Source organism: Sceloporus undulatus, chromosome 6, assembly GCF_019175285.1.
Source record: "Sceloporus undulatus isolate JIND9_A2432 ecotype Alabama chromosome 6, SceUnd_v1.1, whole genome shotgun sequence".
NCBI classification, from domain to species: Eukaryota; Metazoa; Chordata; class Lepidosauria; order Squamata; family Phrynosomatidae; genus Sceloporus; species Sceloporus undulatus.
The window spans coordinates 103306334-103376635 of NC_056527.1; the positions used below are offsets into that span (position 1 = coordinate 103306334).

Below are 70302 nucleotides of genomic sequence, written 5' to 3' on the forward strand. Positions count from 1 at the left end.
ATCACTTTAACTGCCATGGCTGAATGCTATGGAATCCTGGATTTGTAGTTTGTTGTGGCATCAGAGCAATCTGACAGAGAAGGCTATGTGTCTCACAAAACTATACATCCCAGTCTTCCATTGCAGTCTTCCATAAAGAACCTTCCTTTCCCACTGTCAAACTGCTGTTCAGAATTGTCAGGCTGCTCTTAAGAATGCTCTAATGCTCTGATTAAATATATTCTCTCTTTACACTATAAGCTCCATAGCCATGGCAGTTAAAGCGGTGTCTAAAGTGCATTAATTCTGCAGTGCAGATGCAGCCTCAGGATCTGTCAATCTGTCTCCCAGGGGATCAAATTGTCAGTGTAAAGGAGCCCTGTGAACTGAGGACCAACCTGGAGGCTGTAGCAACCTATGAGCAAGTGGGTGCCTGTGCCAATGCAGCATAGCACATCTGCCTCCCTTCCTTCCCTGCCATTTCTGTGGCCATGTGGGAGGGTGCATGGGAGTGTCACATCAGGGAGGGCACTGTTTCAGCAGGAAGCAGCGTCAAATCCGGAAGCAAAGATAGAGAAGGCTCTCAGTGTTCAATTTCAGGAGGAAGTGGTTTGCATTTGTTGCTCCTTGGTGTGCTGCAGGGAGGTGGGGATGTGCTCAGCTGTTTCTTGCAGGTAAAGACCAGACCTTTGGGAAGAGGGAGCAAGGTTTCTTCTATATTTTTGCATCCCTTGGCAAGAGAGAATGCTGTGGCTGGAAAGATAACAATGGAATGTGCTCACGAAACCTCTGAGATTTCTTTTCCTTTCAACCTCAGTCCCATTTATTTTTTAAAAAAATAACAATATAGGCACATAAAGAGATCTTGTAGCACCTTTGAGACTAACTGAAAGGAAGAAGTTTGGAGCACAAGCTTTCGTAGACTTGAGCCCACTTCCTAGTCAAAGCCATAGGCTTAAGTCTACAAAAGGCCATGCTCCCAATTTGTTTCTTTCAGTTTAGTCTCAAAGGCAGTGTTGCCAACAAGCCTTGAAGATGTATCCCCAGAATGTTTTACCAAACTCCAGAATCCCTGGAATTCCCCAATATTTACCGGAATAGTCAGTCAAAATCCCCGGAAATTGGCAGCGCTGCTCAAAGGTGCTACAAGATTCCTTTGCAGAGTGATTTTCCGGACTAATATGGCTATACCTTTGAACAATCTAGGTAGTCACCCTGGCACCCCATCGGCAGGTCCTGTCTGCGATGGGGCCTCCTGGGAGAGGATGGCAAAGCATCTCGGCTGATTCTGATGGTGAGCCTTCCCCCCCCCCCCATTTCCATGTCCTTCCCCCACCCCACACATACACCTTTGTCTCTTTTCTAATTTGACCTCTCCCTGCTCTTCCAAAAAACTATCAGAGGAAAATGAGGATGTGCCCCCCGCAGTGGAGCCTGAAGCCCCCCAAGATGCCTGTAGCAAGAGGAGGAATAACGTGGGCTTCTGGTGAGATCCTTTTCATTTGATTCTACATCTGTTCAAAGCTTCTTCTTTTTTTTTTTCTTTCACTACACATAATTGGATCCTCTGATATGTGTCTGGGATTGGATTCATCCTGCTAGAGTTATAACTTGATCTTCTCTCATTTCCCTTTTTGTGCTCTGGGGCATCATCTTTCACGCATGTTGCTTTATATTTGGTGGTGGTTGTGTTTCTCCAAGTCATTTTTGACTTAAGGTGACCCTATCCTAGGTTTTCTTGGCAAATTTCTTCAGAAGAGGTTTGCCATTGCCATCCCCTGAGGCAGAGAGAGTGTGACTTACTTGGTGGTTTGTTTTTTGCTCGAGCAGAAATTAAACCCTGATCTCCATAGTCAGTCCAGTGCCGAAATCACTACACCACACTGGCTGTCATGCAACCTATTGAGACCACCTCCTCTGGACATTTTGCCTATTGCTGTTAACACCTTGTACACTTTGCCTAACTGTGGTACATTTTGGTGGGGGAACAATATTCTTGGCTTTTGATGGCGGTCTAAAGCAGAAAGGTGGAGGAAGCTCTAGATGTTGTTAGACTCTAGCTCCCACCATCTCTTACTATTAGTCATGTCAGATAAGGCTGATAAGAATTGGAGTTTAATAACCTCTGGAGGGCTACAGATTCTCCATAAATGTCTAAAGAAGAAGTGCAGATCCTTCAGTTCTCCAGATATTGATGAGCTGCTATTCCCATGACATCTCATGTTAGTCAGATTGTCTGGGGTTGATGGAAATAGAAGTTCAACAATGTCTGGAAGGACAGATGCTTCCAAGCCTAGTCTAAAGATGCTTGATCAGGCGGTGGGATATGTGCTGTTGGACTGCAACTCCCAGCATTCCTCTTTGTTGGCAAGGCTGATGGGAATTGGTAGAGGCTGATGGGATTTGAAGTATTACAATATCTGGAGTGGTTTATGATTCCCACCCCTGTTCTTGATTAACTGAATTCTAACACATATGGATAGAAGACTTTCTACAACTGATACTAAGTTCAGGTGTAGTTAGTGCTTAGGTGGGAGACTCCATAGGAGCTGGAGAAACCAGATGAATTCATTTGGGCTCTGGTGCAGAAAAAAAGGGATGTGAATTCAAAAAAATGATGCAGTGATGCTGCTGATCACATCGACTTTTGTACTTGAGTAACACTACAGTAACTAGCCTGTATCCATCTCACAGGTTGCTGGGACTCTGCAACAACTTTGCTTATGTGGTCATGTTGAGTGCTGCCCATGATATTCTCAGCCATCAGAAGGTGCCAGCAGGCAATGGGACTGGGCCGGTGAGTGTGTAGAACAGAAGAACACATGTATGTACATTTGTGTCTGTGGGTAAGAAATAGGGCAAGAAACAAGCAAAGGAAAAGATAAAGTGCTTGCTCTAGAGTTTGGAAAAGTTGCCTTTTTGGGCTACCGTACTATTTGCATATCCCTCAACTGTCCTGATTTCACAGGGGCAGTCCTAATTAATCCTTTGCCATCCCCCTTTTTCAATATCCCAGTTTCTCTCAACTCCTGCCACTTTCCCCCTTTGTCCTCAGCTTACTTCAGCTGCTGCAAACTGAATTCAAAGCAACTTATTTAACTCAGTAGAGGAGAACGGAGAGGAACAGGTGGCATGTTGCCTCTTCCAGTAGGGTCAGGCAAAAGCAAACTGTTGCATTCTTTTCCCACCTGTGTATTCCTCATTAATACCTTTTGCCAACTTGACCACACTGATGTTGCTTGGCCATCGGTGCTCCAGTTTTCATCTGTGAAATGTTGAAGGGTATATCCTGAGTGAAGGAAATCAAGAGAAAAGAAGCAGGTGGTAAAAGAGTGGGTGGCATTTTCATTTTCTTTGGTTTCTTGTGTCTAAGTAACCTTTGGTATCTTGTGTCCAATTTCTCCCACAGATTCCCCCCAAGGCTAATTCTTCTCGGTATGACTGCAATCCCGTCTCAACAGGGGTACGTGTATGGGAGAGAAGGTGCCTGGGAGGTGGGGTTGAGAGCTTGGCATCAACTACAGTTCCCTCCCATCTCTTTGGTACCCTCTACAGGCTGTGCTGTTAGCTGACATTCTGCCCACTCTTCTCATCAAATTCAGCGCCCCTTTTTGTATCCACTTGTTCCCATATGGGTGAGTTGGCAAAGTTTACAGGAAGTAATGTTGGTAAAGGCTAAACTCAAAAGGAAAAAGGACTGGTAGTGGGTGGGGAAATTAACCCACATTGTGTATGTTAATAGCAATACACTGTTCCTTTGCTTAGGATTTTCGGTACTATCAGGCTATAGTAGAAACTAGCTTGTGTTCCATTATTATTATTATTTTGAAAGATAGGCTGTATTCATTTAAGAATGTTCCAATTTTTTCTGCTGATTTGCTTTTAGAGAACAAGTTGTGTATCTAGAACCACTGCTTTCTCAAATAGAGATTGAAATTATTTAAACATTGTTGTTTTCTTTGAAATGTATTTATAGCATGATGCATCAGTATAAAAATGGCATTTAATGTGTTTGAAGCGTATTGAATTTGTATTTGAATAAAATGGCAAACTGCAAAGCTATAGCACTACAAAGGTATAATGCTAATTTTGAAAGAGGAAGGGAACAAAAATATGTCACTACTAATATTGCAGTGTGATCTTTTCATTGTTAAATGTTTCCGGCTTACAGTTCCAAGCCTGAGCAATATTAATCACTGTGTTGTTTTAAACATCCCATGTGTAGTAATAGGCAATCATGCTCCATTAGGCAGAGTGAGGCAACCACCTTAGGCTAGAATTCTGTTGGTTCAAATCACACATATAATGGTGCATTATACAATTGGTTCCACTTTCTCCAGTTTAATGCAGAGTGGAGGAAGTTGCAGTAACTGATGAAACTTATCTCCAAGCCACCTTTCCCTCTGATCCATGGCTTGTGGAGGAAGAGAATGTCTTTGGAGTCATGTGGCTGTGGGAGAGGTGGCAGGTCCAGCTGCCTGTGTCATGGGATAGGCAATTGTCCAAACCACTTCTGGACCAAATTTGCTCCAAATACTTCCCTGCCTTCAGAAGCCATGCACTAGATAAAAGGAAGCTTGGAATTAAGATGTTTCTCCTCCTGTTGCCACTGCCACCACCACCTCTTCACACCTTGCTTCCCTTCTCCAACAACCAGTCTTTTTCATTTCCTCACCACTGTTGGAGACAGCAGGATTCTAGCAGATGATTTTGGGTGTCACAACAAGACAAGAATTGCATATTATTTAATTTGTTGTAATTTTTAAACTACCAAGTTGGGAGAGTTTTGCCTCATATAACTGAGGCACAGTACAGAGTGCCAAAAAGAGGCATCTCCCCAGTGCCTCTCCTTGCTCCACAGGAGCGCCGCAGCAACCAACAACAAAATGCCTGGATAGAGTCTAGATTGTGCTGGAGCTCACAGAGCATTCTTTTAAAAAATTAAATTAAATTTTTGCAAAGAAAGAAGACTGTGAGGAAGAGAAAAAATTGTCACCTTTTCCCCCCACTGGGGTGTTGCCACCCCACTGCAGCTGACAAGTCTAGATTTCTTCCTTACTTAATATTGGCAGTTGTTGCTATCTGCTGCTCATGTGTAACGGAATGAGGAAGGTTTGATTCTCTGTAATGGAGTTCCTCAAGTTTTTTTTCCTTATCTCTGTGACTGGAGGGCTAGTTATAAAGAGGCAAGTAGTTGCTGTGAAGGAGGTGGAAGAGAACTAACTGTCCTGAAAGAGTTATCTTTTGTATAATAGGCAAGAACACTTATGGTTTGTTCTGAACCTGTCCAGTTTCTCATTTCCTTTTCCCCTTCAATTTACAGATTGCGTGTTGCAATTTGTGTTGTCACAGCCTGGAGCAGTTTCCTACTGGTGGCCTTCTCAACAACCACAGTGCAAAGCATGGCAGGTAAAATCCACCTTCATGGGGACTGAGGGGAACAGATAGTCTTCCAGTCACAGCAAGGTTCAATCTCTTATCTTTTAATGGTCCCCTTAATTCATAGGAAGCTAAGGGGCCTGCCATGATTTAGTAGAATGGAAGCAGATGAGTCAAAGACTGGGATGTCTGGATTTCATAAAAACCCCACACATACCCTCACATAATGCAAACACATCTGGGGTTGGATCCATACTAAGTTGATTGAACTTGGTCTCAGTGAAATCAGTTGGGCAAGAAGGCCACCAGTGATCCAAGTTAGGAGTTTATTGCATGACTTAAAAACCTGACTTACCCCTGCCACATTGAAGTCTCTTTCGGGATAAAGTCGCTTATCATCAGACACAAAATGTCACCGATACTGCCGCCCAGTTGAATCCTGGGTAACTTCCAGCTAGAAGCAGCGCTCAGCCAGCCAATTTGCAAAGCCGGTTTTGAAAAGAGGCTGGCTGAGTGCAGCTTTTAGCTGGAAGCTAGTCAGGATTTAGCTGGGTGGCGGCATCGACAACTTTTTGCGTATGATAATACCCGACTTTATCCTGAAAGAGACTTCAGTATGGCAGGGGTAAGTCGGGGGTTTTAAGCCATGCGATAAACTCCTTAGTCATGATTTGACTTACATCCCATTGATTTAGGCAGGAATAAAGTGCAAGTTAAAGTAGTCTGCATCCAACAAAGTCTCTTGCCTTAGAACCACCTCCTCTAATAACAGCCTTAGATAATAATGATGATGATGATGATGATGATTTATTTATAGCCTGCCCAATCACAAGGAATCTGGGCGGGTTACAGCAATAAAAATACAGAGAATAAAATAAAATAAAATAAGATAGATGGTGAGTGTGGACCCAAGTGATGGCAAAATAAGGCACTGAGAAACAAGAGCAAGGTATATCATGCTTGTGGAAATCTTGAGGTTTACACGAGTACATTTTTTTAAAAAAAATTGCATAAGCAAAACCAGCAAACCTGAACAGGATCAACAACTTCAAATGTTGAGTTTAAGTTTGGAAAAAAAAAGAGCTAGGCAGCAATGGTATGAAGTATTTGAGAGGAGGACATAGTTGGATTGTCTTATAAGGTAAGGATACACTCTGGAACATTTTGATGAAGATGCTTCGAGTAGGTTTGGGTAGCTTTTGGCCCTCAAGATGTTGCTGGACAGCAGCTCCTATCAGCATTGTGCAGCATGGCTAGAGGTGATAGAAGATGGTAGTTACAGTTCACCAACATCTGAAGAGTCATAAGCTGCCCACCCCTATTCTTAGACCAGCAGTGGAAATCTGTTTCGAATTGTAGCTCCCAACTTTTCTGACTCTTGGATATGATGTCTTGGGCTGCTGGATTCTGCAGTCAGTCCAGCAACATCTACCTTAAAGGATACCTGTACAGGATTCCTGTTGCACTATGGCGAGTAGTTTCTCTCATCCTTGACACACTTGAGAAGAAGGAAGCTGTACTGACTAAAATTCTTTCTTTGGAACAATTCATAAAGCATGACATTCCTGGTTTAGGTAAAATTCAGTAAACTCTACAGATTGCACTGAAATAATGGTTGGTTTTTCTTTCTCTTTATAGGTGTTGTGCTGGCCAGTATTTCATCTGGTCTGGGTGAAATAACATTCCTGGCACTCACGTCTTTTTTTGACAGGTAACAAAAGGGTGAAGTGGTTCCAGGGATTGGTATCTAGGATGAGACTTTGTGATGGGGCTGGACTGGAATGACTATTTCCTTAAGTGGTCAGATTGTTCACATAGACTAATAATTGCATTCCCTCATGCTTAATGGCAAACAAAGATATCTCCTTTTTTGGTATTAATTGTCATAGTTTGGGTGTCTAATTTTAAGGAGGAAGGCAGACATAATATTGGTACAGAACCCTGGGTTTACTTCATTGCAGTCTCACTGTACATTTTTCTCTGAAAAATAATTTCTGCATCAGGTTTCCAGCTTTATTCAGTTTGACTCTGGAATAAGGTAGTTGCAGACACTTCCTATTGGCATGTACCTGCCTTGTCACCAACAGAACACCCCCAATTCAGTTGCCCAAGTTTTTTTAAATGTTTTTTTCAAAAAGTTGTTGGGTTGGATCTAATCATACTTTCACTAGACCATTGAAATTAATGAGACTTAAATTAGCCCCATTAATTTCAGTGGATCTACTCTAAATTAGACAAAATATGAACCCAACTCATTTTCTCTGTTCTTTTTGCATAGTGAAGGATGGTGATATAAACATGTACCATTTTGAATAATAGTTAGAAGGGGCTAGCTAGCCTAAGCACCAAGGAGAGGGACAAGAAAAAGAGCTGATGCATCATTTGACTTGCTTATAAGATGCCTCAATACTGCAAAATTTGAAGTATTGTAAGTTTGTGTACATAGTTATGGCGAGATTAGGGATGCTCACAATGAATTTTCTGTTGAGTAGAACAAAGGTACCATAATTCACGTTCCTTTTCTTTCTTCACAACCATAGTGCCGTGGTGTCTGCTTGGTCCTCTGGAACTGGCGGGGCTGGCTTGATAGGTGCCCTTTCCTATCTTGGACTGACAGAGGCAGGTCTGAGCCCTCAACACACCCTTCTCATCATGACAATTGTTCCAGTCATCATGCAAGCCAGGTGAGGTTTAGAAGCAGAAGATGTGGAAAGGGCCCAGTATGAATAGTGAATGGTGCAGTGTGATGACAGCAAGAGTTCATCAATATCTGACAGGCCAAATGTTTCCCACTGCTGCTTTACAAGTAAAGAATTTTTACTTTTGAGTAATATTCTATCCTCCATTCTCTTAGCCCCTTCTTTCATACATCTCAGTCCTCTCTTTCTTTTATCTCCTTTACAATTGTGGACATTCAAGCAGGAAATTGCTTCTTTTTCTGCATTCTCTGAATTTGCTTAATTTATAGTGAGCACTGCCAAGGAGGAGGATGACACGATAGTGGATTCATCTTTATGGGAACAGTGTACCCACTCTTGATGTTACTGCCTCTTCTTCCATAGTTGTATGGGAGCTCTGCTGGTGCCAATCCTTTGAAGGAATAAAGCCCACCACTGGCAGAGCTCTCATTCAACTCAAAGTAGCTGCAGGAGGAGTAGTTATAAATCCCAGAATGGATTCACCACTCCATAACAGCGGATGCAACAGAAATAACCCTGAGTGCCCTGACCTTAGAGAGCAAATGTGATGTAGTGGTTTAAGTGTTGAACTATGATTCTGGAGACCAGAGTTCAAACTGTGGAAACCCACTGAGTGGCCTTGGGCATGTCACACTGTCTCAGCTTCAGAGAAAGGCAAAGGCACTTCCCCTCCATCCAAACAGATATTGCCAAGAATACCCTGTGAAAACCACCTTAGTGTCACCATAAATCAAAAATCACACAACAACAACAAATCTGTCCTTGATAAGGAGAAGCCATCTCCCAATTGGGAGATATTATCAAATTTTACATTATCCCACAGTGTATCTGGGTTCCTTGACCATCTCCCTTATTTTTTCTTTCTCCACAGCTATTGTTTCCTGTTGTCTCCACCTGCTCAGGCTCCCCGCTGTGGCTGGGGTGCAAAGAAATCCCTGCGGGCCGCTTCTGTGACCCACCAACCACTTCTGGGGGGTAGCGTTACACTCCAAAATAGTAAGTGATCCTTAGGTAAATGGGGCAACCTTGCCACAGCAACCCAGTTGCTCAAAGGAACCAAAATAATCATTACACCTCTTCTACCATAAGACTTGTATCTCTGAGAAGAAAGTATGATCCGTGCATTGTTATTCATAATGCATTCTGCTCATACCAAGGGCAGGAGACAGTTACCCCCAAATATTAGCATTTATTGTATACATTTGTAGAGCACTTTTCAGTGTGCAAAATGATCCATAGCTCTTACTGATTTTTTTGTTAAGTCATGTCTCATTCCAATTGTTTTCTTCCAGCTCCAGAGACACAAAGTCCTCAGCTCAGCTTGCAAGAAAAGGGGCAGGTGGTCAAGGTAAGACTCATGCTTATAAGTGATATGTATATATTTTCATGGGGAAAGCACACAGATTCTTTTGGAATATGTGAATTGTTCAAATGTGTCAGGATGTGCATAAGGGCGAATTGGATGGGGCACAGGAATCAGAAACGTTTTTTAAAAAACAGTGTTGTGGCCAGAACTTGAAAGAGTTACTTTTTTGGACTACACTCCCAGAATCTCCAGCTAACACTGCCACTGATCATATTTGCAAGGGGAGTCTGGAAGTTGTCATCCAATTACCGTAACTTTCCACGCTTTCACTGGATAGTTCTAACTAGAGAAAAATGCAAAGACATAAGCTTGTTTGCAGAAATGCTAACTTTATAGATGTTCTTTCACTTCTCTGTGTTGTGCAATATAAGAATCCTTCTTAAAAACAAATAACTAAAAAATAATGAATATCAGAATGTATGCCCTTTGGCAAGAAAGGGTTTTCCATTCATCACAAAAGGATTGCAATTGATCAGTAATGAAGATACTCTGCATATGCTGTGAAATAAGGTCTTGATAAACAATGCTCTTGTTTTCATGTGTTCCAGAGCTGTGTGCTCACACAGAGAAAAAAGGGGTTAGGAATAAGTACTTGTTAATTTTGCATGAAAAAATTATTCCTTTCTTTCTCTGTAGTATTTCTCTGTAGTAACAGGAAGAGAGCATAAATCATCTCCTCTTTATTAAAAAAAAAGGCTTCTCCTGGGCCTAAACTGGCACAGGGGCTCCCCCAAAACATGGCAAGAATGCCCCCATCCCACTTAGAGGACATTGGTGATATTTGGGAGTAAAAACAAGTCAGCATCTGGTCCAAAACACAGTGCAGAAATAATCCAGTTTGAGATTGCTTTAACTTCCCTGGCTCAATCCTAGGGAATCCTGGGAACTGTAGTTTTGTGAGACATTTAGCTTTCTCTGTTGGAGAGCTCTCTGGTGCAACAATAAACTACCATTCCCAGGATTCCCTAGCACTGAGCCGGGGCAGTTAAAGCGGTCTCAAACTGGATTATTTCTGCACTGTGTTTTGGACCATCTGATTGTTATCCCAAAGGCCACAAAATTATGGTTCCCAAACTTTAGATGTTTTAGACTTCAGCTCCCAGAATTCCTGACTACTGGCCAACCTGGCTGGAGCTTCTGGGAGTAGAAGTCCAAAACACCTGGAAGACCAAAGTTTGGGAATCACTCCCCTTTTTTTAAATCATTGGGAAGACAGCACGGTGGATGAAAGAGCACAGTCCTTCTTGTCAGTGATGTAAACAGTCCAAACCAGTGTCTCTTATACAAACCATTTGTTAAGCAGTCACAACCTGTGTAGTTTGCAAAAACTGTATTGCATTAGGTGGGTGCTTATTACGTTCCTTCTATTGTTTTGTGTTTGATGTACAAGCATGTAGCATTTACAGGATGCACTGACAAGTATTTGCTCTCCTCCAGGGTCTCTTGAAATACCTCATTCCTTTGGCTGTTGTGTATTTTGCAGAATACTTCATCAACCAGGGGCTGGTGAGTGTGAGCAGTCTGGGGCTGGAGACTCTTTATGACAGGGTAGAGCCCATTCATCGAACCCTTCTCTTCTTAAAACTTTCTTTCACCTTCTCCTTCCATAGTTTGAGCTGCTGTATTTCCAAGAAGCACCTTTTAGTCACCCCCAACAATATCGTTGGTGAGTATGAGGCATGGGGGAATCATATAAAGTAAGATTTTTCAGAGTCAACCTAAGTTAGCAGACTAGAACTGAAGTTAACTGTCAACCAAAAGACTCCTGAGTTTCTTGAACCCTTTCAGGTACCAGATGCTTTACCAGGGTGGGGTGTTTGTCTCACGTTCCTCGGCCACCTGTATACGAATTCGACAGATTTGGCTCCTTGCAGTATTGCAGGTAAAACATTCCTCTCACCAGCACATACTCAATTAATGGTTCCTGCTTTTCTGCTTGAGATACATTTCCCAGTCTATTCCCATTATGAGGCAGAGTTTAAAAATATTACTTTTTTGGATTACAGCATCCAAAATCCCCCAGTCAGCTTTTCATTTTTACAACTTATGTTTGCATCTGGATTCAGCATCTATAACTGAATTATGCTCCCACTTCAAAGTATGCCTCTTCCTCTGGATGTGATGCTTTAGCCTTTGAACAAAAATTCAGGGGTGAAGGGGAACATGTGTCCTTCCAGGTGTTTTTGGATTGCAGCTCCCATCAGCTTTAGATAACATAGGCAATAGCAAAGAATGATGCAAGCTACAATCTACAGTTGGTCTTCTGTATCCAGAGATTCTTTATCTATGGATTTAAGGAACCACAGCCTGATTTTTAAAAAAATATAAATTCTAAATAACAAACCTTGATTTTGCCATTTTATGTAAGGGATACCATTTTACTATGCCATTGTATTTAATGGGACTTGAGCATCTACAGATTTTGGCATTCAGACACAAGTTATTTTTCTGGGTAGACCTAGCATGCTCCTGTGCCATTAAAAGCAGTTTGAAAAGCAAATAAGCATAGATCACAGAGCTAAGCAATATCAGTTGTTAATGTCTGCAGACTGTGTATAAAGCATAAAAGCTGGGAAAATGCTGATGATCCTGGGTTTTATATATACCTATGTGGCTTGGTTCCAGACCGTATCTCCCTATTTGTGCCCAGGTTTTGAGAGAGGAGGACTTTCTCTCAGTCTCACCATTGTCAAAAGCAAGTTTGATGAGGACTTGTGGAAAGGCTGGCCCTTTCTCAAATGTTCTTATGCAAAGACCTTTTTATTTAGACAGGCTTTTGACTATATGAAGAAAGGACTTTTAATGAGGCGTGCTCTAGTTTTATTTTCATTGTTATGTTTTAAATGCTTTTAAACTGTTTTAAATTAAGGGTATTTTAAAATAGAATAGCTATTTGTTTTTGTTTTTAGTATGATTTCTTTTTCAGACATATTTTGCTGTAATCAGTGTTGTAAGCTACCTTTGGCTCCATATTGGGAGAAAGGCTAAATAAAATACTCACATTGACATCTTGATGCTTCCAACCTCATGTGTACCTTCCCCCAAATCCCTGCATACAGACTTTTAATGGTTTTCCAGCACTACCATGTAACTGCTACTGTTTTGTCACCCTAACTCTCTTTCATTTTCATAACAGTTCCTGAACATGGTGTTCCTCTTGGTTGCTGTAAGCTACATGTTTATACCTAGCATCTATGTGGTTTTCGTTCTGATACTCTACGAGGGATTGTTGGGAGGAGCAGGTTACGTGAACACTTTCCATTGTGTCAGTGAAGAGGTGAGCCCATGGGGGAGAAACTAGAGGAGTAACTGAGTGAACCTAATATCTAGGAAGGCCATACTTCAAATATTTGAGTGGGTAGAGAAGAGCATTTTGATGCTTGAAAGAGAATAATAATAATAATAATAATAATAATAATAATTAGTCGTTTTTACCATTGAGGAGTACGGGAATAATCCAAAATAGAGTGGCCAAATGCAATAGGAGCAAGGCTCCTACACCTTTAATAGTTTGATAGAAGAGAAATGTTTGCATGTGTCACTTACTTTGCAAGCTACAGGTTGAAATTCCTTCTTCTACCCAACTATTAACAGATGAGGAATTCTGTCCTGTCACTATCCCTCACCCTGCCTTTCTGCATAACAGAAGGGTAGGGTACAAAACTGAGTCTCTCACTCTCCAGGAAAATCAAAAGAGAAGAAAAATAGGAATAGATCTTCCATATTCAGAAGTGGTGTGAACCAGATGTGAGGGCCATATAAAAGAGTTGGTTGTTGCTGGGGAAGCCCAAGACATTGATCTCCTGAGGAAGAGAAACAAATGGCACTCCCTGTTCTCAAGATGCACGGTACCAAAAGCCAGGCAGGCTATTTTACCCCAGACACCAGATGATACCACAGACATCTCCACCTGTCCATGGTAGTAAAAATACTTTAACAAATAACCTAACTCTTCACTCATCTTTGATGGCCAAAATCTGCTGCCTAATGTGCATTACAGCTACATCATGAGGAAAAATGAATAATTAGAAAAGACAATCATGCTAGGAAAGGTGGAAGGCAGTAGAAAGAGAGATTCGATCAGGGAGGACCTGGGCCTGGACCTGCAGGGCCTGAGCAAGGAGGTGGAGAACAGGGGGTCTTGGAGATGTCTTATTGACAGGATTGCCATGAGTTGGAGTTGACTCGAGGGCAGTTAACAACAACAAAATTTGGGTATCTCACTCTGTTAGTAGGGCTTTCCCTATCTGATGCTGTTGCATTTTGCTTGTGCAGCTCCTGTGTTATGTTGACAATGGTCCAAAACACACTGCAGAATTAATCCAGTTTATGACCGTTTTAACTGCCCTGGCTCAGTGCTAGGCAATTATGGGAACTGTAGTTTTGTGAGACATTTAGCCTTCTTTGTCAGAGAGCTCTGGTGCCACAATAAACTACAGTTCCCAGGATTCCCTAGCACTGAGCCAGGGCACTTAAAGCAATCTCTGACTGGATTATTTCTGCAGTGTGTTTTGGACCAATGTGAAGGTTGTGGCTAAAATCACTTAAATACAACACCATTATTTGGGTGTCTGTGTATTTGTCTCAAGATATTAATAGGGGGTTATGAAGTGAGTTTTGAGCTGCTTTGAGATGTCAGGAACCACCATTGTTACAGCATCTGTTCTTTCTTCTTTCCCTAAATGCAGAGCAAGCCGGAGCATCGAGAATTTGCCATGGGAGTGTCTTGTGTAGCTGACACACTGGGCATCTCACTTTCTGGTGTCATTGCCATCCCTGTCCATGACTACTTCTGCCGTCTCCCCTGAGGCTTGCTTTCTCGAGGGACCAATAGATGCCTCAATGTACAGGAGCTTCATTCCTGAGTCTTACAGCAATTCAGTACTAAAGAGGACAGGGAAAATTAGACTTTTTGCATATGCCCTCCTCTGGCTGTGCAGGGGGAAATGAAGCTGTTTGGGGCTCAGACTTTAGTGTTAATACTGTTGGACATGTTGATTTTGAAGTGTCATTTTATTTTAACCTATGGCTCCTCCAGACTGTCCAACAGTTCTGGTAAATGTCAGGGCTTTCTGTTTCAGAATTTAGCACTACCCCCCAATCTGGCCACTTCATTTCAACTACTCTTTTCTCCAACTTGAGGTGTGGTCAGGCTGTGATATGAGTATGGCTTCTTTCATCACACCTACATCCATTCATGGACTCAATATCTCCTGCTCACACTCATTCGTCAGGAGCCATGCACCTTTTCTCGCACAATTGTTTTTAAAATTGTTATAGTGCTAAAATACTATATCACTTTAACACCACAAGTGAGAAAAAAGGAAGGAAAAAAGAAAAATGTTCAGTCTGGTAACCAGAAATATAACGATGGAACAAAGAATAGTGGAAAACCTCCATAGTAAAGATCATGTTCCCATTCCAGACATCATCAGTGAAACCATCCAAAAGTATCAAAGAACTGAGACAATGGATATAGATTCTTGGGACAGAAAAAAACCCACATCCTGCAATGGGTCTACAAAGTTGTGGCTAATACTGAAAATTCACAAGAAAATTACTGGGACAGAAAGAATATTTTCTAGGGGAGGAGGCCCCAGTGATTAGAGCTATAACTCCAACCAATTCCTGTGGCTGTAGGCAAGTCTGAAGAAGACTTTATCCTGGGCAGGAATACTCTTTTCATGTTGCACAGCAAAGTTGGGGGTGTGCGGAACTTGACTACAATTTCAAGAGCAAGGGGATTCTGGGACTTACTGTCCAAAAAGATTTTTCTTCTGAGCTTTTCTGACAGGTCAGGTGGATTAATCACAGCATGCAGAATCCTACCTGAATGGATGTTCATGTTACATAATTTTCAAGGGAGAAATGTTTTAATGTTGCACATACAAACTACAGAGCACTTCCTCAACATTGGGAAAGTGGTGCAAAGAAATGATGTTTACTGTTTCTTCACATAACTGAAAGTCACAGAAGAGGAAGTGAGTACAGATAATATTCATAGATGATATTAACAGGAATCATGGAAGGTAGCTTGAATCAGACATGCATCCATCACTGGAAGGAGGAATGATGATAGTTTTACACTGTGATCAATTTCTGTCTCAATCAATAAACCAGCCTTTGGAAAAATGGTTGTCTCTCCTCAAATTAGTGCCCTGTATCAAAGAAGCCAAGTATTTTATAAACTGGTAAGATTGCATTTAGGGCTTGTTTGCTGTTCGAAGTCACTGAGTCAAGAACTCAGGTCTCTGACAAGAGAGAATGAGTGGGAATTGCAAGGAAACAATTTTCAGCTTTAATATTAAAAGCATTTTAGGAGTAAGAGCTTTTCATTAGTGGAACACAGTATAGCAAGTGATAGTCACTCTTGTTTGCTAGAGGTATGTACACCAAGATTGGATGGCAATCTGTCAGGAAATGCAGTTGCCAATTCTTGCATCGAGCAGAAGGTTAGAACAGATGATCTCTGAGGTTGTTTTCAAGTCTACAGTTCTGTGCCTTGGAGAGTATGGTAAGAGGAGAGATCTCACAACTTAATATGAAACAGCACTGTTACTGGCATGTGGTGGGCTACAGTCTACAATTGTTGAGGCCCATCACAGGCATGATACGGTAATTAGGTACAATAAATATTTTTTAAGGAAATGTCTCTTTAATCTGTGCTACCTCTATATTGCTGGATAGTAAAGCCACCATGGTGCAGTGCAGCAGTGGGCAGACCTCAGGTTTATAGGATTTACGCTGTTTGTTTTTATTTTAGCTAGGATACTAAGATCCTGGTGTAAAAGATGTAAATTTGGAAATGAAGAGTTCAGGATACATACATTTGTTTTGATTACCAGAACTAAATTTACATCCCAGTTCTTTCACAGACAAGTCTATGGCGGGTTATGTCAGGCTTGAAACTTATAATATAATGGGAAGGTAATTAATGTTATAGTAATGTTATAGATATTATTAAATTATCAGGGGTTACAAATCCTTGCTGAGATACTGAAAATTACCCAGAGAGTTCAATCTGCCTTTTTCCAAGCCCCGACATACTGAGTAGAGAAGTAGACAGAGTGGAGTACTCTGGGTTCAAGTTCCTCTTCATCTACTTCAGAGTGTATCTGGATGAGCTGGGGCTGGTTCCTCAATCTCAGACCTCAGAGGCAATTGTGAGTATAAATCCTAAACCTTTTAGTTAAAAAACCAAAGTGAATAAAAAGATGAAATTGAGGAGAAAACTGCTTTAAATGGGTTCCAGCAAAGTAGCTGCTATAATAAATAATAATAAATATATTTATTTATATCCCGCTTGTTAAAAACAATCAAAGCAGCTTACAAGACTTAAAATACAACCATATATACAAATATCCCCCTTAAAAGACAATTAATATAGAATTTAAAATTACATAACAATTGAAACCAATAAAAGTGGCAAAGTCATAATATATGTGGGTGTATATGGCTATTCTGTTGCCTTATACTATAGAAAAATGACACTTTTGTGAACTTATACTATAGAAAAGTGATGCCACTTGTTGTGTGAACAGATTGTAGAGCAACACATTAAGAGAAACTAATGGAGGACATTTTAACATTCCTCTGGACTGAAGGCTGAAATGTAGGAGGACATGTCCAGGAAAAGGAGGACGTTTGGTTAAGGCACTATATTCTTTGGCATACAACTCCCATCATGCTTTTCGTTAGGATTTTCTTTTTTTAAAAAAAGCCATGAAGCAGTCATTCCCAAATTTTGCTTCTCCTTGTTTTGGACTACAAATCCCAGAAGCCCCCGCCAAGCTTGGTCAACAACAGCCAAGAATTCTGGGCGTTGAAGTCCAAAAAAAAATCTGGAGGACCAAAGCTTGGAAACCGAGGCATATGAATTTATACACACACTGGAGAAATAACCCGGTTTGGCACCGCTTTAACTCTTTCTGGCTCATGGCTATGGAATTCTGGGAGTTGGAGTTTGTTGTGTGTGAATGCAGCCATAGACAAACTGAATTTCTGGTTTTATTTGTTATTTATTTATTTATTTATTTAAACCCGTCGCTCTAGCGGGTGCAACTCTATGGCGGAAGCGAAAAGACCGGAAGTGGTCGTGAGGCGTGCGCTCTCTTTCGCGTCCGCATTGGCGTCACTTTCGCTTCGCGCGTGCGCAGTAGCTCTACGGCGAGGCAGGCTTCTTTCCTTTCCTTAGGCCTCGGCTGAGTTGAGCGCGTGGAAAAAGGTGAGATGATGGTTGTCTGAGTTGATTTAGGGAAGAAGGAGGGAAAGGATGGCGGTGCCAGAAGGAGGAGAGGCTGCTGGGCTTTTGACTATAGAGTCTTCCAGTTGAAGAATAGTTGTCCCTTTTCCCTCTGGGTGGGGATGATGGGGGTTGTAGTCAGCACATCTGAAGGGGGAAAGAGGGGAATTGTTTCATTTTATATTCCTTTAGACTATTTATACCCTGCTTTTGAGCCATTGTGGTTGTTGCTCTATGCCTGTAAGTTAGTTTCTGACTAATTGTTATTGTTATTGTTATTGTTGCATGTTATTGTTATTAAGTGTGTTTTAATTGGCGTTATGCATTGTTTATTTGTTGTTTATCCCTGCTTGATGCGTGGGGAGAGGCGGGTAAATAATAATAATAATAGCAATAATAATAATAATATTTAAGAAATAAATAACAAGTAGTAATAATAATAATAGTAAGAATAATACAGTGTATTTAGAAATTAATAATATAATAATAAAAATAAGAATATAATAATAATAATAATAAGAAATAATAATAAATGTATTAAAGAAGTTAATAATAAGATGATAATAATAATTAATATAATAATATTTATAATAATTAGGAAAAATAATAATATATTTATTAAAGATAATAATAATAATAAGATGATTATGATGATAAATAATAATAATTTTTTATTTATATCCCGCCTCTTCCCGTAGGATCGAGGCAACTTACAAACACAATACAATACAGTAATACAATAATAAAAACCGATGCACACATGAAATACAATACAACTCTAATACAATACAATATAAATAATTCCCCTTCCCCATTCCTTACATATGTAACAAAATATATAAATATAACAATGATAAAATATAAAATAAATCATTAAAACCATTAGTGAAAGCAATTGAGAGAGGAAGAAACGAAGTTGTTGGATAACCAGTAGGGAGTGATGATAATTTATTGTGAAGTCAAAGGCTGAGGCTTCTGGGAGCTGAAGTTCAAAATCTCTTAAAGGGCACAGTTTGGGGACCATTGTTCTAAAACGATCCAGATTTAAAATTCATCACTTAATTATGGCGATCTTAAGGCAACCCTATCATGGGGTTTTCCTGGCAAGATTTGTTCAGTGGAGGTTTGCCTATATATATATATAAATAAATAATTGTATTCCTTTACTGTCAATATGTGCTTTCTGGTTATTTGTTCTGTCTCTATTTGAAACAGTCATTAAGCTTACTGAAGAACTGTTTTTTTTTTAATCCTTGCCATCCAGAATCAGGAGTGGCGGGTAACCAGTCGCAGCCACTGCTACTATGTCGCGTTTCTTTACCACTGGCTCAGACAGTGAGTCAGAATCATCGCTCTCGGGAGATGAGCTAGTAGCCAAGCCTGTTGGAGGCAATTATGGGAAACAGTAAGTATGGTTGGGGACAGGGAGGATTTCGAGAGAAAAGAGAGATCAGAAATTCCTAGGAATTGACTTGAGCCAAACAGTAAGAGGGAGTGGTATTGGTGGAGGGAAGGGAAGAGAAGTGTTCTTCAGATTTAAAAGTCAGAAAAGGGAATTAAGGACCACAGCCTATCATTTTTGTTCCTTAGTTTTGTCCAGAGTCCCTACACCATGCCAATCTCAGATCCCTAGGCATTGCTGTGCTCAATGCTCCCAATGGTTTTTGCCTCAATTTGTCAAGTACCTTTTTCCTCTTCCTTGTTATGTTACACTTCCCCTTTCCCTCTATCATTCCCTTCTCCTTTTGTTTCATGTCTTTTAGATTGTAAGCCTGAGGGCAGGGAACTGTCTGATTAAAAATAATATTGTAAGCTGCCCTGAGAGCCATTAGGGCTGAAGGGCAGGATATAAATACCTAAATAAATAAAAAATAAAATAGTCATATGGAATAACATTCACTGTGCCATGTTTGTTCTTTTCCCTCTGCTATTAGCCTGCAAAAGTAGGCAAAGGTGGGAATGAACAAAATAATTTTTCACTTCTTTTATTGACCTCCATTCTCATCCACAATTTCTCTAGGAAAAAGAATATGCTCTATTTGAATGCCATAGACCAAAGCAGGAAAACCTATGATCTTCCAGATTTTAATGAAATACTGTTCCCATAATCCCTTACCACTAGGTACAAAATTAAAGTCCAATAACATTAGTAGGTTGTGGATTTCCTAACCCTGTCTTAGACTTGGCCTAGTACATTAAGCAGCAGTAGGAATAAGAACTGAACACCCCTGTAGACCCTCTTCTCATCTTGTTTTCCCTCCTCTAAACATTTTTTCTTCCTCTACAAGTATTCCTTCCTAATGCATATATTTGTCTTGGACATGTTTTGGCAAGTATGACAGGAATGAACACTTAAAGCCCTACAGATGTTTTGGATAACAGTTTCTATCAGTGCCAAACTGCACAGTTAGTGGTTGGGGATAATGGCAGCTTAGACAAAAATATCTGGAAAACAGTCACCGTGTTTCCCACTGCTACCCTAATCATTGATTATAAGGATTGCAAAATTCTACATTTCTTTTGCTTTCTTGCAGGCCTCTGCTGTTGAGTGAAGATGAGGAAGATACAAAGAGAGTTGTGCGCAGTGCAAAGGATAAAAGGTTGGTAACTTTGATAGGGGATGAGGGCATCTCTGGCTACCAGAGGACTGGGGCAAATGGTTGGGATATTTGGAAAATATTTGGAACAGCATTTTGGTGGCTGCTTTCCTTTGGCTTGTTTGCAAAAAGGCATTGCTGCTGCATTTGCCTTGGACTGTCCTAAATGTACCTCTTTTCCCACACTGAGGTTTAACCTTCCTTCCTTTTCCTTTTTCCCTTGTGCTAGATTTGAGGAGCTTACCAACTTGATCAAAACAATTCGGAATGCCATGAAGATTCGGGATGTTACCAAATGCCTGGAGGAATTTGAATTGCTGGGCAAGGCTTATGGAAAAGCCAAGAGCATTGTTGACAAGGAGGGGGTACCTCGGTTCTACATTCGCATCCTGGCAGACCTGGAGGATTACCTTAATGAGGTATTTGATGGTGGAACTGGCAGCTACAGAGTTTTAGCTTCTGATGTATGCAAAATGTACTGAACCAAAACCAAAGTTCATAATTTGGATAATTTAATATGCTTTATGCATTTCAATTTAATGTGTTAAAATAGTTTTGTGTGTTTTAATCAATGTTGTTACCCAATTTGAGCCCTGGGGAAAGATGGATAAGAAATAAAATTATTATTATTAGTAGTAGTAGTATTACTACTATCATCATTATTATAATTTGTAGCCTGATGGACACATAAAATTGTCCAGTTGGTATATTTGTGGAACTTTATATCACAATCTTGTGCAAATTGACTCAAAATATATTTATTAAGACTTTTTTAAAAATTTAAATCTTCCCTTTCTCCCAACATGGGACCCAAGGTGGCTCACAGCCTTCATTAAAACAATGAATAATGCATACGTTAAAAAACAGTAATTGAACAAACAGTGTTAAAATAGTTTAAAATATAATCCACTCTCTGTCAGAGTTTGGAATCATTATATGTTTGCACTACAACACCCAGGATCCCCATGTTGATTAAGAATAATGCTTACCTGATACAGTGTACACGAGAATTGTAATTTTCTGATGATCTGAATCAATGCTACGCAAAATGGTGGTCCTTGGACAGTGCCAGTTCATGACCCTTTGGCTACCAGTGCCAGGTGAGTTTCCAGGAAGGAATCAATGGTAGCCAATGGCCACATATATGATACCTATCACAGTATGTTGGGAAAAATAATTGCCACTCTCCCCTTCAGACGAAGGAAGGAACTGGCAAAACCACCTCTTGAGTATTCCTTGCCTAAGAAAACCCTATGAAATTAGTGGAGATGCTATAAGCCAACAAGCCACTTGAAGGCACACAGACATCATATTGTCCATTCCCATTTTATTTTCACAACAACACTGTGAGGTAGGTTAGGCTGAGAATGTAACAAGCTCCAATCATTTCATAGAAACTTGAACAGAGATCACTGTCATGATATTCTCACTGCTGCAGTATTCTGTTACCTCGTGCAGCACCTCAGTGGTGAGAAGGAGGCAAGCAGATCCCACAGGAATTTATTGGATCTCAAGGGATAAGCCAGCGAACAAAATGGCCATTTTATGTTACATGGCTGACTAAGAGGAGGTGAGAGACATTTTTGAGCCCAGAAGTGGCAGCAAGTCACTTCAGTTCCAAGGTTCGTTTTTGTTTTGTAAGATTCTGGTATTTAAGGCATAACACTACTCCTACCAATTTTGGATGGAAATTTTCATCTCAGAAAACTAATCTGGGTAGGTCTAGGAGTTCTTGAGGTATTGGAAGAAGTGGGGAATAAAATAGGCTTGGAGGTTCACACGCCACACTTTTCTCACCTCACCCCACAGGAGTACAGAGGCACTTTCAGTGTGTGGAAGAGGTGGTCATGCACTGTCTGTAATCCTGTTTCCTTTCACTTCTCCCTTTTCATAGTTATGGGAGGACAAAGAAGGCAAGAAGAAAATGAACAAAAACAACGCCAAAGCACTGAGCACCCTCCGCCAGAAGATCCGGAAGTACAACCGGGATTATGAGACCCAAATCACAGCTTACCGCCAGGTATTGACCTTTTGTGGTGTAGAAGGCATTCAAGGGAAGCACCTGAGCGTTATCTTCCATATGGAAAGGGGACTGAATCCTTAGAAAATGGGGATAGTTCATTGACTTTACCCACTGTGCTAATGCTGAGAATTAGAACCAGAGGGAGGGTTAGAAAAAGCGAGCTTGTGAAAAATTTGAAAAGTCTCCCCTTGTGTTACTTATGTTTATGAAACTATTTCTCAGTTCCATTTTAGCTCCAAGAATTCTTAGGCAGGCAGTTCAAAACTTTAAAACCATCTTAAAAATGAAAACATCCCATGTCAAGAAAAGACACACTAGAATGCAATTCAGCCATCATATTTTGCACTAGCTGCAGTTTTTTAAAACTGTCTTCCTGACTGATCCCATTAATAAGCTGTAACATTTGGTGTGCATCACATCCATAGTTTCTCTCCTTCCTTCCCAGAACCCTGAGCAGTCAGCTGATGAAGATGAGGACAAGAAAAGTGATGATTCAGAGGGTGAGTGATGATGCAAGAGCAGCTAGTAATGATGGAAGTCTTTCCCTTCTAGACAAACCTTTTCATTTTGGTGTGTAAAATCTGCACTCTCAATTATTTTTTTCTTCGCCCTGGCTTTCTGGGTACAGGATCTTCCTCTTCAGGTGAAGATGATGATGAGGGAATGAGTGCAGCAGCTTTCCTGAAGAAAAAGGAGGGAGTAGGTGAGGGGCGTGCCAAATTCCTCAAAAAGATGGAGGTGAGAATTCTGGGAAGTGGAATGTCTCCTTTTTTTAGTGTTGGCTTTCCTTTAAGTATCTTCTATGGATCTGAGTATCAGACAGTTCAAGGGGTCAATTGAGTTGAGTTGAGAAAACTATTACAACTAAATGACTTTGTTTTAAGAATTGAGAATTTGGAAAACCTTTCACAGAATCATTGTCTATAAGGACAGATTTCCCATGAAACACAGGTCAGCAAAGGTGGATTGTGACTGGTCTGTGGACTTTACTGCCTTAAGACCTTCCTAAACTGAATTTGGGTATGAAACATCTTGTCATGTAGCTTGCTGTTGTATAATTTTATCTTTGCCCTGCTAGGATGAAGATGAGGATGAGGAAGATTCTGATGATGATGAAGACTGGGGCTCATCAGATTCAGAATCAGATTCTGAATCAGATGAAGATGAGGGCAAATATACTTCTCTGGCTTCTAAGTTCCTTAAAAAGTAAGCTGGAGGGGAGGGAACAGTCTCTATTAAACAGGGTGAGAAATACCCATGTTGGTGCAGTGATTATCTATAATTCTATATTATATAGCTATCTATAATAGATACAATCTTCAACGTTATACAAAAAAAATTAAGAAGCAATAACTTATTATATGCTTAAAACATTTGACTTCCTACATCTCCTCAGAGTTGATTTTAGTACAGTATTTACATTTTACTTCCTTTCCATAATTACAATCTTTGGGGCAAAACAGACAGGCAGGAAAAAGTTGCCTTTTCTGAAGCCAGTTGAAACTCCACCAACTGCATCACCTGCTCCCAAGGCAGCTGGAGTGCACATTTCTTGACAACATGGCAAGGCTTCAAGCAGTGCTGCTGGCTATTTTTATTTTTATTTTTTTATTTTATTTTATTTTATTTTATTTTATTTTTTACTGTTTCCCCCACCATCTTTTCACACCTTCACAGGAGTGAACTGTCAAGGACGGCCATCCCATTGGATGGCTGTCCCTCTGAACCTGCACACATTTGCATGTGCAGCGCTTCACCAGGATATGGTATCAGAGCAGAGGTGTGTCCATGCAGATGCCAGCAAGGTACAGTCATGCCCCCCTTAACTCCCCCTTCACTCCATGTCCCCTCTTTGACTGTTTTGTGTATATTGTACTCATTTCTGTGAGAGGTGTCACTATTTCTCTTTTGGGCATTGCAACCCTAACCACATGGGTACGACAGCTCCATCCCTTTTAAATGCACTCCTGCAATGGGCTGTTTACATGCACAATTAGGGTTAGGGTTTAGAAAGAGAACCCCTTTAGAGCCACCCTGGTGTCAGCGCATTTATACGTACATGTAAAGGTGCACACTTTCCAGGGGAAAGTGGAAAAATCCAGATCCTTTATAGTCTGGCTCTTCTCCCCATAGCGTGGCTCGGGCACGCTTTCCAGCCAGTTTCAAACCATGCGTTGTCTAAATGCTCTGTCTCAAAGCCGGCCGGAAACCTGATTATTTTGACCGTCTGTTTTGCCCCTTTGTCTATGATCTCTACTTCACTGATTTTATGTTTTTCAGCTTATTTAACTGTGTTTAAATGAGCAAATAAAATAGAACATTATTCTTCACAATTAAATCAATATACTAATATTTTAACCTATTGTTAATTTATTCTCTACAGCCATTAAATTATCTGGGTAGTTTTGGACTATAACTCCTAGAATCTCCCAAGAAATTGGGAGAAAAAGTAGCATTACCAAGTTCTGTTTGTGGTGCTGAATTATTAAGAGAGCTAGTTGATCATTTTGGTGTTTGATGCTTAGAGAGTCTGGCATCTGGTTGTGACATTCAGTCACTGTGCTGTGTTAGTGAACAATATTGAATTAACTGACCATCAAAGTGCTGGATGTTTTGAGGCCTAGGCAGTAATGAGAAAATGGAATCTTAAGTGCAGTAGAGATTACTTCTTGTCTAGCTGATGACCAGTTAAGCAGATGTGCACCTGTGGCTCTGCTTGGGGCATCATTTGGTCTTTGGCAAATTTATTCTGTATTAGAAAGCCAATTCCTCTCGGATTACTTTGAGATCAGGGGTTGGCAGCTGGGAGGATCGGGATCAGTTTTTTATTCAGGAGGTCTCTGGGGGCCATCTAGACTTCCAAAAATGCAAAACAATGCATAGAAGTCTCCTAACTTGTAATTTTTACAAGTTTGTAAACTTTTGAGGTCCCTGAAACATTGAGTCAAAGGAAAAATTCCACTTCTTGATACTTTTAGGAGATCCTTTCCTTGTCCAGTAGAAGCACAGCCTGGAAGGTATGAGGGCTGCAAAATTGCCTTTGTGGGCCAGACTTTGTCCACTCCACATTATATACTGAGGGAATTTCAGTTGGATGCAAATGTTTTTATTTGACTTTGGTAATTTGATGTGTCTTCAGATTTTTGTAAGCCTGGATTTAAGAAATGCAAGTTTTGATCAGCAATTAAGGTTACTTTGCTTGAGTAATTCCAGCAGCTCAGAGCTTCAGATTCTTAGAGAGAAAAGAGCTGTCTGTGTATTCCTTCTTAACCAGAACTGGCACTGAAGAGGACAAGAAAGTTCTAGAGAAGAAGAGAGAAGAGAAGGCAAAGAAAAAGCAAGACCGCAAATCCAAGAAATATGAAGACGATGAAGATGACAATGAAGGCGGAGAGTGGGAGAAGGTCAAAGGAGGTGTCCCACTGGTCAAGGTGAGGTTCTTACCCTCTGTACTGGCAACTAGAGGGAATGAATAGGAAGATGTCAGCAGCCTTTTTCTTCTCTCCCTTCCCCAAGTATTGCTTCAGCTTATCTAGCTTTTATTTCTACAGGAGAAGCCCAAGATGTTTGCTAAAGGCACAGAGATCAATCATGCTGTAGTTGTGAAGAAACTCAATGAGATCCTGCAGGCCCGTGGGAAGAAAGGCACTGATAGGTAAGACAAGAGACAATGGTTTTTGTATGGCAAGAAAGGGCAAGCATTGAAGTATTTACCTTCACAGAGATGCAACTTTCTTGTTGACTCTTTGTGGAACTGTACTACCATTAAAAGAAGAAAATCTCAGAAGGAGCTACAAAAAATTACGTAAATTGGGTTTAATACTGGTGTTGTCCTCCTTTATGGTACTATGGGCACCACACGGACACTAGGAGCAAAAGAAAAGAAACAGTGGCCACAAGAGTAGTAGGTTTTCTAAGTAGGGTTTGTTTAAATTATTTTGTACCCCACATTAACTCCTGTAAAACAGCCATAAATGAGTATTCAAGCAATTGCTACTTTGCTTTGGCAGCATGAAAGAGATAGCATCTTTATGCTTAGTCAGATTATTTGTCTGTCTGGTCCACCACTTTCACATCTGACTGGCAGCAGTTCTCCACAAACTTATGGAGAGTTCATTCCCAACACCATCTCACACAGGGTTTCAGGTCTTTTTCTTGCTAGCTAATTCCAGGGGAAGTTAAAATTTCCATGTGGTTTAAGAGAATTCAGTACAGGGCAGTGCACAGTCTGTAAAGCACATCTGATCCTACCAATACATAGTCACACCGTATTCTTCTTCATTCTTCTCTTCACAGAGCAGCACAGATTGATCTTCTGCAGCTCTTGGTTGGAATTGCAGCAGAAAATAACCTGGGTGTTGCTATCGATGTGAAAATCAAGTTCAACATTGTTGCTTCATTGTATGATTACAACCCCAACTTGGCTACATATATGAAGGCAAGAACTAGAAGGAAAGAAGGGCGCTTTTTTCGTGTGGGAGGGCAGGCCTTTCAGTACTCTCTTGTGTTAGTTTAGGGCAGGAATGGTAAACTTTTGGCTCTCTAGTCTTTTTTAACATTACAATTCTTAAAATCCCTGTGATCAATAGGGATTATGGAAATTCCAAATCAAATCATCCAGAGGACCAACAATTTCCCTTTTCCTCCTGTACGACTTGGAAGGTCAAATGGTTCCCTCCCCAAAATACCTGGGACGTTAGTGATTGTCTATTTACCATTCTTCTACCTTCACATACAGCCGGAGATGTGGAAGAAATGCCTGGATTGTATTGATGAGCTACTGGACATCCTCTTTGCTCAACCCAACATCTTTATTGGTGAGAACATTGCAGAAGACTCAGAGAACTTGTCCAATAGTGAACAGGTGAGTGCTGCTGGGTAGGACAGGATATTATACGCTGAGCACTGTACTGTTCTTCCTCAGTCTGGCACTTCTCAGATTTGTTGGACTATAGTTCCCATCAACTATAGACAGTATGGCTAATGATTGTGAGTAATGGAAGTTGTATTCCTGTACACCCAAATGGCAGCAGGTTGAGTGAAACTGGTCTGTGGCTAAATATTTTGACCCTGTGTTCATTTATGTGTTCACTTGGCCAGCCATATCGTGTGCGAGGCTGCATTCTGACTCTGGTGGAGCGAATGGATGAGGAATTCGTAAAGATCATGCAGAACACAGACCCCCATTCCCAAGGTGAGTGTGGATATATCATAGGAAAGTAGGTCTTTGAGTGAAGAATGTTGGGATTGGATGAAAGCTGCATCTGCTAGTGGACTGCATGTTTTCATGCTTTAACTCTGCATTCATAAGAACTAGAAATGTTTGCCTGGCTTCCTGCCATCACCATCAAGACTAGAGCAAAAACGGATGTTGCTCAGAATTGTGCCTGTCAGAGGGAATACCACCAGCCCTGCTTGTATGGATGTCTGTAAATGCATGCTATCTTTCCACCAGAGTATGTGGACCACCTAAAGGATGAGGCCCGAGTCTGTAAAATCATAGAACGTGTCCAAACATATCTTCAGGACAAGGGGACCACAGAGGAGATATGCCGCATCTACCTCCGCTGCATCCTTCACACCTACTACAAATTTGACTACAAGGCTCACCAGCGGCAGCAGGGTCCAGCAGGCGATAGCAAGGTAGATCAGCTTCTCAGATAGTGAAATTTCTTTACCTCTAGCTCTGGCAGGAGCCAGATTTTGCATAATAGTGTCAATGCTATCATTTATAGCTGTGGAGCTTGTGTGGAGAGTGTGACTTCATAAATAGTCTCATCAATCAGGCTGTAAATTGGAGACCTTGTAGGAATCTGCATTATTCTGGATATCAGTCCATCTAGTCCGATATTTGTTTATTCTTACTGGTAGTAGTTCTTTCTAGGATCCTTAGCCTGATGGTTTTCTTAGTTGCTTGATTTGTGATCCTGACTGTAGATGTTAAGGATTGAACCTGTCTGCATGCAAAATACATACTCTACTGCTGAGCTGCCTACAAGCCCTCTGAAGAGTTGAATATTCTAGGCTAGGCTACAATTTTGTTTTTAAGCATTATTATAGAAGTCTGCCACCCTGTGACTGAAGATTGTATTACAAGTTACATACATATTTTTTATTGTGTGCCTTCAAGTTGTGTCAACTAATTAAAATTCATTTTGAAAACAATGCCAAAGTGCATACCTTATGGTCTCTTTAGTATCCATATCAAGTTGCATAAGCCTTCAGTGCAGATGTTTAGACCAACACAAGTTCTCATTTATCAGTATAGATGTAAACTGGCCTTCTTCTACTGTGACTTCTTTCAAAGGACCCTGGAACTAAGTAGATGAGGTTGTCAGGAATCCTTCACAATATGTCTTAATCCATTTTCAAAGAATTAAAGTTCTCATCAGATCTTGGTTTACAATATTTAGATGGTTAAGCCTATCAGAATTTTTTTTTTTTTTTTTTTTTTGGTAGACATTGCTTTAGTATTGTATTAACAGAGAAACATAGCAAACATTGGGGAACAGTTGATGTACTAAGCCAGATCTCCCATATCTAGCATTCTCCTGTATGTTTCACTACACCATCATCCCGAGCTAGTGCAACTTGAGGTGATGAGAGTTCAGTCTGGTATATTGAGCAGGTACTGGGCTAAGAAGACTCAGCAGTGTTGAATGAAATACAGTGGGCTTTTAGTATCCATTGGAGTTTGGTTCCAGGACCTCCCATGAATACCAAAATCCATGCATGCTCAGGTCCCATTAAATACAATGGTATAGTAAAATGCTTTCCCTTGCATAAAATGGTAAAAACAGGGGTTGCTTTTTGGAATTCAAATTTTTGAAAGTATGTTCGAACTGTGGATGGTTGAATCCTTGGATACAGAATCCGTGGACATGGAAGGCCAGCTGTAATTGCATGCATGGGGATGGGGACCATCCCTTGTTTCTTCACATTGCATTGCTTGTTTCTCCACAGTCGGAACAAGACCAGGCTGAGAATGAAGCTGAAGACTCAGCAGTGTTGATGGAGCGTCTCTCCAAATTCATCTATGCCAAGGACCGGACAGATCGGATCCGTACCTGTGCCATCCTCTGCCACATTTACCACCATGCTTTGCATGACCGCTGGTACCAGGCCCGGGATTTGATGCTCATGAGTCACCTGCAGGACAACATCCAGCATGCAGACCCGCCAGTGCAGGTTAGAAAGCAGGAACTGGAACAGAAAGGAGTTTCAGGGATGCTTAGGCATAATAGAATGAAGCCAGGCCTTCCAGGAGCAGTGAGTATGTGGCTCCAAGTGACTACTTAGAATCGAGAAATCCTAAAATGCCCTGTGTGGATTATGGTGGTGTATGATATGAAATGGAATACAGCCTGCATTAGGATGATGGGCACAGCCAATGAAAATTATACTTTGTGGTTGAGACAGCCAGATGTCCGAAACTTTCTTTCCTAGCATTCTGCTCTATCTGGTCACACTCACTGCTGCTCACAGTTGCTGCCTTCTTGGGGGGGGGGGGAGGATGCTAGTATAAAAAGCTGAGATGAACTGGGAAATTAAAAGATGTCAGACAGTGTTAACCAAAGTATTGGGGTTCTCCCTGACCTCCATTTCGAAATGAGAAAATTGCTTCAGGTGGTGGTTATGGGGGATACCAATGGCAGTCTCCCCATTTCTCTTGAGCCCCTTCCAAGGACAGAGATGTGTTGTCCTTGCTTCTTTTACAATAATTTTAGCCCTAGTGCAATGGAGGACCCTGTCCTGTTACACTGCTAGTACAGTCCATCTGCTACTCTAGTTTCAGACCACATTCCGGATACATTGACTCAGTTAGGGAAGCCATGGCCCTGAGTTTGCAAAATACAAACAGAGCTGTTAATAGCAGGGTGTGTTGGCAGGGTGTCTCTAATTCAGAATTTTGCTGTAAATCAAAGCCAGCTTGGCCAATAAGTGTAGTTCCCTTCTGTATCTGGAATTGCAAGGGCATTCCCTTTCCTTTCACATCAAGCAAAGTAAATAAATAAATCTTATGATGGCCCATGAGATCAAAGCTGTGTATCTTTTCCATCTTTATTACTAACACAGCTTGGAGAAATTACTGTTCTGGACTGTGACACTCAGAATGGCCAAGTTAATTTGGCCATGTAGGCTGGGGAATTTGGGAAGTTAGTCATCTCTTTAAAAATAATGCTTCCAACCTCTCTCGGATAGGGAAAAACAATTACAAGAAGCATGTATTTGGAGTGGAAGTGATTATTTGATACTAACTATAGTAATCCAGGGAGGAAGGAAGATTGTCCATTGGTGAAGGTGGTTGCCATTAGACCTCAAGTCCCTTAAAAATTATTGGGTTTTTTGCAGATCCTGTACAACCGAACGATGGTGCAGCTGGGGATCTGTGCTTTCCGCCAGGGCATGATCAAGGATGCTCACAATGCACTGCTGGACATTCAGTCGAGTGGGAGAGCCAAGGAACTGCTGGGGCAGGGTTTGCTAATGCGCAGCATGCAGGAGCGCAACCAGGAGCAGGAGAAGATCGAGAAGCGTCGCCAGGTCCCCTTCCACATGCACATCAACTTGGAGCTCCTGGAATGTGTCTACTTGGTATCAGCCATGCTGCTTGAGATTCCCTACATGGCTGCCCATGAGTTTGATGCCCGTCGGCGCATGATTAGTAAGCAGTTCCACCACCAGCTGCGTGTAGGCGAGCGCCAGCCTCTTCTTGGTGAGTAGTACTGGAATTACAGCTCATTTTTATCCATAACTTACAGTTCTGGCCATTCTCTATACACCAGCCATTTCCCACCCAGGATCCTTCAGACATCGTTGCACATGCTAGATGGGAATGATAGAGGTTGCATTTAAACTCATTTGGAGAGTACCATGTTAGGGAAGATTGCTGTACTGCCATGTTCCTTTTGAGACCTGACCAGACTGACTTTTTTTATGTCAAGAGTCACAATGACACAGTGGCCATAGGCTTGATTTAAGGACCTCCCGTTTCCTCTGGATGCAGATAACATCCTCTGTACAGTATTTCTAGTGTGCATTTCTGCATATAAAAAAGCTCAGTTATATAACATGATTGTGTGATGGAAATCCTGTTCAGATTGACCCGGCAACTCTTAAGTTACTCACCTTGCCCTTTTACTTTTAAGATCCCTTACTGGATCTGGTGCTCAGGCTGCCAGGTGACCACTTTTCTGGTTAAGTGGCTGTATTGGTTGTTCTGTGTAATAATGTGTAACCAGTCTTCCTTGTCAATTATTAACACATGTAAACAGAAATGTAGAAAATAAAGGCAGTGGAGATATAGCCTTTTGGCTGAAGAGCAGGGTATAAATACGGTAAATAAATAAATAATAAATAACAGATAAAATAAATGTCTGCCATTATGCAGACGTTTATGTAACATCTATTTTCAAATGAACACTTTCCCCTGAACTTTTCTTCACTCTCAGCTTTCCAAAACCCTTTGCAGATCTCCATCATTCTTTTCTTCCTAACTGGCCCTGTCTAAACTCTTTTTTAAAGACAAGCCTCTGGTTTTTATATTTGTCTTCCCATAGCCCATGCTCACAAAGCTGTGATTAGCTGGTTCTAACCATGCTTGGCCAGAGCCTTGCTTTACAGGTTGTATTATGCAGTTTAAGCCACTTTGTTCATTTGCATAATTTTGCAAATTGTGAGGGGGCAGGTACCTCTACAGAGCACTGGTGACGCAGTGGTTAAATGCTTGTACTGCAGCCACTCACTCAGAACCATAAGGTTGTAAGTTCAATCCCAGCTAAGGGGGCTCAAGCTCGACTCAGGCTTGCATCCTTCCGAGGTCGCTAAAATGAGTACCCAGCTTGTTGGGGGCAATTAGCTTACACTTGTAAACCACTTAGACACTGTTAGTTCATTATGAACCAGTATATAAATGAAGCTGTTTGTTTGTTTGTTTTGTTCAAACAGCGAAACAGCTTCATGAAAGAATTCAAAAAGCTACTGAGTCTTTGAGGAGTTTCAGACCTCCTAAACAGCAGAAATCCCACTGAGCTGTTTTTCTGATCTATGCAGCTTCTAGGATTATCAGGGTTCCATAGATAATCTTTTGGCATTTTTCCTAATTAGGTAACAATCACTATTCCATATACTTCTAGCCCTCCCTTTTTTGGCTAGACACAATTTTTATTTTTATATATATGACTATTTAGTACTCTGGGCTTTTTCTGTACATGTGGGAGAATGTTTAAGGGGTGTTTAAGAACATCTTTTCCAGTTTGACATCGTCTCTTCCCATTCTCCATGCTTTAGGCCCCCCAGAGTCCATGAGGGAGCATGTCGTAGCAGCTTCCAAGGCTATGAAGATGGGCGACTGGAAAACGTGTCACCGTTTCATTGTCAATGAGAAAATGAATGGGAAAGTTTGGGACTTGTTCCCTGAGGCTGACAAAGTGCGCAGCATGCTCGTCCGGTCAGTTATAGGGAGACTGTTGCAGGGGGGAGTGGTAAGAGAGAGAATGGGACACAGGAAGGAGTTCTTCAGATCCTGTTAATTAAGCATGGAGCTGGAGCTAAATGATCAAAAATTAATTTATGGGGAAAGGAAATATGGGTGGTATCTGTGAACATAAGAATTGGCCTTCTTTTTGGTCCATCTAGCTCATGGTTGCCTGTTCTGGAGGAGATGTGGAATGTATATGGCTTTCAGAGCCTTTAAATCCATCCCTTGTTTTCTCCCAACAGTAAGATCCAGGAGGAGTCTCTCCGAACCTATCTCTTCACTTACAGCAGTGTCTATGACTCCATCAGGTATGCAGAGACTGGGATGAGCAGGCTGCTCTTTTAATTCTGATGGTTCTTCCAGTAGACTGGCTTCTTGGGAATATGAGAATTTGACTGTTTTATGGATGATTAGTGACTGCAAGTGCCTAAGAGTGGCTGAGTCAGGTGTTTCAGCATCTCATCTACAATCGACTGGCATGGCTATTTTATTCAGCGAATTCATTTGTTGTGATCAGTGCACTTTCAGTCAGATATCTTACTGCAAATCCATTCTTGGACCACTATTTCCCCAGTGCATTTTTTGCTTGGTAGTTGCTGATCTGGCAGCCTATGATACCTGAATTGCACCTTCTCTATTCCCTGTTTTCTCCTCCCATCCTCTAAAAATCTCTCTTTTATTCTAGCATGGAGATCCTGTCTGATATGTTTGAATTGGACCTACCCACAGTGCACAGTATCATTAGCAAGATGATCATCAATGAAGAGCTGATGGTATGAGACCCTTTTGTACAAGACATGGTGCTGGTTAGTGAAGATATATAGAGAGATGGGGAGGTTTACAGGGGGAGGTGGAAAGACAAGAAAATGGGTTGGTCTTTCACAGACCAAAAAATAAAGATGTTCATCAGTGTTGTTTTTCTAGCAGCCTTAGCAGAGCAAACAGTCCATGGACAAGCTAGAAATCTAAGTTAATGAGCACAAGAGGGGCTTTTCTTTCTTTTAGGAATTTTGGAACACACATAGCTGATTTGCCTGTGCTGGTGGGTTTGTTTGAGTTTTCCAAATCTCTCCTCCCCAGGCCTCCTTAGACCAGCCAACCCAGACAGTTGTGATGCATCGGACAGAGCCCACTGCCCAACAGAACCTGGCACTGCAGTTGGCTGAGAAGCTGGGCAGCCTTGTGGAGAATAACGAGAGGGTCTTTGACCAGAAACAAGGCACCTATGGAGGCTACTTCCGAGGTGAGTGGAAGTTCCAGATACCTGTTTTGATAACAATTCATTTCACCCTTTTGCACTCTTCTGTCAGTTATTGGCCACTTGGAGACAGAATTGAAGAGAGGCAGGTGTGGCTGCTGCTTGCATGGTAAATCCATAAGCCTTCCTTTCTTTTAAAATGAAAGCTCTGCTCATGAATGGAATAAAATCTGAAAATCCTTTGAGCAATTTCCACTAGTCAGATGATGCTTTCAGTTATCAGGAATTGAAAACTGCTTTCCTCATTTCATTTGCAGGATTAAAATCTCTTTTAGTTCAAAGATTCTCTCCTCCATATAAGACCCAAACATTAGATAATAGTCTCCACTCCTTTCCCAAAATTCTCAAAGCCCAAATGTTTAGATTCATAAAAAAGTATGAGCTGATCCAACAAAAACATCACTGTTCACTCAATCACTATTTACTTTGGTTTCTGTGTCCCTATCCCATTTTGCCATAATCTACCCAACAAAATACATTACTGGACTACTTTACTGACCACATTTTGGCCCCATGGATCTGATCCTCATAATATCTTATCTCCCACTATAGACCAGAAGGATGGCTACCGCAAAAACGAAGGGGGCTACCTGCGGCGTGGAGGCTATCGGCAGCAAGAACGACAAAGTAATTACTGATTCTCATTGCTACCACAGAACTTATCTTATTCCAATTTCCATGTTTCGAACACATCAAATAAAGAATGTATTGAGAAGGAGATTGAATATGGTGTTATTAGAAGCTTAAGGAGATGCTTGGGGGAAAGGGTGTCAGAGTAAATGAATTAGGGAAAGTGTTGTCTGCCTAAGTGACACATAGGCTTATTGCATCCCCAGTCATCAGCCTTTTTGCCATTAACTCCTAAAATAGAGGCTGCAGGTAGAGGGAAATATGGAAAATAGCTCCGGGTGAAGTAGGACTGGGGAACTTGTGGTCTTCCAGATGTTGCTGATGTCCAGATGCCCATCAGACTTGTACAACTAGTGTGGTTTTATGGAAGTAGTCCTCAATCAACATGTGGAAGCTGGAAGATCTCCCACTCATGAGGGAGAGGTTTCTAAGTGAAGATTCTTTGGGTGTCCAATCTCCATGGAAGTACATACAAGGTGCTTGCAGGTGTTCGTGCATCCTCTGTAACAATTAGAGTTTATTAAAAGTGATATTCTGAACTCTTGGAGATTAGCAGTACAGTGCACCTACGCCATACGCGGACACACTATACGTGGCTTCCAACTTATGCAGAAGCTGCACAGGGAGAAAAACAATGTGCGCGCGCCCCATTGTTTCTAATGGGACACGAACATACACAAATTTCCCCTTATGCAGGGGGATCCGGAACAGATCCCTCGCGTAAGGGGAGGGCCCACTGTATTATTCAAATTACCCGCATTAAGTTGCTATTCTGTACAGCATGGGTGTACCTGATATGTATGAGCCGTATTAGTCACAACCCAATGGGTTGTGTGCCACTGATCATTACCCAATACTATACTGTGAGGTTCCTATGGAGACAGCAATCGAAAACGCTTTTAAAAATCAACAATCTATCAAGTGAACATTACTGAAGTTCTTCAGCCCATATGAATGTTATAGCTTCTTAAATCTGGTGATCTTTTCCACATAATGGTCTTTTTGACCTACATGCATAGGACTTCCCTCACAGCAGAGCTGGGTGGAATGTTACTGTCACACCCATAGCAATTCTCAGCAAAACCAGCTGAAGAATAACATGGTTTTTGGTTGATTTTTTACTTGAAGCACTTGTTCATTAGTAGGAAACAAATCTGTTCTTGCAAATGAATGGTTGATAGATGTTAGATGGAATAGTCAGCCAGTGCCATTCCAGGAGGTCATTTAACTTTTTTCCCTACTTTTCCACCATATGTCAGCAGCTACCAAACTGTATCTTGGTGTGAGGTGCCTTTTCAATCTGTCTACATCCTAGTTCCAGCCTGCCTACTTTCAACAGGGTATTTCTGTATGACAGACCCTGCTATGCAATAGAAGGGGATGGTTAGTCTCAGGAAGCAAATGCTGGGGAGGGGGAACAATGGGAAGATTGAGTGAGGCACAGCATGCTTTGTGCCCATTCCCTCAAGCTAGCCTTTGCTTTCAAGTGAGGTGGAGGGTGATTTCCCCATCACCTGTTGTGAAGAAAGATTCAACTGCTAACCTAGCTAGGGTTTGTATATAGCATGAGAAAGGCCACAGAATTACTATTTTTAAAATCTCAAGCAGCAAAACATCTTGGGGCCAACCTGACAATATGGCATAGCAAGAGAAGGCAAGTACATGGGCAGGCCTCAGCATTGAGCAAAGATGGATAAGTGTGGCTACCAAGCTGTAGTTACCAGAGTGCTACTACTGGGTGAAGGAAAGGGTATTGTGTGGTGGCCCCTTCTCTGAAGCATCAGTCTGTTCTGCACTTAACTCATCTCTTTACCATTGTTATTGTTAGGAAATGAAAGCCTCCACTCCCTGCTTGGCCAAATTTGGATACACATCAGGGTTGGGTGCACTACCACACTTTGTTTTAATTAACAGGTAAAAACTGTACCAGACAGCTTCACATGAAGGGAATGAGATTCAGCATTTCACTAACCAGAGGACTTTGGTTCTGAGGGCAAACTCCTCAATTCTTGAGTCTTTACCAGAGAGACAGGCAATCGTTTTTTTAATGGAGTAGAGTTAATTTATTAACTTCACATAGCTGCTCATGCCTCAAATAGATCGTAGCAAAAATCTGGCACAGCTTTCTCCACTGGCAGGGGATGATGATTCCAACACAACTGACTCAACTAGCAACCAGTGCTCTCACCACTTTAAGTTCCTCATATCCCTGCCAGCATTTTAAAAGCATTTTGGCAGTTTATTCTGGACAGGTTGGTACTGCTGCTGGTTATATAATTGTCTTAGACAAATAGACACAAACAATCTCTTCTTCTTCAAATGGGAGGAGGTATAAATGGGAGAGACCCAGTGTGATATAGTGGTTTGCACATTGCACAATGACTCTGGAAACCAGTGTTTGGATTCTTGCTTGCCCAGGGAAATCCACTGGGTGACTTTGGGCAAGTCCCACTCTCTCAGCCTCAGAGAAAGGCAAAGGCAACCCCCTTCCCCTGCTTATTGTTGTGTGCAGACTTACAGTGATCCTAAGATGATCCTATTATGGGACTTTCATAGCAAGATTTGTTCATAGGATTTGCTTTTGCTTTCTCTTTGGCTTAGGCAGTGTGACTTGCCCAAAGTAACTTGAACCCTGGTCTCCATAGTTGTCCAATGCAGTCAAACAACTAAACTGTGCTAGCTCACCTCCCTCTTTCTTTGCACTGTTTCCTCCTTTCCTATCTTTTTTTCCTCTCTCAAAACAAACCAATGACAGAGTAAAAGGTGGAACTGGGTAGCACTACAAACATGTCTAGTAGCATGTTTTGAGATGTAAAGCTTGGCAATAAAGTGTTTTGGTTTTATTCTGAATGGGAAGGCACCTTAATTACATTAAAGGTGTGATAGTCATGAAGGAAGGAGTGGGCCAGAAAGAGAGAGAAATTGGATTAATATTGATAATGTATTGTAAAAAGTTCTTACTAAAGTTTCCAAGTGAGTATCATCCCAGGCCCTGAGATATCAAGACCAAACCCTGAGACAAAGGGATGGACCCTGGTGTCATTAACTATGATACACTGACTATCAACATACTCAGAGTGTGTCATTTAAATAAAATTAATTAATTAATTAATCTAACAGGAGAATAAAGCCGGTACTTTTGCTCTGAGATTCCATCCTGTAGCCCGGAAGAAGGTGCATGCTGCGAGTTCTGAGAATCCTTGTTTTTACATACAGAAAATATACAGTGTGCAGAAACTAAGGGTTTATCCAAATTGATTGAAAAGTCCCAGGTTTTGATGCTGTTCTTCCTGACTGCATACTGAGTTAAAGCACACCAATCTGAGGAGCTGGTAGGAAAAGTCTTTTTTCATATCAGGAGCTGATAGAAAATATTCTGGGATAAACAAGACATGTGTGAATCTCTAAAATAAAATCAGAAAGAACAGGAACAAAATATGGGCACATTTGGTCTTTTTAATCATTCTGGATGCATCCATTGATAATATGAAGAGAACAAGTGAAAACCAAAAGAATCCAGGCTGAGTCTGATAAGCGAACCATTGCAGAGAGGACCATGAGAACCAAGAGTCCAAAGTGTGTACCTTGGTTTAAAGAGTATTCTTTAAAGAAAAGTGGGTTTTATGGGATAAAGCAAAGAGATGGAAGAGCCTGGAGTCCCATTGTTAATAAGTGACTTGTTCTCAGAAGTTTTTCTGCTATACCAAGCTCGTTACTCCCTCACCAGCCCCCAAATCCACTGAAGCAGCACCTTCTTGGGATGTGTTGTACTCACCCCCTCACTCTCCCTATGTTTCCTGGATGCCACCACACCAAACACTGCGATAGGCACCAGATGTGGCATTCTCAGAAGCGGCATGGTGTGACATTCATTCAGAGTGGGCAGCATGCTGACACGGGGGCCTCACTTGTTGCATCGTGGGGTAATAGCCCTCTGGGGCCCAAGATCTACTGCCTGGAAATCAACTCTTCCCAGGACAGCCCCCCAAGCTGTTACAAAGGCACCCATGCCTCTACATCTTTCGTTAAATTTGGATGATGGGAAAGTTTTCCGCCTCAAGAGCAACTGGGAGCTTAGCCGTGGACTGCTGGTGTTCCTGCTCTGCTCCTCTCCAAGGCTGGTTCAAAGAGCACCCATGGTGAGAGAAGGAGCCCTTTGAATCCTGACCCATAACCCACCAAACCAATCCCTCTCCACATCATAACCCGTAGCAAAGGGGTGCTCCATAGTGCTGTGTTGGGGAATGCTACAATGTTTACTTACATGATTTTAGACTTGATCTACAAGTTGAGTCTTCCTTATCCAAAATGCTTGGGACCAGAATTGTTTGGAATTTTTGCCTATACATAATGACATAAAACTTGGAGACGGGATCCAAGTCTGAACATGACATTCATTTATGTTTTGTATACACCTTATACAGATAGCCTGAAGGTCATTTTGTACATGTTATTTTTAATAATTTTTGTGCATTAAACAAAGTTTGTGTGCCATCAAAAAGCAGGCACCCACATGGGCAATTTGGAATTCCAGATAAGGGAGACTCAACCTTCTTCAGATGGTAACATGCATCATGGACTCCAGAACTTAAGCTCAAACCCCCCTAAAACTAGACCCCTCTCCAAATAATCTCACAAAATTGGTTTACCAAAGCTCTATGTTCATCAGGCTCCTTAAGATTTGTCAATCAGAAAATGTGCCAAATTATTAAACGCTAAGAACTATTAAAAGAGGTACTGTCATTGTACCCTTACAGGAATAATAAAGTGTGCTTGTCATCTATTGTGTGCACACTAACGTGGAAGTAAGCTATGCTGACCACATGGCAGGTACTTCTAACTATAAGTTGTGCCTGTTAGGGTCTTTGTATTTATGGATATTTTTATGATAATGCATGGGAAAAGCAAGCGGGCAAAATTTAAAAACAAATTACCTGCGAAATGTTAAGTTACCACAGCCTTAAAAACAGTCCTGGGGCCCCTAAAATATATAATTTAATTTACTTGGAAAAATGATGTGCCTGCCCTGTCACATTTGAGGACATGCTCCATACCAAAGTCCTTCCCTGATGGTACTCTGACAAAGATCTTTTGGCCAAGCTGTGTCATGGACAGCCTCTTAACCCTATCCAGAAAGGAGACTTGGGATCAAGAAAACCAAAAGATGGTTATTCCTTTAACATGAATATTTACTGATGTCATGTTTCTGAGATGATTTCATCCACAATAATATCCCCCTAAATTATTATTATTTCTTTCTTTCCTTAAGGCATTTGGAGATGTTTACTGAAAGATGATTATTATGGCATTATGTAAGCTAGAGTCCACTTGCATCAGAAGCATTAGGTATTCCCAATTGCTAGGTAAAGTCAAGAATGCAAAGTCAATCTGTTTAGCCTTGAAAATGACACAAGGTTCTCTCTCAGAGTTTGGAAATGTTGGCTGCCATTCTGTTCAGTAGTTGCAAGAGCGTAAACTGGACTTGTGATTTTGGAACTTTTGAGGGTTCACATTTATGGTTGCTAACAACCAAACATGACCCCCAAAATATACCCTTTCGACCAGGAAGTGCTCCAACTGAAAGATTTCCAAGGTGTTGCAGAAAGGAGTGCTAGGAAACAGTGTCTTTCGTGGTCTCCTGACCATGGAGTGTGTAGAGACAAGCAGTTGTAGAAGAACTCAAAGGGATCTCTCCAGCTGCCTGGTCTCAAGATGCCCTGAAGTGGAAGAGTGCTGCAGTCATCATCTCACAGCTTCCCTATATGAAGCACTTCAGAAACGGTTCAGTTGGGTGCTGCCTGGTTTAAGAGGTAGGCTTTTCGGTGTGTGGCATCATCAGACATAGCTATGATGATGGAGCTCCATCATCATAGTTATGTCTGATGATGCATCTTGGCCATTATTTTTTCATATTTCAGCTCCCAGAATCTTCTAGCCACCTTGGACAGTGGCCATGCTGCCTGTGGGATTCTGAGAATAATAATCTAAAAAAGAAACATTTCCAGGTTTTATCCCTCTGCCTTCATGAGTGTTTCCTGTAACAGATGAACAAAATAACCTTTCTGGGATTTTCTTCCCCTCACCCTGTATTTCCCTCTGTCCCTCCAAGCTTCTTTCTGTCTGCCGACGGGTTCTGGGCTACCGACTATGGAGCTCAGTGCTCCGTTTTACACTGTATGGACAGTTTGTGGCTGGAGAAACTCATGAAGAGATCAAGGAAACATTGCAACGGCTCCAAGGTTTGGGGGTCCGCCCTCTTCTCGCAGTCCCTATAGAGGAAGATGTGGGGCAGGCAAGGGAAGGGTGAGTATTGGATGAGCTGAAAACAGGGTCAGGGTTTAGGCCAAAGGAGAGAAACTGGGTCAACTATCAAGTTGACTTCAACTTATAGTGGCCCTATGAATAGGAGACCCTTCCAAGTCATCCTGTTATTAACAGCTCTGCTCAGGTCTTACAGACCTCACAGGCCATAGCTTCCATCTACAACATGTGTGCTAGTACTGGCTAAAGACGCCTAAAGGATCCTGTCTGATCTTGGAAGCTAAGCAGCATCAGCCATGATTAGTACTTGGATGGGAGACTACCAATGACTACCAGGTGCTATAGGCTACATTTTAGAGGAAGGAACTGGCAAAACCACCTTTAAGTATTTGTTGCCTAAGAAAACCCTGTGAAATTAATGGGGTCACAATGAGTTGACAGATTACTTGAAGGCTCACACATACACCAAGAAGAAGATGGCAAGAAACCTGGTCATGGGCCTGCACAGATATTCTGGGTAAGGGTGAATTATGAGTTAGAAGGGAATATTAAATTATACTCTCTTCTGACTTTAGATTTCTGTCAACACTTGAATCATGGGGGAGTTCTCCAAAACCAAACCTACGTAAGCTTATCATTTTAGAAGGCTACAAAAGGAAACAGCTGGCATGGTGTAGTGGTTCAAACACTGAAATGCCACTGTTTGGCTTGCTTGCCAGAGGTTTAAAAGAGATGGGGCAAGCATAACATCTGGGTTAGGGAGTTCCACAGTCAAGGCACTGCTACAGAAAAAAACTGTTACATGTATCCACCAACTGAACTCCACAAAGTGTTGTAACACACAACAGGGCCTTCTCTAAAGATATCAAATTTCTGGGAGGCTCATAATGGGAGGAGGTAGTCCTGGCTGCAAGTAATTTAGGGCTTTGTAGGTCAACGCTAGCACCTTGAATTGATCTTAGAAGCAAATTGGAAGCTCATGTAATTCTTGCAGGGCTGGTGTTATATAGTCTCTACAATGCACACCTGACACCAGTCTGGTTGCTGCATTTTGCACTAGTTGCAGCTACTGAACACTTTTCAAGGGCAGCCCCCCCATAGAGTGCATTGCAGTAGTCTAACTAAGAGGTAACTAAGGCATGAACTACTGTGGTCACATCTGACCTCCCCCCAAAAAGGGGCATAGCTGGCACACCAGGCAAAGCTGGGCAAAGGCATCCTGGCCACCATGGCACTGGGTCCAAGATTACCCCCAAGCTATGAACCCGATCTTTCAGAGGGAGAGCAACCCCATCCAGATGAACAGTGTAAGAGACAGTCAGAACAAACACCTCTAATTTTAAGAGCCAAAGAACAAGTGAAATAGCACAGATTAAACTTTCTCCACCGATTGTTAGGGATAAGGTCAGACTTTGGTGCTTGAGGGGCATCAGGAAAATGGGACGGTGTTGCTTTCCATGTGTGGTTGCTGTTGAATGCTTGGGGGAGATTCTAGAGTGATGAAGATTCTCTTGCTGTGTCCTGACCAGGGAAGAATGGTATGAGAAGAATACCCATGCCATGCTTACCTGCCTGGATCTGTCAGTGGAGGGTGCCACCAATCCTATGATGCAGCTGAAGGTGACCGCACTGATGGCAGCTGAGCTCTGTGTGAGTAATTTTGAACAGCAGAAAAAGGGCCACTGAGATTGTGAGCAGGGGTGGGAAGAAGCTTTGAAGGGGAAGTAGGAATGGGAGATAGTGCTGCCAAAATGGTCCTTTTCAAAATAACAATAATGAACAGTTGAAATTTATGGCATGTAGGACTGACAATCAGGAAATTGCTACAGGTTGAGTCTCCCTTATCTAGAATACTGAAATCCCAAACACTCCAAAATCCAAAACTTTTTTTCATGGATGGCTGAGATAGTTACACCTTTCCTTTCTGCTGGTTCAGTGTACACAAACTTTGTTTCATGCACAAAATTGTTTTAAAATATTGTATAAAATTACCTTCAGGCTATGTGGTTTAGGTGTACATGAAACATAAATGAATTTCGTGTTTAGACTTGTGTTTAGATCTCCAAAATATCTCATTATACAGGCAAATACAGGTATTCCTAAATCCAAAAAAATCTGAAATCCAAAACACTACCAGTCCCAAACATTTCAGATAAGAGAGAGACAACCTGTATTCACAAGTTTGTGTTCTGTCTAAATACCAAATGAAAGTGTTGAGTTCAGTTCACCTAGGTCCCATTCTCACTAGCCCATTTGCTCTGGATAGAACTGGGCAGATCCAGTTGCCCCCATACCGAATCTGCTCAGAAAGAAGTTCATACTACCCTTTACCTCGATCGATGCAGTTTGCCGCTCTGAAGTTCACATTTGCAGTACCACTTTAAAATGGAGCCTCCTTTGTTGTCAGTCAAATTCACTTCCGCTTTCGTCAAAGGTGACATATCCTACAACCATTGGCCAACCAAATGGGTGCTTTCCCAACTCCTCTTTAAAAAAAAAACTGGTGGCAGTGTGTGCATATTCTGTCAACTTGTCAAATTTAAAAACCTCCAAGTGTGTGTGTGTGTGTGTTGTGTGTATTTGGGTCATTACAGATTATGGTAACGCTAAAACGACCCCATCCTGGGATTTTCTTGGCAAGATTGGTTCTGAGGAGATTTGCCATTGCTTTTCCCCTGAGGCTGAGAGAGTGTGACTCCCCCAAAGTCATGGGTTTCCACAGCCTTCCCTCTGAATGCCAGCCTCTAGCTTCCCCTTCTCTTCCAGCCCAGCATTTCCTCCTCTTTGGAACTTCTTCCCTTCAAGCCCAATGCCACCTCCGAAGCCCTTGCCTCCCTCCCCATGCCATCCTCTTCCTGTCACAATAATAATAATAATAATAATAATAATAATAATAATAATAATACCTCACCTCAGAATGCCATCTCTGCATCCTCTTTCTTTGCTTTCCCTCCGATTGCCGCCCCAGAATGCCTTACATACACATACACGTATGTTGCAAAAGCATTCACGTATTGTATCAATTTGCCAAAAAGGAAGCACAAGCATGCGCATATTCTGTCACACACACACACACACACAAATAATTTTTTTTTAAATGCCACTTGCAAATTAGCAAGCAAACGAAAGGGAAATGTAGCACAAGCAGACACATTCTATCAATAGGTATCAATCTGTAGAACAAGCATTCGCATAATCTGTCAAAAATAAATTACAAAAAGAGAGAGAGAGCTTCCTGACAGAGGGGAGGCATGTTCCATCCTCTGCCCTCCCTCTGCCCTAAATCCCTCCCTTGAACTTGACTCGATCATGACCGAGGCCAACTTCACCTTTGCCAGCAGCAGGGAAGAAATGGGTTTTCCTAAAAGACACGGGAAATAATCCACTTTCAGAAAAACTGCTCCAAGGGGGATTTGACCTGGATCGATTGTGAAAGACCCTAATTCTGATGTGTTTAAGTCGGTGCGAATGGGAACTTCTGACTTTTAACCTGGGTTACAATTTGGTACAAAAGGTAATCTGAATGGCCCCCTAGTTATGCATTTATCTGGAAAACTAACATATTGCCTATATTCATACGTTATGTGATGCACTTCGAAAATTACAGGATTTTGGGGCATGTTGCTCAGTTGACATAAAAGGAAAAGCAATCCAACCCTCAAACAAGGGACATCCCTTATAATAAGGTATGCCTGCCAATCCTATAAGGGACAAACTTTCTGACCCTTAAATAAAGGGCATCCCTTATAATAAGAGACACAGCAATGCTAATGAGCAGAAAGGTAGATAGCTGTAGTTTAGAGTGTTATGTGGCCTCAATCAGTAATGTGTGTGTACCAAATAGGAATAAAACCTGGTGTACACATGCAACAGGATGATGGTAGCCTATAGTGGTCTGCAGATGGAGAAGGCCATTTTAAACTTATCTCTCATGTTTAAAAATAGAACATCCCAAACTCTCTGCAAGTAAAATCTAGCACTTCAAAAAGTAGGCTTCTAGCCCAGCCAACGTGTATGTTGTTGTGCTACTTTTCTACTTGCTCAGTTGTTGTTTTGTTTTTAATGTTGAGGACATGCAGAAACATGAGCTCTTCCTACAACTGTTTAAAAAGTAACACCATTTCCACCTTCTGTCACCTCATGTAGCACATTTAGACCTAATTCTGGGCCTGGCCCAGGGCTACGTGAATTTATATTTGGGGATACACTTTTTTTCCCTTTTCTTCACAGAAAACAATTACATTGCATCTGCAAGAACAAGATGGGAAGTTGGATCTGAGCTTAGAAAGAGTGGTGGCTACCATGAAAGGAGAAGTGAGTCTCTTATTCACTTCTGTCATCCCATTCCTTCATTCTTCTTGACTATCTAGATTTTCTTAGCAAACTAGATTATTTAAAACTATTTTAAAATATCTGTTTTTCCCTCTTAACACCAGGATGTGAACTTTGGCTGCCTGACCCCAGAAGAGAACCAGCATTTCCTTAAATCTTTGCGTCGTCTCAATTCTGTGGCACAGGTACTACAAAAAATAGTTTCACGACTGAAGCTTACATCAGGCTGGGTCTTGTTACAGGCAGTAAAGCTGGCAGGAAGAATTTACATTTAGGCACCATGTCCAATTAATATTAATACCTGAGAGCAAGGGCGCATCTACTCTGTAGAAATAATGCCATTTGACACCACTTTAAGTGCTGTAGCTCCATCCTATGGAATCCTGGGACTGGTAGCTTGACAAGGTCTTTAGCCTTCTCTGCCAAAGGATGTTAGTATCTCACAAAACTACAAATCCCAGGATTCTGTAGATAGAGCCATGGTAGTTAAAGTGCATTATTTGCACTTTAACTGCATTATTACTACAGCTTAGAGATGCACCCCAAATCTGACTGAATTAAATGGAATTTATCTTCTGAGGAGATATAGAAAGGACTGTGCTGTTAATTTCTGTTTCACATTATTTATTTTTATTTATTTATTTATTTATTTATTTAACATTATGCCCCGTATTGTTAGCAACAGACTTTTAGAAGAGACACAAATAGGTCAGACCACTAATTTTGCAGTTTTACTTCAGCTGTTCTAGCATTCACATGGGCCTGTTCTTGCAGTATGTCAGTAATACTTGTTCAATGAACGGTTTCACCTGCTGGCTTTTGCAATCTGAGATGCTGCCCCCCCCCCCGATCCTTGCCAAAACAGCTACTCCAAACCCAGATAATCCCATCTCAGTCTGGTACTTTCCTGGTGGGGTTAATAGGAGCTATAGTCAAACACATCTGGGGAGTGTATCAGGTTGGGGAATTCTTTCTGCCTCTGAATCTTCCTAAATGTGCAATACACATGCCTTACATCTACCTGCTCTCCCTTGCTCTGACTGAAGGTGTCTCATTGCTGAAAAACAAAAAGAGATTTCTCACCTGATAGGAAACTCTCACCTAACTATTAAGATCCATTCCTTAAACAAGAAGAACCATACTGGACTTTTAACCAATAATCTCTACCAGAAATAAATCACTGTGTAGTTATCAATAACAATATTAATAGGAGGTGTCAACTTTCCTACTTTCTGGTTGAACATATCCGTTAATTTGGTGTCCTTTGTAATCTCCACATAAGGAGATGTATTTCATTTCAATAATATCTCCTGCTCCAGTATGCTGTCAAAAAAGGAGTCCGTGTTCTGGTGGATGCAGAATATACCTATGCTAACCCTGCCCTGACACTTGTCACTATGGCAATGATGGCTACCTGGAACACACAACATCCGTGGATCTGGAACACATATCAGGCATACCTCAAGGTGGGTTCATGTGTTCCCTTTGTTCCCAGACAGTCTCCTTTTCTTCTGTTCCTGATATGTCCTAGAAGCAAAAAAAGATTCACTGTAATTTTGCCAATTCAGTGATGATGATAAAGTGGACCCTTAGTATCTGCTGGGGTTTGGTTTCAGGACCCCCTGTTGATACCAGAATACATGCATGCTCATGTCCCATTGAATACATTGGCACAGTAAAAGGGTGTCACTTATATAAAATGGCAAAATCAAGCCTTGCTTTTGTGAATTTATGTATATTTAAACTATTTTCAAACCGTGGATGCTAGAATCTGTGGATAAAAAAATCCATGGATATGGACGGATGACTGTAGTCTCTTTTTTATTTCTCCATCTGATCAGTTTTGTCTTTTCCCCAGGACACACTGGAGCGATTGAATCGAGATGTGGCCCTCACTAAATGTTTGGGGGTCTGTTTTGGAGTGAAGCTGGTGCGAGGTGCATATCTGGAGAAGGAGCGAAAGCTGGCAAAGGAAAAGGGGTACCCTGATCCTGTTCAACCCAACTGGGATGCTACCAATGATAGGTGAGAAGGACTCTGCCCACAGAGCTATTCCTCAACTGTATAGCCATTGACTGTGAAGAATGGAAAGCTTCATTGTCCTCATGCTGATTCAGTCTTCACATGCATGTGCATATGTAGCCAAAACCAAAGGCTGATGCCACATTGTAATATTAATGTAGTTTGACACCACTTTAACTGTCATGACTCCATCCTGTGGAATCCCAGGACCTGGAGTTTGTTGTGGCACCAGAGCTCTCTGAACGAGAAGACTAAATATCTCACAAAACTACAAATCCCAGAATTTCATAGCATTGAGCAATGAAAGTGAAATAAGTGCCCAATAGCATTAATTCTATAGTGTAGATGCAGCCCAAACCACAACCACACAATAGAGAGGAAACGAAGGGCTCAGGGTTACTGAGTTTTTCAGTGGTATGAAAGATCTCAAGAAGAAACAGAAGTGGCAAAAGGATGGAACCTCCAGAACTGTTCAATGATAACTCCCTGGCATGAAATATGAACAAACTGAGTGTGAGGAAAGGGAAAGTGGAGAGAGAAGGAAATGGAATGAAGTGACTGAACAAATTGGAGGTGATTCCAGTGATGGTAGGTGTTCAAACAGAGGGAAGATATTATAAAATATTGAGAGCTACAAATTGAGATTCAGCACCTCTGGGAAAAGAAAACAACTGTGGTTCCAGTGGTGATTGATAAGTGATTTGGGTGCCATTTCAAATTATCTAAATGAAATCGCCATAGAGAAGATCACAAGAGTACAGTCCTTATCCATGGAGTTAATCATGCACGGCTTGAAAATATTTTTTAAAATTATAAATTCCAAAAAGCAAACCTTGATTTGACCATTTTATAAAAGGGACATCATTTTACTCTGCCACGGTAGTAGACTTGAGCATCCACAGGGGGTCCTCGAACCAAACCTGAAGGGTTACCAAGAGCCCATTACTTGGAATGTGCCACATTATCTGATGATACCTCACTGATTCCTAGATTCTTGAATAGAATCCGAATCACTGATGGTCCAGAATTCCAGCCAGTAATAGCTGGTAGACTGTGAAACTACCAATAGCAGCTTCTCATGGACTGCAGTGGAGATATGAAAGGTTTTATACCATTCTGGAGATTTGGGTATACTTGTCCCGCCCCCGTACCGCCAGGAAAACAAAAAGCAAAGGAAGAATCTGGATTGGCTGGTACTCTTTTGTGAACTTCATGTTGAGAGTCTCTCTTACCTTCTGATGGCTGAGCTTCCTTTTTCTCCTTGTGAAACAGTTATCAACGCTGTTTGGATTTCAGTTTGGATCAAGTGTCTAAAGCCAGGGGGAGCTTTGAGCTGATAGTGGCCACACATAATGAAACCTCAGTGATGCATGCTGTGCAGAGGTATGAAGCGAATGGCAGAAGACGGGGTTGTCTATTTATGTAAGACACTAATGAAATGTTTTACGGTTCTGTAAGTGTGTCCATCACTTCCTCCTTAAAACTTTGTCAACTTGGACATAAGCAGTTCTGTCTGAAAGCTGTGAGAATAAGAAAAGGATGTGAGAAATGCCTCACTCAGGAGAAATAAAACTTTCTCTCCCTATGTTAAAGAGCAGCATCTCACAAAGATGCTTGAGAAAGGTACATTAGACTGGAGAATAATAATGGGAGCCAAAATTATAGGGTAGGTCTCCATGTCCACCAACATTTCACAGAAGAAATCTGGGACACAACATCAGTGTGGTCCAAATGACAAAAGCTCTGAACGAGGAGGAAAACAAGCTTTTCCTTGTGTCTACAAGTAAAGGCAAGATCCTCCCTTTCCCTCCCTTTGAGTCAATTAAATGCAAACTTTGCATTTTGAGTTCACTTTGCAGCAATCAAAGTAAGCAGAAGATGAAGGGAGAAAGTAAGAGGAGGAGAGAGAGACTGGGACATTTTAAAAGCTACTGAAAAAGTGGGACAGCAGAAGATTAATCTGGATTGTTCCTGCCAAACTGAGACATTTGGAGAGTATGGGCCCAACCATTCGGCAGTCATGCAGCCCTTCACATGATGATGGCAAGCCTAGCCAGCATAGTCAATGAGACGGAATGCTAGGAACTGTAATTCAACAATATTTGGCGGGTGACATGATTCCCACCCATGCTATGGGGGAATGAAACAGCCTTTTTATGCTTTAGGGAGAAAACACTCATTTTGTGGCATCAGCAACTCATACTCCAGTCCCTATCCACATTTCAATTGTAGCTGCATGCAAGCAGGCAGAACACTTAACACACAAGGAAAATGCTGTTGAAGCATGGCTTGGAGCACAGACTGTTGGTCTTAAAGTGCTGCAGAAAAATAAGAGCTCCTGTTGTCTGAGACATGCATCCTTTTTGGGGGGTGGGTGGGACATGCACAAGCATATTCACCACTCTGACATGTTAAAGATAAGAACAAATGACCCCTATATTATGTAAAGATCCATTTGCACCATATCCACTTGCATGCTTACAGCCATCACTGTTGAATGGCTGTGAACATGTACTTTTAGAGTTTACATTATTCTTTATTGCCTGAGGAACAGTGCCAGATGAAGTCATTCTGCTGCATGACACAAAGCAACAAAGATTCCCTCTGCCATTCAAGGCCCCCAAAGCCATCTGAGTTATTTGGCATGAGACAGAATAATAAGCCCCCTTCCCGTCCTTTAGCAGTAAAATATAATAACAAATTAAATACATAGGAATTCACTAGTCTTTCAAAATGCCCCCCTAGTTTGCTACTGGCAGCAGCTATTGTCCTCTTCCTAATGTAACAGCCAACTCTGTAGGCCAGTATTTTTATCCATATATTTCTAATGCACATGATGAAACACTGAGCAAAGTGACTTGCCCGAATGTTGCCAAAGAGTTAATGACTGAGCCGAAAAGTTAATTGATGCCTTCTAGCTTATGGCATATACTTTTTACTTCTGTCCGACATCCATACCCATTAGTGGGCTGTGCTTGTTTTAAGGATGGAAGAGATGGGTATCGACAAGGCTACTGGACCTGTCAGCTTTGGGCAGCTGCTGGGCATGTGTGACCAGGTGTCCTTGGCATTAGGTGAGTGTTATTCCACAATGATCCTGTCCTGCCGCCAGCCAGTTTCTCCTTTTCCTTCTTCCTGCCATACACTCACATCCTTTCTCTCTGTGTGTGTTTTTTCCTCCTTCCCTTTTAAAACCTTCCTTGCACAAACCTAGGTCAGGCAGGTTATGCCATCTACAAATCCATCCCTTATGGAACGGTGGAAGAGGTGATCCCCTACCTGATCCGCCGTGCCCATGAGAACCAGAGTGTCCTGCAAGGGATCAGGAAGGAACGCAATCTGTTGCACTTGGAGCTACGCAGACGGATCCTGAGGAGGTCTTGAGGAAATCTAAAAATTCCCAAAGTATAATCCCACCTCCTTGCCTCTATCCCTTCTTGGACACATACAACTAGGACCTCCCCCCCCCCTCCAATATAAAATCTCCTTTCTCTGGTGTCACATCCAATATGATCTTCCAAAAGTTCATCCTTTGGGCTTGCCAGATCTCCATGATGCCAAAACCAGAGACTCCTGTGGCTGAGCAATGTTGTGAGTCTGTGAACTAATACACACATGTACTTGCACAGAGACAGAAAAGCTAGGCAGGGTCCAGGTATTGGCATAGAGATAAAGAAGCAAAGCTTAAAATGTGAAGATCCAGGAAACTGTAGGGAGAGGACCGAGGATGTCTTTTTTCCTCAGGATGTTTGGGGTGAGCGATGAATTTGAGCTGGGAAGGGAAATCTGTGGGTGTCTAGAATTGCAGATCAACTAAATCAGTGCTACTCAAAATGGTGGTCCTTAGACCATTGCTGATCCCTGAACTAATGGCTGCCAGTCCCTGGCAAGTCGAAGAAAGACAAAAACTTCTGTGTGCAATGGGTACAAATATAGTGCTTGTCCTTGGCACAGGGGGAGAGGGGGATCATTGCTAGTCCCCTACATCAGCTAGCCAAAGAAACACTGTCCTAAATGGCTTTGTTTCAACTTGACCATTAGGCAAAATGAGGCAACCACCTTAAGTGACAAATCCTGGGGAATGGCAGTGGTTCCTTTACCGTTCTTCATGCTCTTCCCTGCCATTTCCTTCTCATGAAGAGCAGAGTTATGAAGCCTGTTTTCATTCCCTAACTTGGTCTGCTGCCTTTTGGTGTGGTGGAGAGTTCACCCCATTGCCATCATTGAATTTAGATTCACCTAGCATTCTAGGTGAAGACTCCCCTTAATCACCACAACCAGCAAAATTTCTTGGGTGAGACATGAGTCTAAGGAGTTTATCCCATGAATATCCTGGAAAAATTCAATAATTACACGTAATGATTTCACACGACGTCGCACAAAACCCACCATTAAAGAGGTCACAAAGAAGCACTAATGCACATCTTTTTACTTTTGGGATTTTAGCAACAATGCATTTCTGATATCACTTTATTTGCACAATTGCATGTGATAATCATTCGCACAATTACTCGCCATTTCCGTTTCATTTATGGGATAATAATAACAATACATTTTATTTATATTTCCCACCTCTCCCTGCGGATTGAGGTGGGATTACAGCTAAAAATTTAACAATACAAAATGCAAATACAATGTTATCTAAAAATACAAAAAATAAAACAGTCAGCAGTACTGCTACCAATCATTAAAATATCCAATCGTTGTCTGTTCTCATACTATTGAGTCGGAAGTGGAGGTGTTCTTTAGGATCAATTATAGCAGACCAAATAGGCCCGCTGGAAGAGATCCGTCTTATGTGCCTTCTTAAAGGCTTCCAGTGTAGTAATAAGGCGGATCTCTTTCGGCAAGTTCTTCCATAGTTCAGGGGCTGCAGCTGTGAAAGCTTTATGGAAAGTTGTAACTAATCTGGTTTTTGTGTATCCCAGTAGTTTCTTCCCTGATATTCAAAGAGTGTGGGGTGGATTGTGTAGGGAGAGGCGTTCCCTTAAGTAACTCGTAGGGCTTTAAAGGTAATAACCAACACTTTGTATTGCACCTGGAAGCTGATCGGCAAGCAATGTAAAGATTTTAATATTGGAGAGATATGGTCTGATCTAGATGTTCCTGTGACCAATCTGGCTGAAGCATTTTGCATCAATTGAAGCTTCCGAACTCTGTACAAAGGTAGCCCCAGGTAGAGCGCATTACAGAAGTCTAAGCGAGAGGTTACCAGAGCATGTACTGCTTCAGGGTCCCTCTGGGCCAGGTAGGGGCACAGTTGGCATATCAATCGAAGTTGGTACCAAGCACTCCTGGCCACCGCCTCCATATGAGATGACAACTGTAGAGATGAGTCATGGAGCACTCCCAAACTGTGAACTTCATCCTTTAAAGCTTTAAATGTGCTTTAATCTCTCTTTAATGCTGAAATCAGCCCCAGTGTGATAAACTCCTGAGTTAGATTTTGTTTGGAGTCTTCTCTCTTGCTGTGCTGTCAATTAATCAGTATTTTCACATGGTACATTTGCTGGTAATTTTAAGCATTCAATAAATTATGGAAGTGGTGCCTTACTAGTTTGTGCCATTTATTTATTATGGTTCCACAACTCCCTAAAATTTGGAGAGGTCTCAGCCAGAATGAATAAGCTTTTCTGCATACAGGCATACCTCAGTTAACAAAGCCTCTAACAAAGAAGTTCTCCTTTGCAAAATATTTTTATGACAGCCCAGCACAGCCCCACTTTTCTTCTTTTCTGTCTAGTAGGAAGGTTTGTTGCAACATTGGCATTGGGAAGATGGTGAAAGAGGGCTTGAGAAAGACAGATTCTCAGGGCTGAGTTGCAGCAGTGTGTGTGCAATAAACAATGCAATAAAGTTTGATCTAGGAAAGAATGGGATTCTACTCTCAGTAATCCGACTGTCACTGTGTAAAGTACAACAGTACAACAGCTGTCTCCAGAATCACTTACTTGAACATGTGCAAAGAGCAAAACAGCAAGAAAAGAAGAAAGCAGATTAGCCTGCTCACCAGCTACCTTGACATGTTATAAAATCATAGACCAGTATGTTTTGCCACCAAAATGGAAATCAGAAGAAAAGTGGAGGCTGTTTAACTTCCCCCAATGGATTTTGGAAGAAGCTTTTAAAGTTTAAGCTTTTAAGGAGCTTTAAAATAGTCTGTTGCTGTTGTCCCTTTCCGACTTATGGTTTGTTTTTGTGGTATAGAAGCTCTTCCTCTTTTCATGTTATTTCTACCTCTGGTACCAAAATGTCAGTTAAAGAAGTAAAACCCAGGAACACTTCTAATTCATTCACTGCTCTGCTATTGTTGTTGTTGTGTGCTGTCACGTTGTTTCCTACTTATGGCAACCCTAAGATGAACCTATCACAGAGGTTTCTTGGCAAGTTTCTTTAGAGGGGGTTTGCCATTGCTGTCCTATGAGGCAATGACTTGCCCAAAGTCAGTCAGTTTACATGGCTGAGTCAGAATTCGAACCCTGGTCTTCACTCAGAATCACTACACATTGGCTCATTTACTGAGAAATACCTGTACACATTTCCCAGTTTGTAAAATGTCCATGCTCCCAAAGAACTGTGGGGCTGGGACTGGTCTTGGGTTTGTGATATGAGCTAAGGCCAGCTGAAGACATTTTGCTGCCTGAACAGCAAACAGTGCCCTGCCCCAGCTGAGTCAAGAGATACATAGCCTCCACCGCCAGACAAGTTATTTTTAGCTTATGAAACAGAAAATCCCATAAGCACTTCTTCCCATTCCTGGCAGCACAACTATAGCAACACCATAATAGATAAATAACAATTTCTTGCCCTTTCATGACACCCAAAATTTGTAACCGGAGTTGGTGGTCTCATTTTACCTAGTGGTAGGACTGTCCCTATTCAAGGAAACTTTAGTAACAATTGAAGAATGCCATGTACTGAGCCCTTTGTTGTTGTTGTTTTTGACAAAGGCCACAAACAATTGAGAGAAAATCCCCCTTGTTACACCAATTGTTCAATAAGTGGGATATACAGTCCCATAATGTGTGTTCATCTTTGTTTTCATTTTTAAAGAAAGTTAAACAACTTTGGTGGGATCAGAGGCCAATTATGCTCTCCTTGGCTGCATTCACACTGCAGAAATAATCCAGTTTGACACTACTTTAACTACCATGGCTCATTGTTTTGGAACTCTGTGAATTGTAGTTTTGTGAGACATGTAGCCTTCGCTGTCAGAGAGCTTTGGTGCCATAACAAACTACAATTCCCCAAATCCCTTAGCATTAATCTATAGTTGTTAAAGTGATGTCTGTCAACCTGGATTATTCTGCAGTGTGGATGCAGCCCTTGGAGACTTGTTGGGGGCCACATGTTCCTCTAAATACATATGTTTTCTTGCATTTTCCCTAAACCAGAAGTAGCTGGAAATTTGCTTCTACTTTTGAAAGACTGCAGACAAACTCAACTTCCCTGCATCAAAGCAGAGCTTTGCACCTTACGTTACACCAAAATCATGGCTCCTGGATGCTTCCAGGAGCACCAGTTATCTTTTCTTGAACAGTAATATTGCCATTTCAGCAAAGAGTATCTGGAAGAGCTTGAGGGCAGTACAAATAGTTGAAGGTCCCATACAGCCCATCTGTTGTCCATTTCATATCCTAAATGATAATGGTCCAAGGTGGTAAGTCATGGGGCAGAAGGAATTGGTGGAAAATTTAATAAATTCTGACATCTTTGCACTCCCTGTAATGGCAATTAGTACTTTCCCATAAAATCTGACTAATGGGTATTATTTTATCAGTTTATAGGATGGGGATGAGATTAATTGAAATATATTAATTATCAGTAAGAGGTAGCTCCTTGTGTCTTCTCTGCTGTAGGGCTGAAATAGATAACAAATTCCAGGATTCCATAGTGTATGCATAGCAATAAAGTGCTATATTTGGGTTTTTGGAAGAGCCCTTGGATTTTTAACTGGGTTTGTGCTTTCCCATGCAAGCAGATCAGCCAGCAAGGTGGCGGGGGGAGTAGCTGGGGCTTTATATAATAGGCTTATGCAGTTTGCATATTATTGAGCTGTACTCGGACACGTACAGGAAGGAATAACTGGATTAAAGCCAGACGGCCTGCCAAAAATTGCTAGAGGCGCTAGACAAGGCAAATGGGATTTTATGGGAGTGGTGGCCAGCAAGCTGCTATGTCTTGGCTTTCTCTGTAAAGAGAACTGGGGATCAATAGTGTGATGAACGTTGAACTGCCCCCTTACTGTTTATGACCTCCTCTGTGGGTATTTTGGAGGGGTGAGTGAGGCTATGAGGGATGGCACAGTGGCACAGTGTGAATGAAACTGGGAGATGGGTTTTGGAGAGTTGTTTGTTGCTAACCACCCCCGAGTTGATCTTGATCTATGGCAACCCTGTGCATGAAAATACAACAGTCTAGTCATCTTGGCTTCCAGAGGGATTTCTGCCTTGGTCTGTTCTAGGACCCATTTATTTGTCTTCTTGGCTGTCCATGGAATTGTCAGCACTCTTCTCCAGCACCACATCTCAAATTGAATTTCTTCCTAACCACTTTCTTAACTGTTCAACTCTCACAACCATGCATGGTAACAGGGAATACAATGGCTTGACCCCATAATTATTTTTCCTCATCCTACTCCTCTGTAATCCAGGCACTGGTCCAGAATCTGTTTATGGCAGAATAAGAAAGGATATCAGCCCTGGAGCAGAACCGAACCCATATGTCTGGGAATGACCTTGGCACATCCTTGGTGCCCTTCTGGCTTCTCAGCCACTGCTGCCTACGCCATCCCCATGCCCCCAGTCAGGGCAAGGAGTGGGGTGGAGAGAAGTGACTCTGCAGCAGTTTTTAATCTGCAGAGGGTCATGAGATGGAAACAAGCAGACAGTAATCCTTTGAATGAGCCAGGATAGCCAAAAAATAGTCATGAGCTCCATCTTCTAGTGTCCCCCCCCCCCACTACAGCTCTAAGGACAATCCAGGTCCACAAATTTCTCCCTGAAACTGGCAATCAAATCCAGCTGTTCTCCGGTGCTCAACCCCACTCATCCCGAACTCCAATTCTCCTCCTACTCAGGATCCTGTTTTCCTTTTAATCCGTTTATTCCTGCCCATATGTTGTTCTCTGGAGCAGCGATTATAAAGTGGATAAGCAGCTTTTGGCAGGGTTGGATTTGAGCTGTCAAACTGTTTCTCTGACCTCTGCAAGTGTCGCCAGCCCAGCCCAGTTTGTTGTAGTGCCACAAGAAAAGTCATCACACAGATCCTGAGAGAATCCTACACGAGGAAACTTTTATTGTACATTACTGCAGGGTGTTTGGGTTTGATTTCTGAGGTAGGGTTGAGAGGCATCCACAAAATTCAGCAAGCTGCTTGTGGGGATGGGTGGATTGAGCTGCGATAAAGGATGTTGACCACATCACTTGGGAAGTTACTTTCCTTGGACCTAATTCCCCAAAACCCCTCACTGCCAGCAGGGCCACAATAAGATGGGGGAGGATTCTGGGAGTTGGAGTCCAAACAGTAACTTTTCCATGCTCTCTTCTGGCAGTACAATGGTTTTTCCAATGCAAGTTATTTGCTGTCTTGTTATTTGTCCCTCCCTCCACCTTCCCATCTCTCATGTACCCACCCTTTTGCCCCATTCAGTCTCTTTTGTAAACTGAGGTCTGACTTCATCCTCCAGTTGAAATTGGGATTTGATGTTGAATTCTGTGCATGTATTTATTTTTTTGAAAGCGCAGTGTGTTATTTGGTCCTTGAAAGTAGAGAGGACTGGGTAACTCCATCAGCGTGACATCATCCTCACAAACTCTGCAAGGCAAACATCATAAAACAACATCAGTTGGTTTGGACCTGGATTAGTAGTACCGTCAGAGCAGGTTTTTGTGGACAGTGTCCAAGGCACCACTCAACAGAATGAGCAGGAAAGTAAGCAAGATGCCAACTGCAGCAGGCCCATCTGGCCATTTTATAAATCAAGGGGAGCGGGCGGCATTTGAAATATATGAAATAATACACTTTACCATCAAGCAGGTTGGGAGAGGACTCATAAAACTGCTATGAATTCCTGATTCTCAAATCATCTATATCCTCCACTGTCCCAATTTGCCAGGCATGCTCCTTTTCAGCTGCTTTTAGTTTCTCCTCCTACTTTCTCCTTTGGTCCTCAAATCACTTCAGTTGCTGAAAACTGAGTTCAAAGTGCAAATGTAGCTCCACTCAACTAACTCAGCAGGGAAGAGAAGAGAGGAGGGACTATAATTTTGTTCTTCCCAGTAGGCTTAGGCAAACCAAATTACTGCATCCTCTCCTAGCTTATTTGTTCTTCCTCATTAATTAATTAATTAATTAATTTGTTTTATTTATATACCGCTATTCCAAAGATCATAGTGGTGAACAGCAAGTAAGCTAATTAGCAAGTAAGCTAATTTGCCCCCAACAGTCTGGGTACTCATTTTAGAAACCTCGGAAGGATGCAAGCCTGAGTCGAGCTTTATTTTATTAATAATGATCTGGGCCATGCTCTGATGTTCCTTGGCCACACAAATCCCAGTTTTCATCTGTGAAATGTTGGAGGCAATGAATCACCACAATTTAGCAATACAAGTCCCTTCGCATTCATACAGCTTGCTCAGCTCTTCGGGCCTAGGATGATTCTGAGCTGGCAACCGTAACACAACATAAAGGCAGCTAAGCACAGTCTTCAGCAGTGTAATGAAAACAAGGGAAAGGTAGTGATCTTTGACGTAAACTAGGGTGTCATACCAATGTCCCTAGTTTTTATCTGCAAAATACTAGAATGCATCACATTATTATAATTAAGCTCTTCAAAGTTTTTGCTAATTCTCATATTACTAAGGATAGATAGTTTTGACAGTTTCTATTTCTCATTTCTCTCATCTTAATTTCATCCTACTTTGTTTCACATTCAAAAAATGTTTGCATTTTTATTTTAATTTCCCTAATATAAAGAAAACTATTGCTTCTTGTATGCACATTTTATCCAATATACCCCTTTTTGCAAGCAATTATTATAATGCTGTTTTGTACATTGTCATTAGTAAAGCTATTAATTGGTACATCTTTCCCTAATATCTAGAATTCCATGTACATTTTTTTTGTTTGAAGAATGGCAGTGTAAATTGCGAGAGGAATAACTGTACTGACTCTTGTCCTGATTCAGAAACTAGGCATTTGGTACATTTTTAGAGAAATGTAACCAATACAAAAATTCAACTTCATTCCTAATTTATGTTGCTAGCCTTTAAAAGTGAAAATTTAACTCCTCAGTTATCTCTTGGAGATGAAGGGGGGGAAACTCTATTCTCTGGTCCCAATCTACAACTTCCATGTAATCAGCGCAATCAAATAACTCTCTAAACCTATTAGCAAAACCCATTTAAGCCTACATATTTTCACTCTGTGCTTCTAAATCTCCCTAGACCTTGAATGTTTTAACCCTTCACCCTTATGTCCCCATAAGCCTATAATCTCTACCCCAAAACCATACATTTCCCAATCACCTCTTACCCTCAAAATCCACTGTCCCGTCTCCATTGACGTCGGCTTCCTTCACCACGTCAGCAATCTCACGTGGGGTCAAGCGCTCCCCCATCAACCGCTGCATGGCTTGATACAGTTCATCCAAGGTGATCTCCCCATCCCCATTTGTGTCAAACTGGAAAGTAAGAGCAAGGTTGTTGGGGTGAGCAAAGTTTGGAATATGACTCTTCAAAAGGACCATTATAGTTACAGCTAAAAGTCTCCCCACCTCCACATCATTAATGACCGCTATAGCAGGGACGTAGCCAGGATTTTGGGAAGGGGGGAGGTCCAGACTAAGTGGCACCATTATAATGGAGACTGAGTGCAGCGGCGCGGCGGCATGCACCATTAATTTTGTCTAACGGAAGGGGGAGTCTTGACCCCAAGGACCCCCTCCCCCAGTTATGTCCCTGGCTATAGTTACAAATCTTGGCTGACATCCTACATTACAGGTGTTGTTACAAATGTATAACTACATATTTTTTCTTGACCCAACTCCCTAAACTTACCTTAACAACTGCAGCCACACCAAGCGATGGAGGTCTGTTCCACTGGCAATCAGGGTTCTGTAGTATGATGTTTCCAGCTCCTTCCATCAGTCAGCTGCAATGTGGCAAGCAGTTGAGATAGGAGTCCTGATTCTGATTGTTGCAATGCAGCTCACTGGTGGAACGACACTGGAAACATCAACCTGCAGCATTCCTGTCATCAACAAACAGACTTCCATTGCTCAGTGCAGCTCCTCAATGTTAAAGTAGGTTGTGATCATGGCAATAATGCCATGGTCATAAACATGAATTCCAAACAGGTATGAATGTGTAAATCTAGCCTATGAAACAAGAATGCATGAACACTAAACAGTTATCCATGTGTAAGTCTACCCTACACATTTGTAAGTGCTCGTCGCGATGCCACCATACATTTCATCTCTCAGAAATAACAAAATTGTTGCTTTTAGCTACTTCTACAAATATTCATTTATTTTATTTATTTCAAGGCTTTATATCCTGCCTTCTTCCCACAATGGGATTCAAATATGAATTCTATAACATTTCTCCCAGTGCTACAAAATACCACTCCGCTTGTCATCAGTCCCACACTCACAACAGAGCAGAAGGCAGAAGCATGAGCTAGCCTTTGTACCATGCAATATTTTACTATCATTCAGCTGAAACACATTGTTGCCATTATAAAAGCAATTAAAAGTGACAGTTCCACTAAAAAAAAGGAGTTAAATTATCCCTAGCTGTAATGCAACTTAATTACAACTTAGGTAATGAGAAAGGGGATCAAATACAAGTAACTAGTTATTTATAACAATTTAGTTCCAAGCTCTGAAAGTTCCAGATTCCTACTCTGTGTGGGTGCAAGTGGATGGGATTAGATGAGAAACAAAGCAGTGGGTAGGTTGGGCGTTTAAGAGGACCTAGCATCTTTTGACATGTTATCATCCTTGCTGGAACGCACAGAGAAGTTGTGATCACCTTCCAACCACATCAGCATCTTTGGTGACACTGACAAGAGTGTAGCTTTCAGAAATAAAAATAATGAGAGGGAAAGAACAATATGCAAGACTCTTCCCCTAATTTCAGATGCTCTGTGGTTAGTTGTGCATATGCTGATACTGTCTGCTGAACTGAAGAATTCACACCAGGATTTGGTAATGTAACAGGTTTGTGTACCAGGAATTCTATACAGCTCTCTGGCAAGGCTCCTGATATAGGCTTGCTGCATCAGCCAAGGAAAGAGAGGGAGGAGGAAGGTTGGTTGCTGTGGCTGTTGTGAGTGCTGAGTTGATTACTTGCAACACAATCTGTACAATACAGCAGTAAAGAAAATGGTATTGTACATTCCTAAGGAACATTGCCTCTTATTTTTATTTTGGCATATCTGGAAATGAAAACAGACTAAGAGAGCCCACTTAGAGCAATCTTAGTGAGGTAAAGATAAAGGTAGTCGCTTGACATGAACGTCTAGTTGTAACTGAACGTAGAGGGTGGTGCTCATCTCTTTTACTAAGCTGAAGAGGCAGCATTGTCCGAAGATTGCTTCAGTGGTCATGTGGCCAGCATTACACCAAACGCTGTTACCATCCCACCAAAGTGGTACCTATTTATCTACTTGCATTTGCATGCTTTTGAACTGCTAGGCTGGCAGAAGCTGGGACTAGTGTCAGGAGCTCAACCCATCATGCAGCACTCGGGCCTCAAACTGCCAACCTTTCACTCATCAGAACTGGCATCTTAGTTGTAGCAAAAACAGCAAAAAGAGTCTTCTAAAATGCAGCATAGCTATGCTGGACATAACATAAATCTTTTACTAGGCCAACAAAGAGAGCACAAAAATCTGTGCAAGTTTTCAAGACCACCAGGTCTCGTCAACAGGCAAAAGGTGGGAGGAAAGGGGGCAAGATGGAATGTCTTCAAATTAAAATGATGTGATCTGCATGATATATCAAGATGTTATGGAAGGAAGGGCTGAGGATAGGACTTTAGTTTGGTCTAAAAACATCTGATCTAATGGATCAAACAGAGCTGAAGAGGAAAGGCTGGACATAAAGCAAGCCCAGCACCAACCCTGAGCATCCCCATGCAGCCACTAGTGTCCCAGTGTCACAGCAGAGTGTACCAGCATTGAAACCTGCCAAACCCTATCTCACCTCCTTAAAAGCATCTCTCATCTCCTGAAGTCCAATCATGCCCGCTGTCTCTGCCAGAAGCTTTGGTGTCATCATCTCTACAAAGTCCTCAAAATCCACGCGGCCCCCAACTGTAGTGAAAAGTGTCAGGTTAATTGCTAAGAGTAAGCATTTAAAAAAACAAACCCAAGTTTCTGCAAAGTCTTTCCCTTTGGGTTCCTTAACGTTAACACTTACATTTGGCTCAGAGGTGTGACGTGATAAGTCAAGATCCCAAATACTACAATTGCTAAAGTCATTTATTCAGTTATTTTATTTATTAATGAGATTATGGCTGTCACCCTTTCCATCTTATCCTCCCAAAAACCCTGTGGAGTAGAACAGGATTGGAAATTGTCCAAGGCCCCATTCACACTATGAAAATAATCTGGGATAAATCTGGAATGAATCCTTATTGTTCACACACATCTTGAATGCACTCAATGCACTTGGGGAGGAGCAAAAAACCCCACTTAACCCATATTATTTGATACCAGAGTTTTTCCTGTGTTTTCCTGAAAGATCTGCATCGATCTGCATCTTCAGCTGTGTGAATGCTTCTGAATAAATTCTAATTGCTCTGTATGGTTCAAGGGAATGGAGCCAGTTCAATTTTATCCCGAAACAATGGCATGTGTGAACAACAAATAGCAATAGCAACAGCAAGTACATTTCTACACCGCTTATCAGTGCACTTAAGCACTCCCTAAGCAGTTTACAAAGTGTAAGCTAACTGCCCCCAACAAGCAGGGTACTCATTTTAGCAATCTTGGAAGGATGCAAGACTGGGTTGACCCTGAACTCCTGGCTGGCGTTCATGCACATTTTTAAAAATGAGAGCAGCTGGGAGTGGGGAATAATTATCAGAAGCCACACAGCAACTTTCTCCTCCTTTGCTATAGCATTTGTTTGCATTTGCAGGAAAAGTGATAAAATATTGTAATTTTAGAGGACCTATTTTTAGGAGAAGTGGGGAAAAATTAAACTCCCCCTCTCTTTCTGTTGCAACCCTGATAATTATCAGCCACCTCCCCCGACAATTTCAAGGATGCCTTCAAAATGAGGTCTAGTTCATCCTGGAGAGACCTATATTGGCTGACACATAATCACTCATTAAGGCTTTCCAATTTGAATCTGCCTCTCTGTGAAACTAGTCCATCCCACTGGCAATTCTCTTATTGATTCCTATTACTCAAACCTCGTTTTTTGCATCTGGGATGGGAAACAAGTCCCAGGCCAGTTTATCCCAAAAACATCCATGGTCGTTGCCCTTTATCCATTTCCCTTCAGAAAATAAAAGAATGAAATTATACTTACAGGGGGAAAAAAAAAAGGGGGGGGGAGAATAGCTACAAAGGTCCTACTTTTCATCTAGGTGATAAGCAGAGAACTGGTAGCCTTTTCCATGTAGCTGAACTACAAATTGCACCATCCTAAACCAATGTCCATGCTAGCCATGGCTGATGAAAGTTTGATGCATCCAACATCTGGAGGACCACAGGTTTCCCCACCCCAAAATGCTCAGTTCTCAGACAGGAGGCACTTACGGTTCATATTGATCTGCTGCGATAGCTCTATGAGTTCCATCTCTGTCGGCATGTACCCCATCGTTCTCATGAGGTTGCCCAAATCTTTACAGCTGATATATCCATCTTTGTCCTTGTCAAACTCCTCAAAAGCCTCACGGAGCTCTGATTTGGCATTAGAATTGCAGTCATTGTCATCAGGAAGGTGGTAAAGTATGAAAAATAAGTAAATAATGCAAAGTGTATTAAGCAAGATGGAGGAATCTCCAATGAATGAACCTAATCTCTATCACAAAGGGTTTCTCTTGACGCTGCTTTTGTGTTCAGTGGGGGGGGGGGGTGAAGAAATCTGCTTGCTTCCCTGCTTCTTGCAACTATTGAAGAACGCTAGCAAGGAGCTTCATTTCCAGAGCGATTAATGAGCGCTCCAGCCCTTCACACACACAGCCTGCTTTTCCCTTTCAGCTGCTTTTGGAGGGCGATTGTACAGTGATTGGAGGCAAGTCTGAAAATCCTCAATGTCTCGAAGAGATTCACGAACCCAAAACAAAAATGGAAACAACAAACCCAATATGTATCAACGCAGCAATCTGCATCTCCTCGAGACAAAAAAAATGAGTGTGAATGCCCCCCTAGAAGGAAAAGCTTTCTAACTCTCAAATTCAGGGCATCCCTTATAGAGAGGGTTGCCTATCAGTCCTATAAGGGACACACTTTCTGGCCTTCAAATGGGGGGCATTCCTTATAATAAGGATCACCCAGAAACTATAATTTGCATATTCACACAAACACACACACACTGGCCCACATACTTACCTTCAATTTCATCTGCACCAAGTTCCCGCTCCTGTAAATGAGAGGCAGAGACATTCATTGCAACACATGCACGTTGGAAGACTCCAACTCCAACCCACCCTGTAAAAATTTATCCTTTCTCCAGAGTTGGAGAAATCCAGAATTTAGAGATGTTGTAATTCCTAAGCCATCATTCTATTAGACCAACTGAACTCAACTCTTAAACAAACAAAGCCTCTCTCTTCCCCGGGGCCGGTCAAAATCATTGCATTGAACTGTCAGAAATGCAGTGATGCTCCATTTGTTGACAGCTCAATATTTAGAGGTGCAGAGAAGGACAAACTAGATCAAGCAATCACAGTGAGAGGGAAAACAAAAGGGCTATCGATCCTTAAAATCCAGCAATGCAAACCAACAGATACAGAAAGAGAAAATGTGTAGCACAGAAGGCTGGGGACAAGAAGGCCAAAACCATTCCAGCCTGCTTCCTGACCCAGCAACCCACAGACATGACTGCTGAAAGTGACCTTTCCTCAAAACTCCAAGCAAGTACAATAGGAGGTGAGTCTATAAACAAGGGAATGAAAATAACAGAGGTATCTGCTGGCTATGAGGTTCAGGACAGAGTGGAATGGACAGCATATGCTTTGGGGAGGGAAAAACAAGGGAGACTCAAGGAGCCAACCTATTCCAGAAAGCCCACTACAGGGATCCAAAAGGCATGGATCTTTCTCTGATAGACTTTGAGAGCAATCAGATCCATGTGAATTGAATTTTTCCTAGAACAAAACCACTGTCGTGAGAGAGACATGGTTTTCTGCGAGGCATCTATCACTTTCAATCACCCCACTGTGTCACTTTTCTGACTCAAAAATTTTGGAATTAAAAAAAAAAATCCTATTTGCCAGATATGAAAATGGAAACAAGCCCACAGAACAAGTATCGCCTTGAATCCCTATATTGGGAGAAAGGCAGGCTATAAGATGATGATGATGGTGGTGGTGGTGGTGGTGGTGGTGGTGGTGGTGATGATGATGATGATGATGATGATGATGATATATTTTAACAACAACAACAAACTTCCAAATGGCTTCAGCACTGTAGAAAACAACACCAATGCACTGAGTCTAAGCCTCTAGATATGTATCTCTGAAGAGAAGTCAGGGATTTTTTTTCCCTTTTACTTCCCAATTTAACACACAGCCTTCCTCTTCTTCCCACAGCCTAGACTCAGGACTTATTTCCGTAGCATTCTCGCCAGCAAACATCCTCCCTAGAGTAAAGCCTGGTTGCCACAATCCACTTTTGATTAATCTCCCTTGTGCAAAATTCTATCCTCTGTGCTTCCAAATTCCAACACTTTTGCTCTGCCCCATTGGACCATCCTCACCCCTTTGACTCCAAGATGGCCCATACCCCATGTTTCTCAGCAATGCCTTTGCGCAGGAAGATGCACGCCGGTCCAAGGGTATTCTGCATGGCATTCAGCAATGTGTGCCCTCGTCCAGCGCCCGTGTCACCCACTGCAGTCTTTCTGATGCCTGCTTACTTTAGCAGAGAAAGAGATGGCTTTTAGGATGAAGGTGATTTATGGGGTGGGGAAGAGGGATTATCTCTCCCATTGGCTTTTGATCCCTTCCTCCATCCAGGCCTTTTTGTGCTCTTCCTGGCTGTGACATCTGCTGAATTAAATTCCACCTCCCCTCCCTAGATTAATTTGGGGCACATGTTAAAGACTGGCAGACAGAAGTCTTGAGTTCTCAGACTGGTGGAGGATGCTAAAGGGATCAGAGGGTTGGAATAGAAATGGAGGAGATGAATAAGACAGAGAGGAGGGTTGTCAGCTTGTCTGGGATGGGATATGTGGGGAGTGATGTTTTGTTCTTGGTGCTGGCCCTGGGACACAGCAATGAGCAGTTATAGTATAAGTAGGTGCAAGTTTTGTTGTTGCTATTGTTGTTGTTATTGTGGGTCTTCCAGTCATTTCCATCTTATGGTGTCCGTGAGATGACTCTATCACTGGCTTTCTTAAGATCTTATCACACTAGACGAATCACACTCAGAAACGGGATTTTAACAGTAAAAAAACCTCTGCAAATGCGGGATGTTTTTCAGATGACGCTTCTTCCAAACAGCAATAACGCAAAAATAAAGCGAATGGAAAGTGGATAAAAACAACACTTTCTTACTTCCCGAATACTGAATTAAATTAGTTCTTTGTGTGGATAAGCTCATGTTACCAGAAATGACCCAAATCTATTCACAAATGCAATTAATTTTTTAAAAACTTGCTTCAGTCACCACAGAGGAATAGGGAATGAGGTCTCTGAGATAAATAATACACAATAGGTTAGAGGAAGAGAATTTCAGATAAAATATAATACAAGGATTAAATGTAAATTGTAGTGAAGACGGCAACGAAAAAAATGGGATCAAACTGGCTCTTATATAACAGACTTATAACAAGCAATATTAGTCATATGTAGCCATTTATAAAATGCTACATATTAATCTAATCTTAACCAGCCTTCCAGTTAAAGGTTATATTTTCAGTAATACAGGAGGTCAGTTTACAGGAAGAAATTTATATTCCAAGGTTGAGGGGAAGCTTGAGAAAGTTTGATCCAGGGTCAATCAATACAGTGTTCAAGAAAATTCAGAAGCAAACATTAGTCCGGAAAGAAACAGAAGAAAAATATAACATACTAGTCCCAGCCTCATAGGAAGATAAAAGAAAAGAAATGAAACTCAAAGAAGGAAGGAGGGGAAGCCTAGAAAATCTGGTTTATTCAGAACTGTGTCCAAGCTACAAAAATCTGCCTACAGGGGATGGGGACAGGAGAGCTAGAGGACTTGTTGCTTGACAGCCATTCAAAGAGACACCAGACTGCTGTAGATTAGAATGTGTGGTCCCACTCCTGTGGTGATAGCATCCACTATTTTAATTCCTCCACAAAAAACAACAACAGCAATGCTTACTACAAAAACTAGGGCTGCATCTGAACTGCAGAAGTAATCCAGTTTAACAGCCATGGCTCAGTATTGTAGAATTCTGGGAGACATTTAGTCTTCTTTGGGGTCATTCACACTTTTTTTTTTTTAATGAAGAGATTCACATCTCTGCACCAATTTAGAACCAATTCAGAATTGGTTCAGTATTCCCACTACATTTACCGCAATCAAATCTCTCCGTGCCATTTTAACTCTGTTGCCACTCACATTTGATACCATATTGATTTAGAATGGAGGCGTCTCATTGCGATGCAGCAAAATCCAAATCGATTCAGTAGCGCGGTCACACTACTGAAGATGAGGATCTTTGCGGTGCTTTAAAAAAGAACCGCTAAAGGGTCCGGTGCCAAATACACCAGTTTAAGTGGGCTTTTTGGCCTCTCTCTCACACACACCCACAAACTGCGTCTAGTACAGTCAGGGGAGAGTGTGAACGTCACAGAAATAAACCGGTTCCACACTGATTTATTTCCATAGTGTGAATGGGGCCTAAATCAGAGAGCTCTGGTACCACAACAAATTACAAATCTCAGCCTCAGAGGATGGCAACAACAATCCCCCTCTGACTTGAAGGCACACAACAACAACAACATGTCAAGACAGAGGCACAGAGTGCTCTACCAAACATGTGATGGTCCTGGCTTTAATCTTTAGATTTGACCCAAAAGATCTGGTCCCCAAGACTTTGGAAGCTTAATCTAAACTAAGACTAAGGGTTAATATACCTGTTGAAATTATGGATTTGGATGGTGCCAAATTTTGGTCATGTAGGACATGTGAGTTAGAATGGAAAGGAAGGCAGTACTAGGGAGCTAGACCTGGCACAATCAGAGTCTGACTCTCGGATCTCCAGCCATTCTGGTGTTGATACTGTAGGAGAGAAGATGATGTGATGTGTAGGATTCAGGTGCTGGCATCTTGCGATCCTTTTCTCCCTGAGAATCTTGGCCTTCTTTCACAGCTGCCATAGTGACCAGGTGAGTTCTTCTTCTCCATCATTGGTTGCTAGGAGCTGGAAGAACCAGAGAGTGAGGAAGAGAGAGAGAGGCTGGTGCAGGGATGAGGGGCAGCAGGGTTTGGGGGTGTCTGGGAATATGGGACATGTAGGTGATAGGGCAAGAGATCATTTGCATAGCCGGAGGATTGCTAGGAGAGAATGAAAGATCTACATGGAGGGAAAGGGCATTGATAGGGAGAGGAACAAACAGTGGTGCTCTTAGGTAATCTTCATCTCTGGGTGTTGTGGTCAAACCTGTGTGGTACTGTACATGGTTAGATGGTTGTATGAGAATGTGTATTAGCTGACGTGTCAAAATGAGAGCATCGATTAGTTGACCTGTGTCAAAATGAGAGCATCCAAGTGTGTTTGGGTGTTCTTCTACTCATTTTGTTGAGTGGTCCCCTAGACAACTAATCTGCCCCAAAGTCCTCATCTGACACTGGGAACAAATGCCAACTACATAGAAGGGAATTGAATGTTAGGAACATAGAATCTGCCATATTTCAGGTTAGACTATTTGTCTAAGCTTAGAGCTTGGCCATAATACATTACAAAAGAAGTGTGAATTGTGTAGTCCTCCAGATATGATTAGGTGCCACCATAGAGGAATGCTGGGAGTTACAGTCCAACAAAGGATGACATGATTCCCTCCCTGCACCAGAAAAAAAGCACTGTCTGCAACACAGAATTTTTGAAAGTAGCAAAGGAATAGCCCCTACTCCCATTCATAATAGTAATGTCAGCCCATTATGTGGGGAGAAAAGTTTATATGTCATTGTTTTTAATTAAGGGTCTTTTTATTGTATTTTGTATTAGAATATAAAAATTAATTTCAAAATAATGCAATAGTAATATTCCTCCTAAGCACTGTTTATATGTTATGAGTGGGAGGACAAGGGCGAAAGAGCAATGTATAATATTAATCCATTAGCCATTTTGCCTAATTATTCCATGTTCAGGTCAGTTGAATTAAGTCAGTATGCCTCCTCTGATTTGTAGGATCACTCAGTGATTTCAGACAGAGCTTGGGAAAGTTAAATTTATGGAATGCAGTATACCCTGCAATGTTTCATTGATGAAAACTGAGGCAATGTGTGGCCAAGCAACATCAGGTTCTGGTCTGGATGGAAAAAGTTATTAATGTGGAAAAATACACAAACTAGGAGAGGTTACAGCAGTTTCTTTTTTTTCCTGAGCCTACAGGGAAGGGCAAGATTCTGCCCTCTTCTCTCCTCTCCTCCCTGTTGACTTGAGTGCACACTATTTTTGCACATTGAAATCGGTTTGCAACAACTGAAGTAAATTGGGGACAAAGGAAGAAAATGGGAGAAGGAGAGAGAAGCTGGGACATTTTAATATCCTCTGGAAATGTGGGACAGCTGAGGGTTAATCAGGACTGTGGAAAGCAGACGATTATTCAGGACTGTCCCAGCCAAATTGGGATTTTTGGAGAGTGTGTTACAGTTCCTAGAATCTCACAGCTAGTTTAGTCATTGGCCACATTGGATGAAGGATTCTCAGAGTTGTTAATCCATTAACTTTTCCAAGCTTTGGTTTCAAGCTTTCATCTTTCCTATCACATGCTACCGGTTAATTAGAGTTTTTAAAGGCAAATACCAAAAATGGAACTGAAGACCTTCTGCATGCAAAGCATGTACTCAGTTAAAAGCGTGTATTTTGATTGTTCTCCAATGCATTGGGAAGGACTTTGGAAAATAAGAATATAGGACTATCTAAATAGGAATAAGGGATGTGGTGGCTTAGTGGTTAAGACACCAATTCTGATAATAGGAAGATTGGAAGGTTGGCAGTTCGAGGCCTGAGTGTTGCATGATGGGATGAGCTCCTGTCACCAGCCCAGCTTCTGCCAACCTAGCAGTTTGAAAGCATGCAAATGCAAGTACAGTTGGCCCTCCTTATACACAGATTTTTTATCCTCTGATTCAAGTATTCACGTTTTGAAAATATCCCAAAAAAGTATAAATTTCAAGTATCAAACCTTGATGTTTCCATTTTATATATGGGACAATGTTTTGCTATGCCATTGTATTTAATGGGACTTGAGCATACACAGAGTTTGTTATTCACAGGGGTTCCTGGAACCAAACCCCAGCGAATAACAAGGGTCCACTGCAGATAGATAAGTACCACTTCTCAGTGGGAAGGTAACAGCATTCAGTGCAGTCATGCTGGCCACATGACCACCAGAGCAGTCCTTGGACAATGCTGCTCTTCAGCTTAGTAATGGAGATGAGCACCGCTCCCTATAGTTGGTTACGACTAGACATTCATGTCAAGGGACTACCTTTACCTTTTTAAATATGAGTATCTGAATAAAGAAATGATCTAATAAAGGAATATCTATCTAAGGAATATAAAATAAGGGAATATTTGAAATAATCTAATAAAGGGATATCTAAATAAGAAAGAAAGACAGAAAGAAAGATCAAATTTCACCTCTTGGCTTTTGCCCC

The 70302-nt window shown here is 41.6% G+C and overlaps 5 protein-coding genes across 6 annotated transcripts in view; 4 read left to right on the forward strand and 1 right to left on the reverse strand.

Annotated features, from left to right (window-relative positions):
• Positions 1 to 538: 538 nt before the first annotated feature.
• Positions 539 to 15555, forward strand: CLN3 (CLN3 lysosomal/endosomal transmembrane protein, battenin). The gene is made up of 16 exons (XM_042476881.1): positions 539 to 653; positions 1186 to 1273; positions 1381 to 1465; positions 2674 to 2776; positions 3389 to 3442; positions 3535 to 3614; positions 5303 to 5388; positions 6997 to 7069; positions 7899 to 8042; positions 8929 to 9053; positions 9350 to 9405; positions 10861 to 10929; positions 11034 to 11089; positions 11212 to 11305; positions 12560 to 12700; positions 14112 to 15555. The coding sequence occupies exons 2-16, from the start codon at positions 1225 to 1227 to the stop codon at positions 14229 to 14231; spliced, it is 1335 nt and encodes a 444-aa protein (XP_042332815.1). The 5' UTR covers positions 539 to 653; positions 1186 to 1224; the 3' UTR covers positions 14232 to 15555.
• Positions 15556 to 17504: 1949 nt separating this feature from the next.
• On the forward strand, positions 17505 to 34743 carry LOC121934990 (eukaryotic translation initiation factor 3 subunit C). The gene is made up of 21 exons (XM_042475959.1): positions 17505 to 17647; positions 18930 to 19070; positions 20200 to 20265; positions 20492 to 20681; positions 22157 to 22282; positions 22731 to 22785; positions 22914 to 23023; positions 23364 to 23491; positions 25560 to 25716; positions 25837 to 25940; positions 26582 to 26723; positions 27024 to 27149; positions 27386 to 27479; positions 27741 to 27928; positions 29249 to 29473; positions 30638 to 31001; positions 32576 to 32735; positions 33008 to 33073; positions 33451 to 33538; positions 33846 to 34008; positions 34576 to 34743. The coding sequence occupies exons 2-21, from the start codon at positions 18970 to 18972 to the stop codon at positions 34659 to 34661; spliced, it is 2739 nt and encodes a 912-aa protein (XP_042331893.1). The 5' UTR covers positions 17505 to 17647; positions 18930 to 18969; the 3' UTR covers positions 34662 to 34743.
• A 3550-nt stretch (positions 34744 to 38293) lies between these two features.
• PRODH2 (proline dehydrogenase 2) lies at positions 38294 to 51674 on the forward strand. The gene is made up of 10 exons (XM_042471551.1): positions 38294 to 38792; positions 40763 to 40956; positions 42444 to 42564; positions 45145 to 45228; positions 45351 to 45431; positions 46566 to 46712; positions 47105 to 47271; positions 48541 to 48651; positions 50254 to 50342; positions 50483 to 51674. Exons 1-10 carry the CDS (start codon positions 38541 to 38543, stop codon positions 50650 to 50652), a joined length of 1416 nt encoding a protein of 471 aa, XP_042327485.1. The 5' UTR covers positions 38294 to 38540; the 3' UTR covers positions 50653 to 51674.
• A 4910-nt stretch (positions 51675 to 56584) lies between these two features.
• Positions 56585 to 65345, reverse strand: CABP5 (calcium binding protein 5). Its single transcript, XM_042475903.1, has 6 exons — positions 65233 to 65345; positions 63838 to 63868; positions 63043 to 63186; positions 61478 to 61587; positions 58804 to 58951; positions 56585 to 57084 (listed from the first exon to the last, which is right to left on the reverse strand). Exons 1-6 carry the CDS (start codon positions 65293 to 65295, stop codon positions 57059 to 57061), a joined length of 522 nt encoding a protein of 173 aa, XP_042331837.1. The 5' UTR covers positions 65296 to 65345; the 3' UTR covers positions 56585 to 57058.
• Positions 65346 to 67924: 2579 nt separating this feature from the next.
• Positions 67925 to 70302, forward strand: part of LOC121935603 (dynein assembly factor with WDR repeat domains 1-like) — an 11594-nt gene continuing 9216 nt past the window's right edge. For both annotated transcript variants that reach the window (XR_006104823.1, XM_042477307.1), the window contains exon 1: positions 67925 to 68048. The gene's annotated coding sequence lies outside the window, so the exon portion shown is untranslated. The remainder of the gene's footprint in view (positions 68049 to 70302) is intronic.

Excerpts from the sequence above, each read along its gene's own strand:
- CLN3 (XM_042476881.1), top strand. The coding sequence starts at position 1,225 with ATGGGGCCTCCTGGGAGAGGATGGCAAAGCATCTCGGCTGATTCTGAT. Across the intron at positions 1,466-2,673 it reads AGGAATAACGTGGGCTTCTG|GTTGCTGGGACTCTGCAACA; the intron begins GTGAGATCCTTT and ends TCCATCTCACAG. Across the intron at positions 12,701-14,111 it reads TCCATTGTGTCAGTGAAGAG|AGCAAGCCGGAGCATCGAGA; the intron begins GTGAGCCCATGG and ends CCCTAAATGCAG.
- LOC121934990 (XM_042475959.1), top strand. The coding sequence starts at position 18,970 with ATGTCGCGTTTCTTTACCACTGGCTCAGACAGTGAGTCAGAATCATCG. Across the intron at positions 23,492-25,559 it reads GCTTCTAAGTTCCTTAAAAA|AACTGGCACTGAAGAGGACA; the intron begins GTAAGCTGGAGG and ends CTTCTTAACCAG. Across the intron at positions 34,009-34,575 it reads CTATGGAGGCTACTTCCGAG|ACCAGAAGGATGGCTACCGC; the intron begins GTGAGTGGAAGT and ends CTCCCACTATAG.
- PRODH2 (XM_042471551.1), top strand. The coding sequence starts at position 38,541 with ATGCTGACACGGGGGCCTCACTTGTTGCATCGTGGGGTAATAGCCCTC. Across the intron at positions 38,793-40,762 it reads TGGTTCAAAGAGCACCCATG|CTTCTTTCTGTCTGCCGACG; the intron begins GTGAGAGAAGGA and ends TGTCCCTCCAAG. Across the intron at positions 40,957-42,443 it reads GTGGGGCAGGCAAGGGAAGG|GGAAGAATGGTATGAGAAGA; the intron begins GTGAGTATTGGA and ends TGTCCTGACCAG.
- CABP5 (XM_042475903.1), bottom strand. The coding sequence starts at position 65,295 with ATGCAGAATACCCTTGGACCGGCGTGCATCTTCCTGCGCAAAGGCATT. Across the intron at positions 63,869-65,232 it reads GCATTGCTGAGAAACATGGG|GAGCGGGAACTTGGTGCAGA; the intron begins GTATGGGCCATC and ends TCTCATTTACAG. Across the intron at positions 57,085-58,803 it reads CGGGACAGTGGATTTTGAGG|AGTTTGTGAGGATGATGTCA; the intron begins GTAAGAGGTGAT and ends TTTGCCTTGCAG.